The following is a 72,089-nucleotide window of genomic DNA, read 5'->3' on the forward strand; positions in this document are numbered from 1 at the left end:
ATGATACACGATCTGATTGTCGAATGTCAAGTGCTCAGGCAGAGGTGGACCATTGTAGTCTCGAATTGTATCTTCATTCATTGTGCATTGGAAATCTTCATCAGAGATTGCCTCAATGTTATGAACTCGAATCTCAGTCTTGCCATGTTCGAACTGAGGGAAATGAAAGCGGGAGACAAATTCTATTGTAGATCATTTTATTCTTTCCCTTCGGTCATCCATTCCATTATCCACTTCACACATCAACAGATATATACAGTGTAGCATAAAATTGAAGAATAATCTCCCTGTTCCTTGGATGCTGGTATGCAAAGACATGCCTGAGGCCAAAGTCTTTGATGTCTTGCAGTACTTGATTGAAGCAACCAATGTTTTTCAACGCAGCGATATCCAGGTACTCATGAGGAAAAATCTTGTGATTTTCATAAAGAATCCGCAAATAGTATATTGCTTGTTCCTGAGTCCAGAACAGAGGAGATTCAGAAGTGTGGGGCTTGCTGTAAGGACTCTCTTGAAAGAATGTAGAGTGAGTGTTCCGATTGAAGAGTGGCGCTTTGAAGCCAATGCTGATGGAGAACAATGGCGGTTGCTCTCGAGGATAGGGTATTTGAGTTCATCTTCAACGGAAATCACTTCATTGCCATAGATGAGTGTGTCTGAGTGATGAGCTAAAGCTGATTTTGTTGCAGAAGGATCAACATCTGAATTTCTTCATGCGGTATTGAGTGAGATTCGCAGAGGAGAAGGATCAGACACTATGTCAAGTACTGAATCAGGCAACGAAGCTTTATCAGTCATTGGGGACCATTGAGGATTTTCTTCTAGAGCTGTTTGATGAGCCAAGGGAGGAACTGAATCATTTGGTTCGTCATGGGCAGGAGAAGCTTGTCGTTCAGACTGAGGGATTTCACCTTCTTCTTATACTTGGTGCTGAGAAGGATTCTCTTCATGAGCTTGGGAGGCCACATACACTATTTTTGTTGGCCTTGGTGAACTAGATGCATCTTCAACTGGTTCAACAGTTGGCGAAGGAATTGCTTGTTCAGGAAGATTTTCTTTCTGTGTCTCAGCGTCTAGAGGAGGAGGAGCATTCTTCTTCGCTATCTTCTTCTTGTTCTTTTGCTTTGATGGATCAATGTGCCCTTTGACAAGATCATTGTAGCCAGTGACTTGGGCTTGATGATCGAGGCAGATTTTACGAACAATTTGATCTAGATCTAAATGAAATGCCAATCTTCTGTGCCAAATAATGGTCAAAGCCTTATTGAAATCCACATACGACTCTTTAAGTTGCTTGATGAAAAACTCGGATTTCGTATTTTTCATACGGTTGTCAAGGTCATTGAGTTGGGCAGTGAGGTCATTAATCTCAACAGAATCATTTCTCATGTCGTGGACCAGATCAGAAGCTTGAGTTATTACTTCAGAGGGAATGGGCAAAGATGCCACTTCTCCATCAAACAAGTCTTCGACAAATCCGTCAAGCTGCTCCATTATGAACAGTTGATTGAAATAATGTGGTGCATCAGAATCATCTTGAGACTGTGCAGCAGGAGCAGTCTGTGCTATATTTTGCTCGGTCGGAGGCAAAGATGCCAATGGTTGAGTCAAATTTGGAGCAAATTTAGCAGCCTTTTCTTTTACAACCTCAGCTCTTGGAGCATTCTGCTCGGTAGATGGAGCAATGATTTTCTTCACCTTTTGCTTTGGGAGTTTTTCTCGTGGCTTGGCTGTGCCTACAGGGGCATCAACTACCAAATTGTGCAGATTAATTGCATCAGGACGAGGACTTGTGTTCACGTTGTCCACCATTGTGATAGTAGTTGGAGGAGTCTTTCTTTTCAAAGAATTCTTGTTCACAGGTGCACTTGGGATAGCACTTGCTCAAAGATCAGGCAGAACAGTGGATGTAGTGACATTCACATGTTCTAAAAGTGTTGCATCAATTTCTTCTCTTACGAGCAGAGGATCATCTTGGTCAGAAGAATTACTTTCAGGTTCAACTGGTTTAGCAGGCCTTTTCATCGGTGTGCTCTTTTTCTTCAAAGCAATAGATTCAGGATCATGCTTGTGCTTTGAGCACCCTTCTGATTTTCCTTCAGCCTTCTTCTTTTTGACGTCTGGTTTGATGAGACGATGATTTTCTTCTTCTCTTGCCTGCTCTTTTTCGGCCTTCTTGGCTCTCTTTTCAGCATTCTTGAGGCGCTTGGCCTTTTCTTCGGGATATGAGTCAGGTGTCTTTAGAGATGACTCATGAGCGTCTAGAGGTGGTTGAGGCCTTTCCTAGGGACTACCTACTCGGACGAGTCCAATTTTGCGGCAGTCACCCCATGGGGGATGGAAGGCAAAGTTCTTGGCATATCGAGGATGAACCATTTTGAAGTTGAACCACTTCCGTACCCAGTGACGCTGAATCTTTTGCACATGCCTTCTTTTTCGAGTCAAATCTTCTCCAGGGACTGTGTTGTAATCGTCATGAGATATATACTGAGCTGAATTTGTGTAGGGTTTCCTGACAGCTTTCCTTTTGTTCAGAGCATCTACTTCTTGCGCATTTGCATTAGGTTCAAATATCTTTCTCTTGCTGGTAGATGGGCCTATCGTTGGGCCCTTTGCATTTGGTGCGTTGGATCATCTGCTGTGCCCATAAGTACCTCGTCTTCGTCAGCCATGCTCATTGGACAAGCGGAATCCTCAACATAATGCAAACACTAGTGAATAAGAGTAGGTACGAGGGAGAATGGGGACAGGGTTACAAATTCTCTCAGCGGCTGTTTTCCTGAACAAATAGCATTTTGAGGTAGAATCAGATACAGACTTTGAATGCTTCGAATGAATGAAACATATAGATTGAGCTAGTAGGTCCTAAGAAAATACTAGATAGTGAGCTAGGCATATCATTTGAGTGAAACATAACACAAACCCTAGATCTGACGGAATCAGATGCGAGGAAAAACTACAAACCACATCCGCAATGGAAAGGTAAAAAGCTAGATCTAAGATATGCAGTAAAATCGGAGATAATTAACCGCGGAAGAACTCAACTCGAGAAGGAAGGAGACCCGAGTTTGAACCACACGTACCCTAACTCAGTGATGTGCGGCATCTACGGTGGCGCGGGGAAGAAGATGTCCCGTGGCGCGCGTGGAATGACTTCGATGACCTCTTTCCGGTAGTGAAGAGGCGAAGGGGTTGTCAGCGTCGAACTCAAGGAGGAGTACTGCAGCGAGGGTTTCAGCGGAGAGGAGGCGAGGAGAAAGAGAGTAAAGTGGAAGGAAGGAGCGGCGCGGTTTATATAGGCGGATGGAAATAACCGCACGCAAAGGAATTTGATCGAATGGCCTCTAAGCAGAGACAATTGCGATTCAAAGGTTAGGATGGACTGGAAGATGATGTATTGCATGTGGCAACCATCATAAAAGATCGTGGTCCTGACTTGGGCAGGAAACCCCAAATTTTGGACAGCTTTCGCCAAAATAGATTAATGTTCAGACCGAATCTTAATCATGGTCAAGGACACGAGATGAAGTTTCATTCCAGATAAAAATATGAGCATTTGCAATGGAACAACATAGACTGGAAGAGATAGAATAGTGGGAAAACAGGGTCCTAGGCATTTTACTCAGGCAGAAACAGAGCGCATGAGCAAATAGCTATGAGAGAAATGCATTCTGATAGAAACAAAAACTATCGATCTAAGAGAAATCCAACGAAAGAAAATTGTGTGGCGTAACCCACCGTATAAGAACTGTATGACCCCGACCGTCACACAATTATTGTGGCACCCAGTTAGTCTAATTCTTCGTTAATGTATTCACTCTCAGAAAGAAAATTTCACTTTGTCAAAATTTTCAAACTCTTCGAGTGTTATGCACCCATTCCTTCAAAGATGTGGAAGTGTTAGCACGGCCGAGTCCAGCTTACTGCATGTTTGTGAAGTCTAGGATATTTAGCTCACACCATAACGCATAGAATTTTTTCTCGTCAAGAGGCTTGGTGAAAATATTAGCAAGATTGTTTTCGGTCTTGTCACGATTGATAATGATATCCTCTCGAGCAACATGATCGCGAATGAAATGATGTCTGATGGTAATATGCTTCGTGCGAGAATGCTGCACATGATTGTGTGCAATTTTGATGACACTCTCATTATCATAATATAGAGGGATATACTTGACCTTGATGCCATAATACTTCAGTGTCCGCTTCATCCACAATAACTGAGTGCAACAAGCGCCAGCAGCAATATATTCGGCCTCAGCCATAGACAGAGATACATAATTTTGCTTCCTTGATAACCAATAGACTAATGATCTACCAAGGAAAGACATGCCCCCGAAGTAGATTTCCTATCAACCAAGTCAACAGCCCAATCTGATTCTGAATATTCAACAAGATCAAACCACGGTCCCTTAGTATACCAATAACCTAAGGTTGGGGTGTGAGCCAAATATCTCAGAATGCGCTTGACCGCTTGGTGATGCAATTCTTTCGGTGCAGCTTGATAACGGGCACACATGCAAACACTCAACATAATGTCAAGTCTGGATGCGCATAGATAAAGAAGAGATCCATGCATCGAACGATAAGCTTTCTGATCGTAATCCTTACCGTACACATCTGCATCAAGCTTACCATTTGTGGGCATTGGAGTTTTATAGCCCTTCATTTTGGAATCTTGCATTTTGAACTTCTTTAGACACTCTTTCAGATATTTCTCTTGAGAGACGAAAATGCCATTTGCTTGTTGACGAATTTGCAGTCCGAGAAAGAATTTGAGTTCACCCATCATAGACATTTGATATTTATCGGACATCATTTTCTCGAATTCTAAGCCGCAAGCATTGTTAGTACAGCCAAAGATAATATCATCCACATAAATTTGACATACAAAAAGATCATTATCAACAACACGTGTGAAAAATGTGTGGAAGTGCAACTAATCCCTGGGTGGTTTTGGTAATTCTTAACAACATATAGGTCATTGAACTAATACTCTTTCAAGATGATCATTTTAGGAAGTTCAATGATAGGCATGGCATGGACTAGAGACGTGGACCCCTCAAAATGCTAAGGACACATATTGGCTCAAGCTCAAGACTCTACATTTCCATTTTAGTGATCCAAGATTGTAACAGCCTGGATTTTTGCCCTTTTCATTTTTCCTTTGATTTTCTTGGATTTCCGGTTTTGTTTTGCTTTTCCGTGGCTATGTGGTTCTGAAACTTGGGAAGATCATGTCTTCCTAGGTTTTATAGTGTCTTGTCACCCTCTTCATCATCCCAAGATCATGCCATTTCCATCCTTGACCTAACCCAATATTATTTTGTTGGGAATATTCCTTTTCTGATAAAGGAATAACCCTTAAAACCCTAGGTTGTGAAGCAACCAATATTTCTGTCACTCCTAAAATCCCCAAATAATTATCATAAATTGTTTGGGTAATATATTCCTCAAATATGGCAAAATATTTCATTGCCATGTTCAAAAATAATACTCCAATAATTCTTTTCCTATTCTGTCCTAAATGGCACTTTGCAAAGGAAGTGCTATTTATCTTTGCCCATTTGAACCCAAACTTATTGGACATCGTTTCCTCTCCAAATAATTGACCTGTGCCAAAATTCAACTCAATTTTCCTAGTAAATATTCCTGAGCAATTTTCCAAAGTTCCTGTCTAAGGGAAGTGCTTGTGAAGGAAGTACAAGCTAGGCATATCCAAATGAGTTTAAATTTTGCAAGGTCCTTCCTATTATAAAATTATGACTATCCACCAAATATGAGCTCATGCAACTTATCTATGTGAGCCCAGCCCCAAATCTTAGTTTCTGGTCAGATTTTCAGTTTGTGAAGCAACTATATTTTATATTGCTTCAAGTGAACTGAAACTTTCCCAGGACATTCTTCTACCTATATCAACTCCCTCCACCAATTTTTACCTCAATTGGTTAACCCAATTGCCCTGTGTAAATTTTCCAAGTTTCTGTCCAGAATGAAGCTTTGTGAAGCAAGTGCCACTTTGGTATTTCCAAATGGCATGAAACTTTTACAGCAGCTTCATATCATCATATAACCCCTCTATGCCAAATTTCATCTCACAGAAATCAAGTATGTGAGTTTCAGAAATAAAGTATCTAAACTCCTCCTCTTAGTCTAATTTTTGGTGATCAGCATCACCTTAGCGTGTGATCATCAGCAGACAAACTCTTTACCACATTACCTAGCTGGTTTAACCACATCAAGTTACAAACACCTTCTTACTGATTTAATTTGAAGCTTAGTGCAAATCTCCTCTTTGCCCCTGGACTGATTTATTTCCTCATTTTGACTAAGGGCACGACGGTCTATCTACCGGACATGGTCGGCCACGCCAAAGAGCGCCGCTTGCGCCAGTGCGCGTGGTGATCACGCTTGCGTCATGGTTGAACGCGTTCTCTGGCTTGTTCCGGCCATTGTTCTTGTCTCCTCCCTCCTCATCTCGAGCTCTATTCATGTCCTGGAGCTCGCCAGTGCTCGACTGCGTCGCCCTGCATTGCTGCTTCGTCGTGGTTTGCCATCAATGCGCCACTAGAGCAGTGCCCGTGCCATGCCCAGCCTCTGACCTCCATTAGAGCACTGCTCAAGCTTGCTTGTGAGCTCTAGAGCCTTCTCCTGGGCTGTATAAGCATGCCCTGAGCCCTCCCGCAGCTCACACATCTCTCCCTCGCCTCATTTGCTCTCTGGAATGGCCCCATCTCGCTGGAGTTCACCTCTGTCCACCATGGCCGTCTCGGCCTCGGCATGATTCTGGCCAACCCGAGCCTCCTCTCGCCTCCCCTCCACGTACACTGTCTCCCCCTCGTTCCACTCAGCCGCCCCACCCACTTGCCCCCTCGCCTGAGTGCTTGCTTCGCCGGAGAGCACCACCGCCCGCCCGTCCCGGTCGTCCTCCTGGCGCCCCCTCTCCCCTCCATACCTCTCCTGCCCGGCGGCCGTGCTCCCTCTGAACAGGTGCGCCATGGCCTCCCGCACCCGCTGGTGGCCTCGGCTCGATGATACGTCTCCAACGTATCTATAATTTTTGATTGCTCCATGCTATATTATCTTCTGTTTTGGACATTATTGGGCTTTATTATCCACTTTTATATTATTTTTGGGACTAACCTATTTACCAGAGGCCCAACCCAGAATTGCTGTTTTTTTGCCTATTTTAGGGTTTCGAAGAAAAGGAATATCAAACGGAGTCCAAACGGAATGAAACCTTCGGGAACGTGATTTTTGGAACGAATAAGATCCAGGAGACTTGGACCCTACGTCAAGCAACTAACAGGGAGGCCACGAGGTAGGGGGCGCGCCTACCCCCCCCCCCCCCCCCCCCCCACGCACGCCCTCCACCCTCGTGGGCCCCTTGTTGCTCCACCGACGTACTTCTTCCTCCTATATATACCTATGTACCCCCAAACGATCAGATACGGAGCCAAAACCCTAATTCCACCGCCGTAACTTTCTATATCCACGAAATCCCATCTTGGGGCCTGTTTCAGAGCTCCACCGGAGGGGGCATCGATCATGGAGGGCTTCTACATCAACACCATAGCCTCTCCGATGAAGTGTGAGTAGTTTACCTCAGACCTTCAGGTCCATAGTTATTAGCTAGATGGCTTCTTCTCTCTTTTTGGATCTCAATACAAAGTTCTCCCCCTCTCCTGTGGAGATATATTCGATGTAATCTTCTTTTTACGGTGTGTTTGTTGAGACCGATGAATTGTGGGTTTATGATCAAGTTTATCTATGAACAATATTTGAATCTTCTCTGAATTCTTTTATGCATGATTGGTTATCTTTGCAAGTCTCTTCGAATAATCAGTTTGGTTTGGCCTACTAGATTGATCTTTCTTGCAATGGGAGAAGTGCTTAGCTTGGGTTCAATCTTGCGGTGTCCTTTCCCAGTGACAGTAGGGGCAGCAAGGCACATATTGTATTGTTGCCATCGAGGATAACAAGATGGTTTTTTATCACATTGCATGAGTTTATCCCTCTACATCATGTCATCTTGCTTAAGGCGTTACTCTGTTCTTATGAACTTAATACTCTAGATGCATGCTAGATAGCGGTCAGTGTGTGGAGTAATAGTAGTAGATGTAGGCAGGAGTCGGTCTACTTGTCTTGGACGTGATGCCTATATACATGATCATACCTAGATATTCTCATAACTATGCTCAATTTTGTCAATTGCTCAATAATAATTTGTTCACCCACCATAAAATACTTATGCTCTTGAGAGAAGCCACTAGTGAAACCTATGGCCCCCGGGTCTATCTTCATCATATTAATCTTCCAATACTTTGCTTTTTTACTTTGCCTTTATATTACACTGCATCTTTATTATAAAAATACCAAAAATATTATCTTATCATATCTATCAGATCTCACTCTCGTAAGTGACCGTGTAGGGATTGACAACCCCTTTTCGCGTTGGTTGCGAGGATTTATTTGTTTTGTGTAGGTGCGAGGGACTCGCGCGTAGCCTCCTACTAGATTGATAATTTGGTTCTCAAAAAATGAGGGAAATACTTACGCTACTTTGCTGCACCATCCTTTCCTATTCAAGGGAAAACCAACGCAAGTGCTCAAGAGGTAGCACTCGGCCGGAGATGGCCGGAGCCGGCCGGCCCCCTCGCCTGAGCGCCCCTGCCTGGCCTCGTTCCTCCTCCGTTCCTCGCGTGAGCGAACAGAGGGAGGAAGACGACGTGCGTCCGACCCCCTCCCCCTGCCCTTGGGCCCCATGCGCCAGTGGCCCAGGCGACTATGCCCACGTGGCAAGTGGAGACGGCTTTCCAGAGTACGTCTCCTCTTTTCTGAAAGCGTATTCTGTTTCTACTTCGGTCTGAAGTACGTTTTCTAAGTCAGAAAGCATATTTTATCAAATCTGTTTCTGCCTTATCCACTCAGGGACCCGTTGGTGATAAAATCTTCATAGATTGGTCCTTCTTCCTCCACACCTCATAACTCCGCAACCGTAACTCCGATTGAGGTGAAACCAACGGCCACTTCTTCGTATCGTCAAGCTCTATCTTTTGGTAACATTTTAACTAGGTGTTCTCACAGTGAAAATGACCATTTTGCCCTTGCCTCTAATCAGCCCCCTCCAAGAGAACCGTCCGACGTTTTGTTCCGCGGCTTCACCGCACTTCTTCCTAGAGTCTCCGTCACCCCAGGCAAGCCACAATACCCACTTGCATGATAGTAATGCAGTAGCCATGGATTTCAACTTGAATATTTATTAAATGTTTGCTTGTTTAAAATATGATTATCGTTGTTTCGGTAATGCTTCTAGATTAGTGCTTACTTTCTTGCTATGTTGTTATGCACCTGGTTGTCATGCCCTGCTAGTTGTTAATATTCCTTTCATATGCGTATGCTTGCTAGTACATATTAATGTTGGTGATGGTCTTCGGTGCATAACTGCCGTGTGTCCCGAGTACTGTTGCTATGCATGTTCCATTGCATCCAGTTGGTTAAATGCTTGCATGATATTTATTGTTGATGCTAGTGGTCATGCTATGTTTCGAAGAAGTATGTACTTATGATGTTCATGATAGTCAGTATGCCATGCTTAGTTGGATATGATTCATTGTTGATATGGTGGATAGTTATGTGGTTCTCTCATGATTATGTTGATATCATGCTCATGCATTGTAATTGCATCATGTATTTTATCATGGCTCAGCATATTTGCATTCAAGTTTAACCGGATTAAATTGCACTTGAACAACTGTTGGCTGAGTCATGGTGCCACCATATCGAACTGACCAGTGCAACCACGCTTACCTGTATGGGAAGGTCCTAACTAGGTCTATTGTCGTCCCTCTCACCGGTGCCTCCAACGAGGGAAGGTTATGGGCGTGCGGTACCCTGGCCCGGTAAGCAGACATAACCTTTTGTGCCCGTTGTTGTTGTTATGGATCCAGTCCCCGTGAGGGACGGTCCCCGTGAGGGACGTTTTGGCCACGATGATGGTCGTTGTGTCTTTGGTAGACACGGGGCCATCCAGGACTAGCCCAGTGGGGAGTGAGTCTAAGTGGCCGGGGGAGTGTCATGGCAGTAGATCGGTTTTGTCGGAACGCCATTGGTCCACCTGAATGGGAGTACGAGGCCATGGGTTCCGTAGTGTGGGTACAATGTACTAGCCTCTGCATAGTGTATACTAAATCTATCGATAGCCGCGCCCGCGGATAAGGGCCTAGTTCGTGTCGGTCACACTATGAGTCAACAGTAATAACAATAATAGTAATGTGCTCATTGAGGAGATAAGTTGGTTGTGATTGCCGGAATGATCACCGTGGTATCGAAGATACCGAATTGTTGGATATTCGTGATGTTGTGCGAGAATCGTGGGTAAAGATCAAGCTCCTTGTGGTCATTTGATGATTACTACGGTATTTTTTATACCAAGCTTGATTTGATCCTGAGATGATCGTGTAATGTCCGAAGTTGGTAAGTGATGCATGTAATGGTTACAAGGTAACCCGAGCAGAATAATGGTGCATGTACTGTCATCATGTTGCATGCTAGTATCATCAGATTTATATGTTCATGCCATAATCATATTGTCCTAGCAATATTATGTTCATGTTGTTCATGCCATGTTATCCTGATGATCCAATGATAATTCCTGCTTAACCTGTAATTTCCATGCTGTTGTTTGTCTTGAATGCTTCTGGTCATTGTGAGCTTGCAAGTACATTCAATGTACTGACCTGGCGTGTCATGCCAGTTTGCAGGTCGTGCCTGGATTGCTCGCTTGTTTGGTGTTGTTCCCATGTTCGTAAGCTAGGATAAACGTTCCAGCCATTGTCCCTGCGGATTGGAGTCCATCATCACCGTTCGTTGTTTCGTTGCCAGTAGTTCTTCCGCTGCTTCGAGTTGTTATGCTGCTTGTATAGAGCAACCGTGGGTGGCGTAATGTCGCCGTGCCGATGTTATTCATTGTAATATGAGACCCTTGTATTCATATTCATGTTGTAATAGAGAGCTGGTTTGTTCTATACTAAGAAGTGCTGTATTCCAGAAGACTTCACCTCGATCTCTGGGGTGGAATACGGGGCGTTCCGGTTTTCTCTGAGCCGGGGTGCCATAGGCTTGGTATCAGTGCGGGTCTGGCTCTAGAGCATCCTAGTCCGCTGGAACGTTATAAAATGGTAGTATAGGGTCTGGTTGTTGCCCTTGCTTGCTGCATTTGGTTGTTGCATTTGTTTGCTGCATATAGTCTTATTTCGGTTACCATTAACTCCTCTTTCATGCGTAGATGGCGGTCAACTTCCATGAGTTCAGTGCCCTTCCCTTAGCTCCCGGTGCTGTTCCTATTGAGTTCAGTCCCACTCCTCCACCTCTCAGCTTTGCCGCCCTCCTTGGAGACATGTGGCATAGCACTTATCCCCTCGGAGATCCACCTCATTATCAAGTATTCCAGCTTTCTGCTGGAGGAATAATTCGGGAATACGTTGCTCATGTTCATCTGTCAGCCCCGATTCCTGTCGATAAGCACACCTACAGTTTCCACGGTGGTTACGACGCTATTCCTGAGCGTGCCGTTCAGCTTGCCGCAATGGCAGGAGTCACCGGTCTTCGTAATCAAGAGAGCATGGTGCAAGAGAACCATGCTTATCAATATTATCCCACCATCGCCGAGAATCCTAGGCGAATCCAATTTCCCTCCATCAACCCTCAAGATGACCCGGCTATCCTCGCCATGTCTCGCTACATGACGGCCAAGTGTCTTCTCATTTCTGAGTTAGTCCAAGACGCCATTCGAGCCAGGATATTGCTTGATGTCGCTTTACCTCAGTCTCTGCCAGCTTCTCCAACTCCCCCGTGTCATCCATCCAGAGTTTCAGAGTCAGTGGTTCCACTCGCTTCTCCCTTAGTTTCCTCGTCAGTTCACGAGCGTTTGCTCAAGCGTAGGATGTAATCCTTCGTGTAGTGTTTGTGCATTTGCTGTAGCATCATGCTTGTGTGTGCCCGTGTGGAGCAGCTTTGTAGCTTATTTGTTGTGTGCTTTGTTGCAATAAATCATTTTCTCGTGTCAGTGGTTCCACTCGCTACTCCCTTAGTTTCCTTGTCAGTTCACGAGCGTTTGCTCAAGCGTAGGATGTAATCCTTCGTGTAGTGTTTGTGCATTTGCTGTAGCATCATGCTTGTGTGTGCCCGTGTGGAGCAGCTTTGTAGCTTATTTGTTGTGTGCTTTGTTGCAATAAATCATTTTCTCGTGCTTCTTTGTTTTGAATCCTCGGTGTTACCCCCTTATGGAAATTATTCCTCGACCGACATCGGATCTGAAGAAGCCGTAAGATGTACATACATACAAGAAATTTAGTTAAAAGCAATGAGGTTTTCAGCCAACAACATTGCATTGCAGACATCCATCTGGATACAAATTGTATTCTTATCAGACTTTTAGCAACAAGTACCTGTCAGAGATACACTTTATCGCAGCAAAGATCAAATCGGAAAGAGGACAAAATTGGATCAACAGTGCATTTCAAGTCAAAGGTATGGGCTATGCACAATGATTGAATGTGCCATAAGTCACAATTAAAACATTGCGACCCAGAAGTCAGTCCAATTGCACGGTGAATTCAGTAAGGACAGTCAGACAATTCTTGTCATATAAGTAATCAGCTGTCGGGCTGACAAAAATGTATACACGTCATTCCATTCACCAAGAAAATTAGTCCCATCCTTCTCCACAATTTATTGACGGAGTATACAAAGACAAGGTTCCCAGTCTGCATTGGTAGGGAATGAATGGATTCCCATGCAAGATATTCAGTCTTCTCAATAAAATACTACAAAAGCTTCTAGCATAAGGTACCGAGTCTTCCCTAGCAAAGTCTTTAAGGGGCGAAGCTTATGAGGTACGATACCCCGATTTCCTCAATAACATATCCACCAAAGGCTTCGAGCATAAGCCATCTAGTCTTCCTCAACACGATATACCGGTGGTTCCCAAACATCTGCGACAATTTGGCCTGAAACAAAAATCGGTCAGAGGTATGCCTCGAGAATCAGGTATTAGTTCATTCAATATGCTACCAAGTCCATGCAAGTCTCTCAAGGAAGAATTCACGGTACACATCCGACAACCTCACCGGTTATTCAAGAAATAAAAACCAGTGGGTGAGGCCATAATCAACGAGTCTTGAAGGAAAGACAACACTGAGACAATAATCTTGGCAGTGATTATCCAGACCAGTCCCGCACAACCAACAATATGATGTTATTAACCCTGTCACTGTCCGGCATAATCCACAACAGTATTGAGATCTGTATAACCACATGTGAGCCGGATAAATATACCGAGGCTCAAAACATGAACGAGACCAAGGTATGATTGCCCGATATTGTACGTAACAGTATTCAGGGCCGCGAAAATAATCAAGGATATATATAAGGCCCCGCTCGTTCAGTTGAGAATCCAGATGAAGAAAGTAATAATGAAAGAGTAAGACCAATAATACAGGTATGATAGTTATTATGTGAAAAATGTGGATGCCCAAGACCGTCTTATTCCACGGCAAACCCAAGCAAAGATCCACCTAAGAGATATACTCCATTGTGGTAAGGACCTCATAGCGAGCAACCAGCTCAGTCCACAGTATGCTCAGAACTGTCAGCATTGAATACCCGAGTCTGTCCGGTCAGACCCATGGACATCTCAATATATTGGCCTCAACACCCGCGATGGAGCATCGCACAGACTGTTATTCCTAGGGAGATACTGGCAAAAATGAAGAATCAGTGTGAAAACATATACTTTGAGGATTGTTATCTCTCACATAGGGGAAGTAATTAAAATAATAGCCTATGTGGATGGAATTCTTTGCCAAGATCACCGCCAGTCAAGTCTGTAAATCTTATCATCAGGAGATGTTGCATTTGTCTATCAATAACGACAAGCGACAGTCAAACCTTTGGTACAACTTGGATACTCAAGACTGTGAAACCAGTCAAGATAAGTCAGAAACTCATGCAAGATGTCAGCATCTGTTAGCAAAAATAGATATGATCCACATCACTGTTTTGAAACCAGAAGGCATGTCTATATTCGAGGAATCCGATGCCTGGATAGAAGAGATTCTTTGTTCCACGGGAAGATATGTTCCCCAACCCCGTGGAATATTCTCGGTACTCGATACTAGAATAACATTTCCAGCAAGGATCAATATCAAGAAGGACAAGTATGTTCGTACAAATAATATTTCGGATGCTAGCTCAACCAATAGATATGAAAGAAAATTTCAGTCAGTATAAACAGGAACATATGAGGTACGTCCTGTCAGAATGTCAGATATAGCGAAGCAAACCACCCCACATCAAGACAATCAGTCAGATCCAATCCAGTGGAAATATAATAAATAAAAGAAACCTGAGTTGGAAACGGTTTCTTCAGGTCAGAAATATGATTTAACCCTGAGCAACCAAATCTCAAGGACGAGATTTCTTTAAGGGGGGAAGGTTTGTAATAGCCTGGATTTTTGCCCTTTCCTTTTTTCCTTTGATTTTCTTGGATTTCCGGTTTTGTTTTGCTTTTCCGTGGCTACGTGGTTCTGAAACTTGGGAAGATCAGGTGTTCCTAGGTTTTATAGTGGCTTTTCACCCTCTTCATCATCCCAAGATCATGCCATTTCCATCCTTTTCCTAACCCAATATTCTTTTGTTGGGAATATTCCTTTTCTGATAAAGGAATAACCCTTAAAACCCTAGGTTGTGAAGCAACCTATATTTCTGTCACACCTAAAATTCCCAAATAATTCTCATAAATTGTTTTGGTAATATCTTCCTCAAATATGGCAAAATATTTCATTGCCATGTTCAAAAATAATCCTCCAATAATTCTTTTCCTATTCTCTCCTAAATGGCATTTTGCAAAGGAAGTGCTATTTATCTTTGCCCATTTGAACCCAAACTTCTTGGACATCTTTTCCTGTCCAAATAATTGACCTGTGCCATAATTCAACTCAATTTGCCTAGTAAATATTCCTGAGCAATTTTTCAAAGTTCCTGTCTGAGGGAAGTGATTGTGAAGGAAGTACAAGCTAGGAATATCCAAATGAGTTGAAATTTTGCAAGGTCCTTCCTATTATCAAATTATGACACTCCACCAAATATGAGCTCATGCAACTCAACTATGTGAGCCCAGCCCCAAATCTTAGTTTCTGGTCAGATTTTTAGTTTGTGAAGCAACTATATTTTATATTGCTTCAAGTGAAATGAAACTTTGCCAGGACATTCTTCTACCTATATCAACTCCCTCCACCAAGTGTTACCTCAATTGGTTAACGAATTGCCCTGTGTAATTTTTCCAAGTTTTTGTCCAGAATGAAGCTTTGTGAAGCAAGTGCCACTTTGGTATTTCCAAATGGCATGAAACTTTTACAGCAACTTAATATCATCATATAACCCCTCTATGCCAAATTTCAGCTCACAGAAATGAAGTATGTGAGTGTATCATCCAAATCCCTGATTCTGGCCAGTTTTGCACTTTCTACATCAACCCTCATCTAAACTCCTCCTCTTAGTCTGATTTTTAGTGATCAGCATCACCTTAGTGTGTGATCATCAGCAGACAGACTCTTTACCACGTTAGCTAGCTGGTTTAACCACAACAAGTTACAAACACCTTCTTACTAATTTACTTTGGAGCTTAGTGCAAATTTCTTCTTTGCTCCTGGACCGATTTATTTCCTCATTTTGTCTAAGGGCACGACGGTCTATCTACTGGACATGGTCGGCCACGCCAAAGAGCGCTGCTTGCGCCAGTGCGCGTGGTGATCACGCTTGCGTCATGGCTGAATGCGTGCTCTGGCTTGTTCCGACCACTGTTCTCGTCTCCTCCCTCCTCGTCTTGACCTCCATTCGTGTCCTGGAGGTCGCCCGTGCTCGACTGCGTTGCCCTGCATCACTGCTTTGTCGTGGTTCGCCATAAATGCGCCGCTAGAGCAGTGCCCGTGCCATGCCCAGCCTCTGACCTCCATTAGAGCACTGCTCAAGCTTGCTTGTGAGCTCCAGAGCCTTCTACTCGGCTATATAAGCGTGCCCCGACCCCTCCCACAGCTCACACATCTCTCCCTCGCCTCATGTGCTCTCTAGAATTGCCCCATCTCGCCGGGGTTCGTCTCTTTCCACCATGCCCGCCTCAGCCTCGGCATGATTCTGGCCAACCCGAGCCTCCTCTCGCCTCCCCTCCACATCCACTGTCTCCCCCTTGTTCCACTCAGCCACCCCACCCACTTGCCCCCTCGCCGGAGTGCGTGCTTCGCCGAAGAGCACCACCGCCTGCCCATCCCGGTCGTTCTCCTGACCTCCATTAGAGCACAGCCTGCCCATCCCACTAGAGCAGTGCCCGTGCCATGCCCAGCCTCTGACCTCCATTAGAGCACTGCTCAAGCTTGCCTGTGAGCTCCAGAGCCTTCTCCTAGGCTATATAAGCGTGCCCTGAACCCTCCCGCAGCTCACACATCTCTCCCTCGCCTCATTTGCTCTCTGGAATGGCCCCATCTCGCTGGAGTTCACCTCTGTCCACCATGGCCGTCTCGGCCTCGGCATGATTCTGGCCCACCCGAGCCTCCTCTCGCCTCCCCTCCACATCCACTGTCTCCCCCTTGTTCCACTCAGCCGCCCCACCCACTTGCCCCCTCGCCTGAGTGCTTGCTTCGCCGGAGAGCACCACCGCCCGCCCGTCCCGGTCGTCCTCCTGGCGCCCCCTCTCCCCTCCATCCCTCTTCTGCCCGGTGGCCGTGCTCCCTCTGAACGGGTGCGCCATGGCCTCCCGCACCCGCTGGTGGCCTCGGCTCGGCTGGAGATGGCCGAAGCCAGCCGGCCCCCTCGCCTGAGCGCCCCTGCCTAGCCTCATTGCTCCTCTATTCCTCGCTTGAGCGAATAGAGGGAGGAAGACAACATGCGCCCGACCCCCTCCCCCTGCCCTTGGGCCCCATGCGCTAGTGGCCCAGGCGCCTCTGCCCACATGGCAAGTGGAGACGGCTTTCCAGAGTACGTCTCCTCTTTCCTGAAAGCGTATTATGTTTCTACTTCGGTCTGAAGTACGTTTTCTAAGTCAGAAAGCGTATTTTATCAAATCTGTTTCTGCCTTATCCACTCAGGGACCCGTTGGTGATAAAATCTTCATAGATTGGTCCTTCTTCTTCCACACCTCATAACTCTGCAACTGTAACTCCGATTGAGGTGAAACCAACGCTCACTTCTTCGTATCATCGAGCTCTATATTTTGGTAACATTTTCACTAGGTGTTATCACAGTGAAAATGACCATTTTACCCTTGCCTCTAATCAGCCCCCTCCAAGAGAACCGATCGGCGTTTTGTTCCGCGGCTTCACCGCACTTCTTCCTGGAGTCTCCGTCACCCCAGGCAAGCCACAATACCCACTTGCATGATAGTCATGCAGTAGCCATGGATTTCAACTTGAATATTTATTAAATGTTTGCTTGTTTAAAATATGATTATCATTGTTTCGGTAATGCTTCTGGGTTAGTGCTTACTTTCTTGCTATGTTGTTATGCACCTGGTTGTCATGCCCTGCTAGTTGTTAATATTCCTTTCATATGCGTATGCTTGCTAGTAGTACATATTAATGTTGGTGATGGTCTTCGGTGCATGACTACCGTCTGTCCCGAGTACCATTGCTATGCATGTTCCATTGCATCCAGTTGGTTAAATGCTTGCATGATGGCATTGTTGATATGTCTTACATGATATTTATTGTTGATGCTAGTGGTCATGCTATGTTTTGGAGAAGTATGTACTTATGATGTTCATGGTAGTCAGTATGCCATGCTTAGTTGGATATGATTCATTGTTGATATGGTGGATAGTTATGTGGTTCTCTCATGATTATGTTGATATCATGCTCATGCATTGTAATTGCATCATGTATTTTATCATGGCTCAGCATATTTGCATTCAAGTTTAACTGGATTAAATTGAACTTGAACAACTGTTGGATGAGTCATGGTGCCACCATATCAAACTGACCAGTGCAACCACGCTTACCTGTATGGGATGGTCCTAACTGGGTCTATTGTTGTGCCTCTCGCCGGTGCCTCCAATGAGGGAAGGTTATGGGCGTGCGGTACCCTGGCCCGATAAGCAGACATAACCTTGTGTGCCCGTTGTTGTTGTTGTTGTTGTTATGGATCCGGTCCCCGTGAGGGACGTTTTGGCCACGACGGTGGTTGTTGTGTCTTTGGTAGACACGGGGCCACCCAGGACTAGCCAGTGGAGAGTGAGTAAGAGTGGCCGGGAGAGTGTCATGGCTGTAGATCGGTTTTGTAGGAACGCCGTTGGTCCACCCAAATGGGAGTACGAGGCCATGGGTTCCGTAGTGTGGGTACAGTGTACTAACCTCTGCAGAGTGTATATTAAATCTATCGATAGCCACGCCCGCGGATAAGGGCCCAGTTCGTGTTGGTCACACTATGAGTCAACGGTAATAATAATAATGTGCTCGTTGAGGAGATAAGTTGGTTGTGATCGCCGGAATGATCACCGTGGTATCGAAGATACTGAATTGTTGGATAGTCGTGATGTTGTGCGAGAATCGTGGGTAAAGATCAAGCTCCTTGTGGTCATTTGATGATTACTATGGTATTGTTTATACCAAGCTTGATTTGATCATGAGATGATCGTGTAATGTCCGAAGTTGGTAAGTGATGCATGTAATGGTTACAAGGTAACCCGAGCAGAATAATGGAGCATGTAGTGTCATCATGTTGCATGCTAGTATCATCAAATTTATATGTTCATGCCATAATCATATTGTCCTAGCAATATTATGTTCATGTTGTTCATGCCATGTTATCCTGATGATCCAATGATAATTCCTGCTTAACCTGTAATTGCCATGCTGTTTTTTGTCTTGAATGCTTCTGGTCATTGTGAGCTTGCAAGTACATTCAATGTACTGACCTGGCGTGTCATGCCAGTTTGCAGGTCGTGCCTGGATTGCTTGCTTGTTTGGTGTTGTTCCCGTGTTCACGAGCTAGGATAAACGTTCCAGCCAGAGTCCCTGCGGATTGGAGTCCATCATCACCGTTCATTGTTCCGATGCTAGTAGTTCTTCCGCTGCTTCGAGTTGTTATGCTGCTTGTATAGAGCAACCATGGTTGGCGTAATGTCGCTGTGCCAATGTTATTCATTGTAATATCAGACCCTTGTATTCATATTCGTGTTGTAATAGAGAGCTGGTTTGTTCTATACTAAGCAGTGCCGTATTCCAGAAGACTTCACCTCCATCTCTGGGCTGGAATACGGGGCGTTCTGGTTTTCTCTGAGCCAGGGTGCCACAAAGATCACATTAAGTCCATAGGAAAAGCCAATACCATTAAAAGGGGATGAGGTGTTGCTTAATGGCTTGCTTGCTCAAAATGCTTAGCTATATGCTCCAAAAGCCCTCAACCACTTTCTCATATCCACATATGTCCCAAACCAAAAGTCAAACTCGGCTCCACCGATTTGATCTATCCGGCGCCACCGAGTTCATTTGACATAGCCATAGCCAAAAACCCTAATCAGTTCGGTCTCACTGATAGGGATCTCGGTCTCACCGAGATGGGATTGCAAACTCTCTGTTTCCCTTCGTAACATTTTCGTCTAACCGAGATGAGCGATCGGTCCCACTGAGTTTGCAATGCAAACTCTCTGTTTCCTTTTCGTAATGTTTCGGTCCAACCGAAATGAGCGATCGATCCCACCGAGTTTGCCTAACCAACTCTCTGTTCGCCTATTACAGAAATCGGTCTCACCGAGTTCATGTGATCAGTCTCACCGAGATTACGTTATGCCCTAACCCTAATGAAATCTGTCCCATCGAGTTGACAAGTCGGTCCCACCGAAAATCCTAATGTTCACATTTTGAACTAAATCGGTCTGACCGAGTTTGACTATTCGGTCCCATCGAGTTTGGTAAATTGTGTGTAACGATTAGATTTTGTGTGGAGGCTGTATATACTCCTCCACCCTTCCTCCATTTATGGAGAGAGCTATCAGAACGAGCCTACACTTCTAACATTCATTCTCTGAGAGAGAATCACCTACTCATGTGTTGAGACCAAGATATTCCAATCCAACCACAAGAATCTTGATCTCGTGGACCCTTCGTGGGTGGAGCCCTCCGTGGACTCAGACAACCGTTACCCTTCGTGGGTTGAAGTCTCCATCAACGTGGATGTACGATAGCACCACCTATCGGAACAATACCAAAAATCTCTGTGTCTACATTGCGTTTGCTCCCTCCAAACTCCTCCCATTTACCTTCATATGCAATGATTTACATTCCGCTGCTATACTCTTAGATTTGCATGTGTAGGTTGATTGCTTGACTTGTGATAAGTTGCTAAAATCTGCCAAGACTTAAAATTGGGAAAAGGCTAGATTTCTATTTGGTCAAGTAGTTAATCACACCCCTCTAGACATACTTTCGATCCTACTAGTGGTATCAGAGCCTTGGTCTCCATTTGCCTTGATTTCCATAGCTTTGGTGATCATAGCCTTGGTTTCACAACCTAGGAGAGTACGGCCTCTAGCGAGGGAAATTACCACTGTAGAGGTCCTTACTTTGATGGTACTTATTTTTCTAGTTGGAAGCATAAGATGAAAATGCATATTCTTGTACATAACCCCGCCGTTTGGGCTATTGTGTGTATTAGCTTGCAAGGTGAACTCTTTGATGGGAGATAACCGAATCGTGAAGCTCCCATGGAAGAATTGAAGATGCTGCAATACAATGCTCAAGCTTGCGATATCCTCTTCAACAGATTGTGTCCCGATGAATTCAACAAAATCAGCCATCTTGAGAATGCAAAGGAAATTTGGGATACTTTGATATGCATGAAGGTACCGACTCCGTCAAGGAATCCAAATTGGATATGCTTCAAAGTCAGCTTGACAAGTTCAAAATGAAGGATGGTGAAGGTGTCACTGAAATGTACTCTAGGCTTGCTCTCATCACAAATGAGATTGCCGGCTTAGGAAGTGAAGAGATGACCGACAGATTCATCATCAAGAAGATCCTAAGAGCCTTGGATGGAAAATATGATACCGTGTGCACATTGATCCAAATGATGCCCAATTATAAAGATCTCAAGCCAACGGAAGTCATTGGGAGAATTGTTGCTCATGATATGTCACTCAAGGATAAAGAAGAGCTTCACAACAAGTCAAGTGGTGCTTACAAAGCCTCATGTGATGCTCCTACATCATGATGTGAGAAACAAGTTTTCAATGAGGAATTGTGCCTAATGGTGAAGAACTTCAACAAGTTCTACAAGAGTAGAAGCAAAGAAAGAAGTTCCAAGTCAAGGTCCTACAATGATAAAAGATCTTTTAGTCATGAGCGTAATTGCTACAATTGTGGAAGACCTGGACACTACTCCAATGAGTTTACGGCTCCCTAAAAAAGAAGAGACGACTCACCTAAAAGGAGAAGTAGAAGAGAATAATCACCTCCAAGAGAGAGAAGGAGTAGACATGATCGTTATGAATGAAGAACCTCTCGCAGAAGCAAGGATTTGGAAAGGAATGACAAGTCATCAAGGAGCTACACAAAACGAAGACATCAAGCTCACGTTGGTGAATGGGTATCCGGCTCAGACTCCGACCATCACTCTAACAGAACTTATCACTCCGACTCAGAATATACTCAATATGAAGGTGTTGCCGGTCTAGCACTTGTGTCAACCAACTCCTATGACATATTTGACTCACCAAATGAGGGAATTGGAAGATGCTTCATGTCTAAAGGCCCAAAGGTATCACACCCTGAGTATGTTGGTTTCAATAGTGATGAAGATGATTTGCTTAGTGATGATGATTTACTTGTTGACAACTCTAGTGATGCAATCTATGATGAACTTGCTATTAATCATGCTAATCAAGATAAAACGAATTACGATGATAAGAAGGAGACGTCTAACTAAAGAACTAAACACTCTTAAGTTTGCTCATGAAACTACCTTGGAAGATCATCGAGAGCTTTTAAAGACTCATGAGAAGCTACGCTTTGAAAAGATCAATCTAGAGCAAGAGCATGGGTTCTTAAAAGCAATCAATGATGATCTTTGTAAGAAAAGTTCTTCTTACATCACCAAGTGTTTACTCTTGTCCACTTCTATGCCACAAGTAAAATCTAGCAACAAGACTAAGAAAGATTCTTCTTCTAGTAGTAACAATAATCATGTTAAATCCAATGTTGTTGCTTCTAGTAGTCCTCTTGATTCCACTAATGATTCTCTTAGCCAATTTACACTTGAGCAAGAAAATAGCATATTGAAAGGAATTATAGAGAAAGGCGTTTACAAGAGCCTTGCTAGAAGTAAACAATTTGAGGAAATTGTACACAAGCAAGGAAGACACTGGAAGAATCAATGCGTTGGTTTTGAACGAAAGTTCAATGCAAATGGAGTTGAGTGGGAAGAAGATCAATACCCCAAGACGAAGTTTGTTCCTCAACAAGAGAAGTATGATCCTACTTCTTTCAAGGGAACACAAGTTCAAGATGATCTTCCACCACAAGACCACAAGCAAAAAGGCAAGGACAAGCTTCAAGAGGAGATTGATGCATTTGAAGAAGCTCCCGAGGCCTTGGTCAAGTGGGTTCTGTCGTGGAATTGTCATGGTAGATGTCCTAGCAGAAGGACTTAGTTATAGAGCCATCGCAACAGGGTTAGCTTAAAGGGGTTAAACGGGACAAAGGACACAAGGAGTTTATACTGGTTCAGCCCCTTGCGCTGAAGGTAAAGGCCTAATCGAGTTGAGGTGGTATTGCTTATGTCTCAATTACTAGGGAGCGAATATGCTTGACCTAGCTTTCCATTTGTTGTCTCTTGCCCTAAACCTCCGCTGGGTCGTCCCCCTATACACTCAGGTCTACGCCCTGCAGCTTACAGAGTCCCGAGCCGGCTCATATCAAGGTGTTCGGCCTGGTCACCAAATACACATGGCTTACAATACAAGTCATACATATATGGCGGTTTACACCTATGGGCCTTAAGCCGCCCTTGGGCCATGGGCTCTTAGTAAGTCATCTTCATGAATCGCCATCTTCGATACCTTCCTGGGCTTCAACAATGAGCCGTCGTTGGTATAACCTGGCCCCTCCTGGGCGGGTCATATCTAATAGTTATATCCCCAACATTAGGCCCCAGGTTGATTTGAACTTGTTCATGTCAATCTTCAACACTTAGGAAAAATCCTTCTTCACCTGTTCTCACAAGATATTGTAACCCGTCATGACATCATCTCCTAGAATTACGGAAACCAGCCATGACGTCATCTGTTATTAATTTTGCATAATACCCAGCATATCTTAACGGATCCTTATCCTTAATAACCATCCCAAAAATCGAGGCATTTGCATCGTCACATATCCATTTTTTGGTCTCCTCGATTCCCGCGCATGTTAGTTATCCTTCTATCCTTATAAATAGGGCTAGGGGTCCCTTTCTTTCCTCCCCCTTGCCTCTTCATCCCTTTCTTCTTCCTCACATCTTCGCGACACACTTGCACGCCTGAGCACCTCCGCCGCTGAACTCGTCAGCTTCCTCGACTCCGGCCGCTGCATCGACCTGAAGGAGACCAGAGCAGCCACGACATGTCTCCATTGTTCAGTTGATCCTGTAAGTGCCTCTCCTTTCTCCACTGTAGATCTTCCATTAGGGTTTCTCAAAGTTCTTCAGAGTTCATCCTTGTTCTTCACTGCAGCTAGTAACTTTGTTCCAAACCTAGCACTTCTCCTGCACGGCAGCAGCCGTGATACTCGTTTCTGTTACTAGATCATCTCCTTCGCGTAAGAAAAAACACATCCGAACATATGAACTGCTCGAGCACTATAATTTAGGTCAAAAATATTTTCCATTATCCTGAAGTGTCCCAGATCCGGAATCCTAGCATCAATCTGTGAAATTTGTTTGCTTCAACACTTAGTAGAATTCACTCTTGACATATCTTGAATATCATTGCTGTCATGGCGGCTCACACCACCGATTTATCCATATATCATTAGGCCCCACTTAAGCCGCCAATCTGAATACATACTTTAGCGTTTACTTCCGACTTTAATGAATCAACTTAAACCGGTAAAATTTCCTTTCTTTTAGGCTTCTTCCTTCACAATGCCGACGAAGACATTCACCTCATGTAATTGGGTTCCCTCAATTGTTACTGAGAACATTCTTAAAGACTTTGTCAACATCGACTATTTACCAGCAAAAGATATCATGCATTGGTGCGCGCCCAAACCAAGCGAAGAAAGACCTCACCCAAAGGATGATGAAGTCATCGTTTTTACTGATCACATGAATCGGGGCTTCTCACCACCTGGATCAAAAAATTTCCGAGACATTCTGCACTTCTTTCAACTCCATCCTCAATACATCGGACCCAATTCCATGTCAAACATTTGCAATTTTCAAGTTTTCTGTGAAGTATACCTTCAAGAGGAACCTAGTGTTGAACTCTTTAGGGAATATTTTTATTTGAACCGCCAAAACGAGTTTACGAACAGACCAAGCTTGGAACTTGGTGGAATCTCAATTCAACAAAGAAGAGGTGCTATCTTCCCCTATGCTTGCTTTCCAAGCCACCCCAATGATTGGAACTAGACATGGTTTTACTGCAAAGATACCTCTCCGCTGATGAGAATCCACTGCCGGGTTATCGTGTCCAGCGTCTTGACCCAAAACATCGTCTTCCTGAAAAACTTACCACTGCTGAACGTGCAAAGCTTGCCCCTACCATTGCAAACATCAAGGCTCTGCTGGGAAATGGGTTAACTGGCATTGACTTGGTTCGGTGCTGGGTTTCATGGCGGATCATACCCTTGAGTCACTGGCCCGGTTTAATGTGTACTTACACGGGTGGTATAAAGGATCCACTGCGCCACAGCTCAGTGCATTTAACTGATGAGGCCATCAATGAAATGACAAAGACCCTTCTGAATGAAGATCCAGAAGACTGCAGCAAAGTGGGTCTAAACCCTTTCCGCAAACTTAACCCGCCACCGGATGTGAGTCTCTAAATTACTTACTTTCACCTCATCATTCAAATTTTCTATTAACTCAACTTTGATGACTATCATAGGCTGAATCTGACTTTTGGAAAAAGCAATATGACCATGAAGCTGCCAAAAAAGCCAGGTCTGCCAAGAAAGCCGCCAAGAAAACTGTCAAGAAAAGCAAGAAGAAATTAATTGCTTCCGAGATGCTTGGTCTGGACGACAGTTCTGAGTCGGAGGTAGACCTTGATTCCCTTGGCTCTTTTTAAACCATCTTATTGCCACTGATTATCATCAGGATGACACGGGGACCAGTCAAGCAGTCTAAGAAGAGGTAACTATCATTTCGTCCAACTCAGAGCCTTTGCCAAGACTGAAAATTTGACGGGTAACCCGGAAAGTAAGCTTTTCACACCCCTTAGCTCATTTGGATCCTCACTTTCTTTTGAAGCAACAACAGCACGAGAGACGACGGCAAACTCGGAGCAGCGGAGGTGAAGAGTTATCATCCGGCTTACCAAATACTCTAGCTCCACGGAAACGTCGAAGCGAGGTGTCTCCAAACATAAACTCTTTTTACCAACTGGCGGGTCTCATTCGCCAGCCACTTAATCCTTCTGATTCAAACTATCAGGAGGCTTCTCGCTCTTCCTCCGGCGACTCATCTCAGACCCAGCTGCCGGCTTTCAAGACGGCCCCTGGGTAACATCACTTTTATTCTCTATCTCCTTATGCTCTTATACTTGTACTGATCTCTCATAACCCATGCAGTGGATAAGCAAAGCCTAGCAAGAAAGCAAAGGTAACCAAACTGGCTGAAGAGCCCAAAGCCCATGAGCCGGAGCAGCAAACTCCAGCCTCTAACACCTCCATACCACAACCTCAAGAGCTCGTCCATGACGCTCCACCAAAAATCCCTGATCTTTCCAGTGATCCTACAAATGTCAACCCTTTGGGCACTGAATCATCAAGCCCCATTAAACCGTCAGGACCATCCACTGATGATGTTGTGATCACTTGGACCAGCTTTAAAGAACCGAGACAACCCACTGTCTTGGCCAAGCACTCTGCCAAGGAGGAGTACCTCGAAAGGCGAAAAGTGAGATTTGATATTGCTAACTACTCTCAACTAAGCGCTAGTGAAGTACTCTCTGGTTATCTCAATCAAGTCCATACCAGCCGTGATCTTGAGATTGATATGGTGAGACAGATGCACTAGAAATATGAGGTATGAACTCCGGCTTAATACAGTATGTATATCCTGTCATCCCCCAAGTCTAATGCGTATGATATGATTGAATATGCTATAGACTTAGAGTAGCCATGAGTATAAAAACATCTTTGGTAGAGTCCTTGCTAGGTTGGCTTTCACCATTAGAGTTAAACCAGATTTTGAATGATTAACATTGCATCCGTGGCCCCAAGGGCTGGTTTAATCAGCATGAATGAAATGGTACTTATTATTATTTAAAGATTAGAACTTACTCATGTAGCCCCCATGAGACGGCAGTGGTTGTCTGCGGCATTGCTGGGTCGTCATAAAGTAGTAATGAAATATGAGAAAATATGCATTAGCCCCCAAGTGCCAAGTACCGTTGCTTGCAAAGTGCTTGGGACTTAGTCATATAAGCCGTTGTATGAAGAATTTTTTCGGTAGGCATTAGCCCCCAAGTGCCAAGTGTTGTTGCTTGCAAAAGGCCTGGGACTTATATTCCTGTAACCCGGATATTAATGTGATTGCAAATCTATGCTTTATACAGAACACCATCGCTCAACTTCAAACAGAATTGGTGGATATGAAAACTCAGCTAGAGGTTCAAGAATCTAAGACCCGAAAAGCTGACTCAAAGTTCAAATTTAGTCTGGAGGAGACAGAAAAGCTGAAGACCGGTTTTGATGCTGAAAGAACCGCCTGGACCGAGGAGAAAATTGCTCTAACGCAGCGGGCCGAAAAAGCAGAAGCTGATCTTCAAAATGTGACCACTGAGGTTACTGGTTTAAAACACCGTGTATCCCAGATGGTTTCTGCTATCTTTAGTGAGCCGCCTCGCCAGCATCAAAATTGAATCTCTTCTTTCTATATCATAAACTGCCACTGATCATTTCCATAATTGTTTACACATGTCCGAGAAGCAGCAACCTTAGTCAAGATACGCTGGTGAAGCTTAAAGCTGTATATACGCTTATTGAACAACTATATACCGGAGCTCAGTGCACACTAGCCACGATTTCTCCAACAAATCAAGGACCCAATCTGCTGAGTGACGTGTTGAAAAAATTGTCAATTCTGCCTGTGAGGATTCAAGAGATAAAACGGTCATGTGCAAGATCCGGCACCATGACGGCCTTGAGCCGTGCTAAGGCATGGGTACCAGAATTAGACCCAGTTGAGGTAGCTACTGGGTATCCAAGTTTGAAAGAAGATGGCACTTCTTTTGATCAGAAGGACTTCACTGCCTACGTGAAGGAAATATGTCCTGTGGCGACTCTGATTGCTGATGAGACAAATCTATCCAAATATCTATCGATTTATGATGCAGAAAATCAGAAGAAGCCCACACCAGCTTATAAAGTGATGGATCTTATTCCCCCAATCCGTAAGCATACTTTCGCCCCTAAAGTTCACCTGTCCGATCTTATAGATGATGAAGCTGAATTCCATGCCTTATGTGGCATTGATTGGTCATCACCAAACTTTCAGACAGCGGAGGAGGACAAAGAACCAGAAAAGGATGATCCAGAAGCTTAATATCGTCAAGACCAAGATGATTAATCCGCTGGGCCGTACAAATATTTGAACTTCGGAAAACACTTTATCTTTTTGGCTCACTAAGTCATCTAATAGGCTAGTGAAACTTTGATCTGTCATGCCATCGTGCACGTTTTTGCTTTGTGCAACACTGTTTGACCAGCTATTTGAAAACCTACCATTTTATGCTTATGACAACGTTGATTTATGCCGATGAGATTAATCATTACCCTGCACACAAGTAAATCACAAGCGCCCTGGCGGTTTACCGCAGGACGGGTCATAATACCCATATAAAACCACTGGTGACTAAAACAATGCATAAGCAGGGTCAGTTCAATCATAATTAGATATAATCAAAAATATCATACCTGTGATATGTGATTAAACTGCCGGCTTACCATACCAATGTAGTAAGGGTGATAACCCAAAACTTAGAAGACAATAATTCCAAGTATTTAATATCATCATATACTAGTGACTTATTGTCCAAAGTTAGGCCAGGTTATCAGAAACCACGGATATACTCAAATATGAGCTGTAAGAATCGAGGCTATATAGCCTGAATCATTTTAAATCATATGTCAATATGATACCAAGATGAACCCAAAAATGTTCAAAAAACGAATCAAAGCAAGAAAACGAGGCTTTCATAGGCCGCCAAGCCTAAAGCTCCGAGGCTTTCATGGGCCGCCAAGCCACTGAGTTGACCTTTTACACTTTGTGAATCTAGCCTCACATGACCGCCATTTTAACCTTGACAAGTTTAGCGTCTATGTAAGATTGACTTGTCAAGAGTTGACAAGTTCAGGGTCTATGTAAGATTGACTTGTCAAGAGTTCGGCTTGTCATTCTGGGATTACCCGGGCGGAGTGGCAGACTCTACAAAGCAGGAGAACCCAGAATGTTTTGGTGAATACACCTGGTGTTCCAACCCAGCTCACAAGGGTAGTAACGCTATGTTCTCTTTGGTGAATACACCTATGTTTGAACAGGAAGCCCCCAAGTGCTTTGTGGCGTTGCACCGATCAAGAGGGATATTCACAGCTGTGCTCGATGAGCAGGAAGCCCCCAAGTGACCATTTAGAGGTGTGGCATTGAGCCGATCAAGAGGGATATTCACAGCTATGCTCAATGAGCAGGAAGCCCCCAAGTGACCATTTAGAATGAAAAAGACTCGTTACCCTTGTGTAACGCCCCGAGACCGATGTGCCAGGTGTCTTCCAGTTATTCGATGTTGTTGCGTTGTCATTGCTTGTGTGTCATGCATTGCATATCATGTCATCATGTGCATTTCATTTGCATACATGTTCGTCTCATGCATCCGAGCATTTTCCCCGTTGTCCGTTTTGCATTCTGGCGCTCCTATGTCACCCGGTGCCCCTTTCTACCTCTTTTCTTGTGCGGGTGTTAAAACGTTTTCGGATTGGACCGAGACTTGTCATGTGGCCTTGGTTTACCACCGGTAGACCGCCTGTCAAGTTTCGTGCCATTTGGACTTCGTTTGATACTCCAACGGTTAACTGAGGAACCAAAAAGGCCTCGTGTGTGTTGCAGCCCAACATCCTTCCAAAGTGGCCCAAAACCCACTAAAACCTCCTCCATCATCTCGGTCGTTCGATCACGATCGCGTGTCCGAAAACTGCACCTCATTTGGACTCTCCTAGCTCCCTCTACCTATAAATATGTGTATCCCTCCGAATTTCTCGCGCAGGCAAACCCTAGATCCAACTCCCTCCGCGCCGCCGGACATGTCCGCTCGCCGGCGGACGCGTCCATCCCGCGCCACCTCACTCCGGCGAATGAGGCGTTTCCACCTCACCCCGCACCACCGCCTCAGCCAACCCTGTGCCGCCACCTGTCGCCGCCGCCGTCCCCGCGCCGCCGGGCCCGAGACGCCCAGATCTGGCCCGCCCGGCCCGGATCCGCCGCGCCGCCCTCTCGACCGAGCCGCGCCATCCGCCCCGCCGTCTTCTTCGCTTCCAGTCGCCGGAGTTGCTCCGTGCCACCTCGCCGGCGACCACGGCCCCCGCCGCGCTCGCCGCCGCCCGTCGTCTTGCTCGCCGCCTCGCACGTCGTGCCTCGCGCCGCCCGCGTTTCTCCGACGCGCCGCCGCACGCTTCGCCGACCGCCACCTCACCGGACATCGCCGTAACGCCGCCGCCTTGCCTCGGCTTCCGCACCACTCGTCGCGCGCCCGTGCCTCTTCACCACCCTCGCGGCCGAGCTCTGCTGCTCGATCTCGTCACGGCTCCGGCAAGCGCTCGCCGGAGTTTGAGCCGCCTATCGCCGGAGTTCATGCAGCTCACCGGAGATCCTCCTTCGTCACCGGATCCGGATAAGAAGCGGGACCAGATCCACCGGTCCCTTCAACCAAACGGCTGCTTCCCCACATCCCGAATATCCTCATCCCGCGTTGACTTTTCGCGGAGGTAAAATATCCACCAAGTCCCCGAAGTTTCCAGATTCATATGCCCATTTTCATCGCATCATAACTCATCATCCGTGACTCTGATTTGTGCGTGTAGCATATCGAAATGTTTGTCTCGACGAGTACATCATTTCATCTCATTGCATCACTTTCATTTGAGCTCATATTGACACCCTAAATGCTGTTGGAAGAGGGCTATGTGGTGAATTTTTCAGATCTGTTTCAGCAAATGGCATTTTGTCATTTTTGCCATGTTTAATGTGTGCATGATATGATCCTGAGCTCTACATGTGTTTTGTTATATGCCATGCCATCTTTACAGAGATACTTGCCATGTATTTTTGTGATATTTGTGGTGACTAGCACAAGCTTGCAAAGTAGCGTAATCGGTAATGCTGATTTCAGGGACTTCGAATTTCACTAAGTCCTTGTTCTGTTTTTGTCGGTATGCCATATGTTCATGTTGTTTCCTAGTGATCCGTGCCTATTTTGAGGATGATCAATAAGGATGTTTTGTTAACATTGTGGTGCTCTATCCATCCATGTCTTTGTTTGCAATTATGGAGCACCCTAGCTTGAGTCAATCGAGCTCTACTTTTGCTATAAAGTGAATCCTGGCAGATCGTTGACATGTTTAGCGATTTTGCCGAGGATGTTGCTATTGATCCGTGCATGCTATGTTGTTGTTCTTGTCATGTCTAGCTTCTATGCCATGTCTTCTTGATGGTTGTATGCTTAGCTTGTCATGCCATGCTTTGTAGTGAGTGCATCAAGCTCGTAAACATGCCTACTCGTTAACTGATTTGCATGCTCCAGTTTTTCACTAAGTCTGAATCTGTTTATGTTTTTGCCATGTTCAAATGCTTGCAATTGTATTTTATGATCCCTTTTGGCTCAAGGTCACTAAGGGACTTTTGTAAGTGCTTTGAGTAGCTTCATGCCATGCCTTGCTTTTCCATGTTTAGTTCCTTTAGCATGTAATTTTCATGCTCTAAAGTGTGCTTCCTGATGATAAATTCCAGACTTGTGTTAATTTCACTAAGTCTGAAACCTGTTATCATTTGCACTTTTGCCATGCTCGTTTGAACCTGTTATTGAGTGAATTAGCCGTAGCTCAGTATTCATATTTTGTCAAGCATCTTGAGTGGATTCCTGCCTTGTATTTTGTTTCCATGATTGAGTGCTGTAGCTTATTTATCTTGATGCATTTAGATGGCTACTTGCTGTTTATCGCAGACCGATGCCATATTTGTTTTGCTTGCCATTTCCAAACCGTGCATCCGATTCCGGTGATCTTTATATCGATTTCAACTGAAATCATCTCACCTTTCCAGTGGCAGTCTTGGATTTCCAAGTTGAGGCCAGGTTCAATCATTCCTTTCCAAATCTTGCATATGCATCACATACCGCATCCCGCATATCATACCATGTTCATGTGTTGTTTGTTTACTATGTTGTGTGCTTCTTTCCGGTGTTTGCTCCTTCGGGTTGGTTCCGGTAACATCGCGTTTGTGAGGACCCGTTCGTCTACGTCCGTTTGCCTTCTTCATGGACTCGTTCTTCTTCCTTGCGGGATTTCAGGCAAGATGACCATACCCTCAAAATCACTTCTATCTTTGCTTGCTAGTTGCTCGCTCTTTTGCTATGCCTATGCTGCGATACCTACCACTTGCTTATCATGCCTCCCCTATTGTTGAACCAAGCCTCTAACCCACCTTGTCCTAGCAAACCATTGTTTGGCTATGTTACCGCTTTGCTCAGCCCCTCTTATAGTGTTGTTAGTTGCAGGTGAAGATTGAAGTTTGTTCCTTTTTGGAACATGTTTACTTGTTGGGATATCACAATATCTCTTATTTAATTAATGCATCTATATACTTGGTAAAGGGTGGAAGGCTCGGCCTTATGCCTGGTGTTTTGTTCCACTCTTGCCGCCCTAGTTTCTGTCATATCGGTGTTATGTTCCCGGATTTTGCGTTCCTTACGCGGTTGGGTTATAATGGGAACCTCTTGACAGTTCGCCTTGAATAAAACTCCTCCAGCAAGGCCCAACATTGGTTTTACCATTTTCCACCTAGCCTTTTTCTTTCCCTTGGGTCGGCCAGCCCAAGGGTCATCTTTATTAAACCCCCTGAGCCAGTGCTTCTCTAAGTGTTGGTCCAACCCAGAGCACCGTGCGGGGCCATCCCTTGGCAACTTGGGTTAAGTTGGCTCCCGTACGCTTAGCTTATCCGGTGTGCCCTGAGAACGAGATATGTGCAGCTCCTATTGGGATTTGTCGGCACAGCGGGTGGTCTTGCTGAACTTGTTTCACCATTGTCGAGGATGTCTTGTAACCGGGATTCCGAGTCTGATCGGGTCTTCCCGCTAGAAGGAATACCCTTCGTTGACCGTGAGAGCTTGTGATCGGCTAAGTTGGGACATCCCTGTAGGGATTTGAACTTTCGAAAGCCATGCCCGTGGTTATGGGCAGATGGGAATTTGTTAATGTCCGGTTGTGGAAAACCTGAAGTTGACCTTAATTAAAATGCACCAACCGCGTGTGTTACCGTGATGGTCTCTTTCCGGCGGAGTCCGGGAAGTGAACACGGTGTTGGAGTTATGCTTGACGTAGGTTGTTCTAGGATCACTTCTTGATCATAGTTTTATCGACCATGCCTTGCCTTCTCTTCTCGCTCTCATTTGCGTATGTTTAGCCACCATATATGCTAGTCGCTTGCTGTAGCTTCACCTCATACCTTTTACCCTTCCTATAAGCTTAAATAGTCTTGATCGCGAGGGTGTAAGATTGTTCAATCCCTGTGACTCACAGATACTTCCAAAACCAGTTTGCAGGTGCCGATGTTACCGAGAAGGTGACACAACCAAGCTCAAGGAGGAGCTCGATGAAGATCTTGTCCTTTGTCTTGTTTTGTTTCTAGTTGATCAGTAGTGGAGCCCAGTTGGGGTCGATCGGGGGACCTTGTCGCATTTGGGGTTGCTCTTTATTTTGGTTTCGTAGTCGGACCTTGATTGTATCTGGTTGATGTAATGCTTTATTCATCTAATTGTGTGAAGTGGCGATTGTAAGCCAACTATGTATCTTTTTCCCTTTTGTTTTACATGGGTTGTGTGAAGATTACCTCACTTGCGACATTGCTTTCAATGCGGTTATGCCTCTAAGTCGTGCTTCGACACGTGGGAGATATAGCCGCATCGAGGGCATTACACCTTGGAAACGAAACGACAGGTGCCCTGCATTATCAGGGATGCCGGCTTTATTATAATCATCATAATATATACATTGTCAAGATATGTACATTGTAAGAGCCGGTGGCTCAAGTGTAGTAAGGTCGAAGATGAGAAATATTCCACGGCCGACGGATCTCCTCCTCCGACGTGCGTGAGTCCTTGTGGTCTCGAACATCAATAAGGTAGTATGATCCATTATTCAAATTCCTGCTGACCACAAAAGGCCCTTCCCAAGGTGGGGATAATTTCTGCATATCAGTCTGATCCTGAATAAGCCAGAGTACCAGGTCACCTTCTTGAAAAGTTCTGGTTTTAACCCGACGACTGTGATAATGGCGCAGATCTTGCTGGTAAATCGCCGAATGAGCTGCCGCGATGTCACGCTCCTCATCTAACAAGTCAAGTGCATCCTGACGTTCCTTTTCATTGTCATCTTCAACATAAGCCACCACACGGGGCGAGTCATGACGGATGTCACTAGGGAGAACCGCCTCTGCTCCTTAAACCATGAAGAAAGGCGTGTAACCCGTAGATCTGTTGGGGGTAGTATTGATACCCCATAATACTGCAGGTAACTCCTCCACCCAACACCCTGGCGTCCTCTGTAAGGGAACCATAAGTCGGGGCTTGATGCCTCTCAGGATTTCTTGATTAGCTCTCTCTGCGTGACCATTAGACTGGGGGTGAGCCACTGATGATACATCAAGCCGGATATGCTCACGTTGACATAATTCCTCCATGGCACCCTTGGATAGATTAGTACCATTATCATTTATGATACTATGGGGAAAACCAAAACGAAAAATCACCTTTTTCATGAATTGAACCGCCATTGCCACGTCACATTTACTGACCGGCTCTGCTTCAACCCACTTTGTAGACTTATAAACCGCCACCAGGAGGTGCGTCTTTTTGTCCTTGGTCCTTTTGAAAGGCCCAACCATATCAAGCCCCCAGACTGCAAATGGCCAAGTAATTGGAATCATCCTCAATTCTTGAGCCGGCAGATGAGCGCGCCGTCAGAACTTCTGACAACCATCACATCTACTAACTAGATCCTCCGCACCAGCGTGCGTCGTCAGCCAATAAAACCCATGATGAAAAGCCTTGGCTACAAGAGATTTAGACCCGACATGATGACCACAATCCCCTTCATGAATATCTCGTAGAATCTCACAACCTTCTTCAGGAGAAATACAACATTGAAACACCCCTGTGACACTACGATGATGCAATTCCCCATTAACAATAGTCATTGACTTAGACCGCTGGGTTATCTGTCTGGCCAAAGTTTCATCCTCAGGTAACTCGCCCCGGGTCATACAAGCCAAATAGGGAACTGTCCAATCAGGAATAGCATGAAGAGCCGCCATCAGTTGTGCCTCCATGTCAGGAATAACAATATCCTCCTCTGTAGGCAATTTGACAGAAGGTTTATGTAGAATATCCAGGAAAGTGTTAGGTGGCACCGGCTTATGTTGAGACCCTAACCGGCTTAAAGCATTAGCCGCCTCATTTTTCCCGCGATCAACATGTTCAACTTGATAACCCTTGAAGTGACCCGCAATAGCATCAACCTCTCGATGATAAGCCGCCATGAGTGGATCCTTAGAATCCCAAGTGCCAGAAACTTGCTGAGCCATCAGATCTGAGTCGCCGAAACACCTCACCCGGCTTAAGCTCATCTCCTTAGCCATCTGAAGACCATGGAGCAAGGCCTCATACTCAGCTGCATTGTTAGTACAAGGGAACATCAGCCAGAGAACATAAGAAAATTTACCACCTCATGGGTAAGTTAATACAACTCTAGCCCTCGAGCCTTCCAACTGCCTGGACCCATCAAAGTGAATAGTCCAATATGTGTTATTCGGCTTCTCCTCAGGCATTTGCAATTCTGTCCAACCATTGATAAAATCCACAAATGCTTGAGACTTGATGGTTGTACGGGGCACATACTTTAAACCATGAGGTCCAATCTCAATGGCCCACTTGGCTACCCACCCCGTGGCTTCTCTGTTTTGAATGATATCCCCTAAAGGGGCAGAACTAACCGCAGTGATAGGATGACCCAGAAAATACTGCTTAAGCTTCCGGCTAGCTATAAAAACCCCATACGCAAGCTTCTGCCAATGTGGATACCTCTGTTTGGACTCAATAAGGACCTCACTGATATAGTAAACAGGCCGTTGAACCAGATATTCTTTGCCTGTTTCCTTCCTTTCCACCACAATGGCAACACTAACAGCTTGGCTATTGGCAGCCACATATAACAGCAAAGGCTCCTTATCAATAGGAGCAACAAGAATGGGCGGCTCAGCCAACTGTTTCTTTAAGTCCTCAAATGCTTGATTAGCGGCATCACTCCAGACAACATGATATGTTTCTTCATCATCTGGTACAGCGGTATAGCCTTCTCTCCCAACCGGCTTATGAACCGGCTTAAGGCCACAATACAGCCTGCCAGACGTTGAACATCATTGACACATGCCGGCTTAGCCAAGGAAGTAATGGCCTTGATCTTCTCTAGGTTAGCTTCAATGCCTCTGTTGGAAACCAGAAAACCCAAAAGCTTACTAGCTGGTACACCAAAAACACACTTGGTCGGGTTAAGCATCATCTTATAAACCCGGAGATTATCAAAGGTCTCCTTTAAATCATCAATCAAGGTCTCCTTCTTCCTGGACTTTACCACAATATCATCCACATAAGCATGGACATTGCGCCTGATTTGACTATGAAGACAATTTTGCACACACCGTTTGTAAGTCGCCTGGGCACTCTTGAGCCCAAAAGGCATAGACACATAGCAGAAGGCTACAAACGGAGTGATGAAAGCTGTCTTCTCCTGGTCCTTAATTGCCATCTTGATCTGATGATACCAGAGTAAGCATCCAAAAAGCTCAAACACTCACAACCTGCCGTAGCGTCAATAATTTGACTAATACGAGGGAGAGAAAAAGGATCAGCCGGACAAGCCTTATTTAAGTCCGTGTAATCCACACACATACGCCAAGTGCCGTTCTTCTTAAGCACCAGCACCGGGTTAGCCAACAACTTAGGATGAAAAACTTCAACAATGAACCCGGCCGCTAAGAGCCCGGCCACTTCTTCACCAATGGCCTTACACCTCTCTTCATTAGAATGACGAAGGAATTGTTTGAACGGCTTAAACTTTGGATCAATATTAAGAGTGTGCTCAGCGAGTTCCCTCGGTACACCTGGCATGTCAGAAGGTTTCCATGCAAAGATGTCCCGATTCTCACAGATGAACTGGATGAGCGTGCCTTCCTATTTCGGATCCAAATTAGCACTAATGCTAAACTGCTTGGATGAATCGCCAAGAACGAAATCAACCAGCTTGTTGTCATCTGCCGACTTAAACTTCATGACCGGATCATGCTCAGTAGTTGGCTTTTTCAAAGAGGTCATATCTGCCGGGTCAACATTGTCTTTATAAAACTTCAACTCCTTTGTTGCGTAGACAGACTCACCGTAAGCAGCGTCACCTTCTTCACACTCCAAGGCTATCTTGTGACTCCCATGTACTATTATAGTGCCCTTGTGACCCAGCATCTTCAGCTACAAGTAAACATAACAAGGCCTTGCCATAAACTTAGCATAAGCCGGCCGCCCAAACAGAGCATGATAAGGGCTCTTGATCTTAACCACTTCAAAGGTCAATGTCTTAGATCTAGAATCATAATCATCTCCAAAAGCAACCTCCAGCGCTATCTTACCAACTGGGTATGCCGAATAACTGGGCACCACATCGTGAAAGACAGTGTTCGACGGTTTAATATTTTTATCAGTCAATCCCATGCGACATAAAGTTTCATAATAAAGGATATTGATACTACTACCTTCGTCCATGAGTACCTTAGTGAATTTATATCCTCCAACCTGAGGAGCCACCACCAAAGCCAAGTGACTCGGATTATCATCCCGGGGCGGGTGATCCTCACGACTCCACACAATGGGCTGCTCAGACCAGCGCAAGTAACGGGGAACTGCCGGCTCAACAACGTTCACAACCCTTTTATGGAGCTTCTGATCCCGCTTGCATAAACTTGTGGTGAAGAAGTGGTACTGCCCACTATTCAACTACTTCGGGTTACTCTGATACCCAGATTGTTGTTGCTAATTCCCCTGACCGGATTGTTGATGATAACCACCCTGATTGCCTTGATTGCTTGGGTGACCCTGGAAACCGGAATTAGAGCCGCCACCAGCATAACCCGGGCCATGAGAACCGCCACCACCAGAACCTGAGTTGTCGACCGACCCATGATTGTTCTGGAATAAATCAGAATTTTTGAACTCCTTCATAATGTAGCAGTCCTTCCAAAGGTGACTGGACGGTCTTTCCCACGAACCATGCTTTGGTCAGGGCTGATTCATCATCTGCTCAAGATTGAGACCTGACCCTCCTTCCCGAGGAGGTGGCTTCCCCTTACGACGCTGACCATTATTCTACGTATTGTTATTGTCCACAAAATCTAAAATATTATCGTCCTTGCACTTACCATTGCCCCCCTGGCTTGCCGGGTTATGATGCTGACCCTTGGTGTTGCCACTCTTCTTTACCTTTCCTGGTTTTTCATCATCAGACTCGGGGTCCTTGGTACTATCAGAGTCGGCATATTTAATTAGAGCCGCCATCAGCTCCCCCATATCATTGTAGTGGCGCTTGAGCCACCCTAGCTTCTGTTTAAGAGGCAAAAACGGCAATTCTTCTCTAACATGAGGACTGCTGAGTCGGCATTGATGTTATCCGATGAGTGCAAGATGGCTTTGACCTGGCGCACCCAATGGGTCGTTGACTCACCCTCTTCTTGGGCGCAGGCATCCAAATCCATAATCGACATGGGCTGCTTGCATGTATCCTTAAAATTCTGGATAAACTGGGCTTTTAACTCGGCCCACGACCCAATGGAGTTGGCAGGCAGCCCTTTTAACCAAGTACGAGCCGTCCCATCCAACATCATGGTGAAGTATTTGGCACACGCAGCATCGCTAACCTCCAGCAGCTCCATGGCCATCTCGTAACTCCCAATCCACGCCTCAGGGGGTAAGTCGGCTTTGTAGTTGGGCACCTTACGAGGTCCTTTGAAATCCTTGGGCAGACGCTCATTAGGCAGAGCGGGCACTAAACATGGCACACCCGTGCTTCTAGAGGTCACGCCTGCCTCCACCGAAGTGGTCGGATAAACCGGAGATGGTTGATGAGCTGCATACTGAGCCGCCAGCTCAGCCTCCCGACGTGCTCTATCCTGGTCCATCAGGGCCTGAGTATTACGGGGCGGGTCATGTCCACGGGGCGTGTTATGACGCTGCTCACTGCTTGACATCACCGGGGAGTCCATGTGTCCGCTATAACTCCGGCATGGGCGAGGGGGTGAATGGATCCTCTCACAACTGTAAGAATAAGCCTCCTGCTGCACCAATGCAGTCTGAAGAAGCTCTCTAGCCCTCCGCGTTTGAACCGCACCTGGAGACTCGCCTTCAACTGGGAGAGCCGCCAATCGCGACGCTGCAGCGATCATGTTATCCAAAGGGTTAGAATAATGACCCGATGGTGTCGGCACATGTTGTGGTGGGATATTATTCTGACTAGACGGGTCCGTCGTGCGTGTTTGAGCTGGCACTTCAGTCCTAGGCATGGCTACTGCCCGGTTTACCCCTGGCGGGTCACTGGTCCCCGCACCAGGTGTGTTGATGAGGTTCCTCGCCTCGTAAACCGGAGGCAGACGACTCCAGTGCCTTGTCCTCAGGGCTTCGTTTGAAGCATTCTGATCCAACGAGAGCCAGAAGGAATCAGCCTGTATTTGTTGCGCCTGAGCATCCAAGGCGGCTCGTTCCGCAGTCATCTCGTAGTTTTGCAACTTCCGCATTATGCTGAGTTTGATTTGCCAGGTTAACCTCTGCTACCAACAATGTTGTCAAAGTGTACTATAAGTCAGACAAGACTTGAGAGTCGGCGGGCGCGCAGGACCTCCCGCCCCGGCCGTCGTCGCTGTTGCTGACCCGGAAACCATTGCCGTTGCAGTCGAAGAATTCTCCACTGGTTGCGTACCGGCCATGAAAATCGCGACCCGGTTCGGCGGCTCATAGGGGTCCAGAATACTGTCGCCATCGGAACAGCCCCCAAGCCTGCCGCCTGTAGTTGATACAATGAAGTAGTCTCGCCTGTGGACGAATCATCATCAGAATAGATGGCCGTCTCACCGCCAGACATGGATCCTTCCTCAAATTCTCCCCCATGGATGAATCCAACGAAGGCGCGCTTCACAGCGGGTTGAACCAAGGTGGGTCGTGCACACTGAGCCGTCTCGATGATGTCAGTGCAGGTGTCCGGCTAAGGGCCCGGTTCGCCGATCTTGCCGATGAAGATGTGGATTCCGCCGAAGGGGACCCGGTACCTGTACTCGATTGAGCCGGCCTCGGGGCCCCAGCCTGCGTCGTCGATGTAAAGCTTGCCGCGACGACTCTTGGTCATTCGGCCCACATCGTACCCTTTGATCCCTTCGAAGTTGCCCTTTAAGAACTCGAAACCACCGTGCGATGCCCCCACGGTGGGCGCCAAATGTCATGGAATTGTCACGGGAGATGTCCTAGTAGAAGGACTTATTCATGGAGCCATCGCATTTAAACGGGACAAAGGACACAAGGAGTTTATACTGGTTCGGCCCCTTGCGGTGAAGGTCAAGGACTAATCAAGTTGAGGTGGTATTGCTTATGTCTCCATTACTAGGGAGCGAAGACGCTTGACCTAGCTTTCGATTTGTTATCTCTTGACCTAAACCGTCATCAGTTCGTCCCCCTATATACTCAGGTCAACACCCTGCGGCTTACAGAGTCCCGAACCGGTTCATAACAACGTGTGCGGCTCGGTCACCAAATACACATGCCTTACAATACAAGTCATACATATATGGCGGTTTACACCTATGGGCCTTAAGCTGCCTTTGGGCCTTGGGCTCTTAGTAAGTCATCTTCATGAATCGCCATCTTCGATACCTTCCCGGGCTTCAACAATGAACCGCCATCGGTATAACCTGGCCCCTCCTGGGCGGGTCATATCTAATAGTTATATCCCCAACAGGTTCCCAAGACTACAACAAATTCTAGTTCATCAAGTATGACTACAACTCGAAGGATTCCCATCAAGTTGATGTGGATCCCAAAGAATAAGAACTAGAGAGTTCTTGAGGGTGACTCCGCCAACATACTTCACTCATATCATTTTGGCGAGAACAAGTGCAAACAACTTCCACATTTTGCACTAGTCCAAGGAGTCACAAACCCTATTGTTGGTAAGACAAGGGACAAGGTAACCTAATGCTTTCATGGAAATCGTCTTATGTGTACTTCATTCTATGTCTATGAATATCCTTGTTTGTTCCTTGTGGGACTAACCCGTTGTAACGCCCTCGATGCGGCTATAGCTCCCATGTGTCGAGGCACGACTTAGAGACATAACCGCATTGAAAGCAGTGTCGCAAGTTAGGCAATCATCACAACATCCCATGTAATATAGATAATAAAAGGGGAGATACATAGTTGGCTTACACTCGCCACGTCAATCAAAGTACACAAATAGCATTACAACATTCAAACACTCATGGCCCGACTACGGCGCCAAAATAAAAGATAACCCAACATGCGACACGGTCCCGATCACCCTCAACTGGGCACCACTACTGATCATCAGGGAAAGACACGTAGTATCATTGAGAGTCCTCGTCGAACTCCAACTTGAGCTCAAGCGCGTCACCTGGAGCGAAGTCGTCAGGCCCTGCATCTGGTTTGGAAGTAATCTGTGAGCCACAGGGACTCAGCAATCTCGCACCCTCGCGATCAAGACTATTTAAGCTTATAGGTAAGGCAAGGTAAAATATGTGGAGCTGCAGCAAGCGACTAGCATATATGGTGGCTATCCTGTTCGCAAAAGAGAGCGAGAAGAGGAGGCAAAGCGCGAGCAAGAAACTAGAGGGCATCCAGCGGCAAGCATTACTCCAACACCGTGTTCACTTCCCGGACTCCGCCGAGAAGAGACCATCATGGTAACTCACACTATTGATTCATTTTAATTAAGTTAAGGTTCAAGTTATCTACAACCGGACATTAACAAATTCCCATCTGCCCATAACCGCGGGCACGGCTTTCGAAAGTTCAAATCCCTGCAGGGGAGTCCCAACTTAGCCCATGACAAGCTCTCACGGTCAACGAATGAATAGACCTCCTCCCGAGACGTTCCGATCAGACTCGGTATCCCGGTTCTTCAAGACAACTCCGACAATGGTAAAACAAGTCCAGCAACACCACCCGCTGTGCCGACAAATCCCGATAGGAGCTGCACATATCTCATTCTCAGGGCACACCGGATAAGCTAAGCGTACGGGAGCCAACGTAACCCAAGTTGCCAAGGGACGGCACCGCACGGTGCTCTAGGTTGGACCAATGCTCAAAGGAGCACTAGCCCGGGGGGTTTAAAATAAGATGAACCTTGAGTCCGTGAAACCAAAGGGAAAATGCTAGGTGGCAAATGGTTAAACCAAGGTTGGGCATTGCTGGAGGAGTTTTATTCAAGGCGGACTGTCAAGGGGTTCCCATTATAACCCAACCGCGTAAGGAACGCAAAATCTGGGAACATAACACCGATATGATGGAAACTAGGGCGGCAAGAGTGGAACAAAACACTAGGCGAGAGGCCGAGCCTTCCACCCTTTACCAAGTATATAGATGCATTAAGATAACATGGCAATATAATGATATCCCAACAAGTAAATAATGTTCCAACAAGGAACGGTCTCCAATCTTCACCTGCAACTAGTAACGCTATAAGAGGGGCTGAGCAAAGCGGTAACATAGCCAATCAACGGTTTGCTAGGACATGGTGGGTTAGAGGTTCGACATGGCAATTTGGGAGGCTTGAAAGCAAGTGGTAGGCATTGTAGCATTGGCATAGCAAAAGAGCGAGCATCTAGCAAAGCAAAGATAGTAGTGATTTCGAGGGTATGATCATCTTGCCTGCAAAGTTGTCAGAGTTGACTGGATCCTCGAAAGCAAACTCAACGGGCTCCTCGTTAGCGAACTCGTCTCCCAGCTCTACCCAAACAAGACAAACAAGCAACAAGGACACAATCAACCACGTGCAAACTCAAACAACATGATGCAAAGATGGTATGCTATGCGGGATGCAATATGTGATGCATATGCAAGATTTGACAAGGAATGAATGAACCTGGCCTCAACATGGAAATCCAAGTGTGCCACTGGAAATATGAGATGAAATCGCTTGAAAACGATATAAAGAACGCCGGAAACGGAGTTACGGTTTGGAAATGGCAAGCAATTCAAATAGGACCACGTTCTGCGATTTACAGCAAGTAGCCATCTAAATGCAACAAGATGAACATGCTACAGCACCCAAACATGGCATCAAAATACATTGCAGGAATCCATTCATGATGCTTAACAAAAGTCTAGCACTGAGGTATGGCCAATTCATCCAATAACAGGTTCAAACAGGCATGGCAAAAATGCATTTGGCAAACAGATCTCAGACTTAGTGAAATTAACACTTGTCTGGAATTTCAGATCAGATAGCACTCTTCGGAGCAACAAAACTACGTGCTACAAGACCTGAACATGGCAAAGTAAAGCATGGCATGGAGCTACTCAAAGAGCTTAACAAAAGTCCCTTAGTGACCTTGAGCTAAAAGGGATCATCAAATACATTTGCAAGCATGTGAACATGGCAAAAACATAATCAGTTTTCAGACTTAGTGAAAACTGGAGCATGCTGAAATAGATATCAAGTAGGCATGTTTACGAGCTCGATGCACTCACTACAGAGCAAGTCATGACAAGCTAAGCATACACCCATCAAGAATACACAAAATGCAAGCTAGACATGGCAAGAACAATAACATAGCATGCACGGATCAACTACAACATCATCGGCAAAATCTCTACCAAGTAGACAATTTGCCCAGATTCACGAAATAGCAAAAGTAGAGCTCGATTGACTCACTAGAAAACAACATGAACATATGGCCATATGAGATAAACAGCTCAAGGACTTAGTGGAAATGCTAAGTCCCTGAAATCAGCATTAGCAAATGCCTCACTTTGTAAGCTCGTGCTAGTCACCACACACATCACAAAAATACATGGGTTGAACCTCTGGAAAGATGACAAAACCCTTAAAAAAACATATGAAGATCTCTGGGGCATATCATGCACACAATAATCATGGCAAAAATGACAAATATCTAAATGGAGCAACAGATCTGACAAATATCTCAAGTAGCACTCTTATAAAAGCATTTCGGGCATCAAGATAAACTCAAATAAAAATGATGCAATGAGATAAAATGATGTACTCTCTGAGATGAACATTTTGATATGCTACACGCCCAAAACGGAGCAGCGGTTGATGAGTTATGATGCGCCAAAGTATGCAAAAAAATACTGAGATTAGGGTTTCGGGGGAAAGTCAACCCACACGATCCAGATCTAGATCCAGCACGTGAACCGAGGACTTCGCCGGAACAGTAACCGACGGCGGCCGGAGTCGGACTTGACGCCGGAGTTTGCCGGAGATGGAGCCACCGGCCGGAGGAGAGGACGCCGGCGAGGTCGCGGCGAGGCGGCGGCGAGGCGCGGTCGTCAGAGGGCGGCGAGGCGGCGGACTTGGCGGCGCCGGCAAGAGGCGAGGTGGCGGTGCGGCGTCTCGCCCGCGGCGGAGCGGGGCGGAGCCGACAGGCTCGGTCGATGAGTTCGCCAGCCGGCGCGGAAGAAGGCGGCTTGCGGGGATGATGCGCGGGCGGCGTGGGCGCGTGGAGGCGGCGCGGTAGGTGGCGGCCCGGTTGGCGGCGGAGAGGGCCCGCCCTGGGCCGCGGCGGAGGGAGACCGGTGCGGGACACGTGTCACGCCCTGATTGGGCGCGGGGGTCGTGGCAGCTTTGTCCGGCGGCGGCGGACACGTCCGGTGCACGGAGGAGCAGATTTTAGGGTTTTGGGAAGGAAGAGATCCGAAATTTCGGGGGAGAGGCTAGATTTATAGGTAGAGGGAGCTAGGAGAGTCCAAATGAGGTGCGGTTTTCGGCCACGCGATCGTGATCGGACGCTCTAGATGATGGAGAGGGTTTGGTGGGTTTTGGGCCAAATTGGAGGGGTGTTGGGCTGCAACACACACGAGGCCTTTTCGGTCCCTCGGTTAACCGTTGGAGTATCAAACGAAGTCCAAATGGTACGAAACTTGACAGGCGGTCTATCGGTAGTAAACCAAGGCCGCTTGGCAAGTCTCGCTCCAATCCGGAAATGTTTAATCCCCACGCACGAAAGAAAGGTAGAAATGACCACCGGAGGAGAATGAAGTGCCGGAATGCAAAACAGACAACGGGGAAAATGCTCGAATGCATGAGACGAACACGTATGAAAATGCAATGCACATGATGACATGATATGAGATGCACGACAACGACAACAACACACGGAGACAAAAACCCGAACCCAAGAAAATAAAATAACTTAAGGCCGGAAATGGCAAGAGTTGGAGTACATATTGGGTAAGTTACATCCGGGGTGTTACAACACTCCACCACTACGAAAGGATCTCGTCCCGAGATCTAGGACTGAAAGAACGCCGGGTACTCAGAACGGTGGTGATCCTCGCGTTCCCAGGTAGCTTCACGGTCGGAATGGTGTGACCACTTGACTTTGAGGAATTTGATTGACTTGTTGCGAGTCTTGCGTTCAGTCTCTTCAAGAATAGCAACTGGGTGCTCATGATAAGAGAGATCTTCTTGGAGCTCAATGTCCTTGAAGTTGACGGTGTGGTCAGGAGTCTTGAAGCACTTTCAGAGCTGAGAGACATGGAACACATCATGAACATTTGCAAAGTTTGAAGGAAGCTCGAGTTGATAGGCGAGATCACCTCTCTTGCTGACAATCTTGAAAGGTCCCACGTATCTAGGGGCAAGCTTCCCTTTGATACCGAAGCGACGAGTACCTTTCATTGGAGAGACGCGGAGGTAAACATGATCTCCGATCTCGAAAGCCAAATCACGGTGCTTACTATCATAGTAGCTCTTCTGACGGGATTGGGCTGCTTTGAGGTTATCTCGAATGACTTTGCACATTTCCTCTGCCTCTGTGATTAAGTCATTACCCAAAAGCTGACGTTCACCGGTTTCGGACCAGTTGAGAGGGGTAAGACACTTCCTGCCATACAGAATTTCAAATGGGGCCTTGCCCGAACTTGCTTGAAAACTGTTGTTGTAGGAGAATTCAGCATATGGAAGACAATCCTCCCACTTCAAGCCGAAGGAGATCACACAAGCCCTGAGCATATCTTCAAGAATCTGATTGACATGCTCGACTTGACCGCTAGTTTGAGGATGGAAAGCTGTGCTGAAGCGGATGTTGGTACCCATGGCCTTCTGAAAAGAATCCCAAAACTTGGAGGTAAAGATGTTGCCATGGTCTGAAGAGATCACTTGAGGAATACCGTGCAGAGAGACAATTCGAGTGGTATAGAGTTCCGCCAATTGAGCTGCAGTGATTGACTCTTTGATAGGCAGAAAATGAGCCACTTTAGTGAGTTTGTCGATGACAACGAATATAGCATCATTGCCATGCTTGGACTTTGGAAACCCAGTCACGAAGTCCATTTCAATGTGGTCAAACTTCCATTCTGGAATGGCAAGAGGTTGGAGGAGACCAGCTGGCCTTTGGTGTTCTGCCTTCACTCTTCTGCAGACATCACACTCATTCACGAATTGAGCAATCTCGCGCTTCATTCGAGTCCACCAATAAGCCTGCTTGAGGTCCTGATACATCTTCGTGCTCCCAGGGTGGATGGAGAGGAGAGAATTGTGAGCCTCGTTCATGATCACTTTACGAAGTTCACCCTTGGGTACAACAATACGATCCTCGAAGAAGAGAGTATCCTTGTCATCAAGGCGGTAGCACTTGTACTTGGGTTGACTCTTGGCAATCCCAATCTTCACCTTTTTCACCATAGCATCAAGAAGCTGAGCTTGGCGAATCTGGTCTTCCAAGGTAGGAGAGACTTGAAGGTTGGCGAGGAAACCTTGAGGAACAACTTGCAGATTAAGTTTGCGGAAAGCTTCACAAAGCTCGGGTTGATAAGGCTTGAGAATCGGACTGTTGCAATAAGCCTTCCTGCTCAATGCGTCAGCAATCACATTGGCCTTGCCTGGAGTATACTCGATACTTGGATTATACTCTTGAATCATTTCGACCCATCGAGTTTGCCTGAGGTTGAGATTAGGCTGAGTGAAGATGTACTTGAGACTCTTGTGATCAGTGAAAATGTCCACTTTTCTTCCCAATAAGAGATGTCTCCAAGTCAAAAGAGCATGCACAACTGCCGCCAACTCAAGATCATGAGTGGGGTAGTTCTTCTCATTGGGCTTCAACTGGCGAGAGGTATAAGCAACAACTTTCTTCTCTTGCATCAACAATGCGCCAAGACCTTGGAGAGAGGCATCACAAAAGACCTCGTACGGCTTGGATTCATCAGGCGGAGTCAGAACTGGAGCAGTGACCAATTTATCTTTCAAAGTGTTGAAAGCAATGTCACACTCCGGAGACCAAACGTACTTGACGTGCTTCTGGAGAAGATTTGAGAGAGGCTTCGCGATCTTAGAGAAGTTTTCAACGAATCTTCGATAGTAGCTTGCGAGACCGAGGAAGCTACGGAGTTGCTTCACATTCTGAGGAGGTCCCTAATTCACAATTGCAGACACCTTCTCAGGATTCACCGCAATGCCCTTGGCAGAGATGATATGACCAATATAAAGAACCTCATCGAGCCAAAATTCGCACTTGGAGAACTTGGCGTAGAACTTGTGTTCCCTCAGCTTATCGAGTACCAAACGCAAGTGCTTGGCATGATCTTCCTTGTTCTTCGAGAAAACCAGAATGTTGTCGAGATAGACCAAAACGAAGTCATTGGTGTAGGAGTTGAAGATGAAGTTCATCATGCGAGAGAAAGTCGGAGGAGCGTTGACGAGGCCAAAAGACATGATAGTGTATTCATATGAACCATAGCATGTCCTGAAAGCCGTCTTGGGAATATCTTGCTCACGGATTCGAATCTGATGATAACCCATACGGAGGTCAAGCTTGGAGAATACTTGGGCACCTTTGAGTTGTTCGAACAGCTCGTTGATGTTGGGAAGTGGGTATTTGTTCTTGATGGTCTTCTTGTTCAATGGACGGTAATCAACACAAAGTCGGTCCGTTCCATCCTTGTTCTTCACAAAAAGAACACCACAACCCCACGGAGAAGAACTAGGCCGGATGAGACCCATTTTCTCTTGAATATCGAGTTGTTTCTTCAACTCCTTCAACTCTTCAGGTCCGAGCTTGTAAGGACGCTTGCACACTGGTTCCGTGCCAGGCTCAAGATCAATAACGAATTCAACTGGCCGGTGCGGAGGCATTCCTGGAAGCCCTTCTGGAAAGACGTCTTGATATTCGCAAACACTGGAATTTGCGAGATAGCATCCAGTTCACCCTTCTCATTGAGAGAAAATAGACGGATGGTATTGTCATTCGCGGCAAAGACAATTACATCCTCAGACGAATGAGTCAATTGAATCTGCCTGGCTGCAATATCAAGCTGAGCCTTGTGCTTAGAAAGCCAATCCATCCCGAGAATAAGATCAATATCCGAGTTACCAAGAACCATTGGAGAAGCCAGAAACTTGAAGTCACCCAACATGATAGAAACATCCGGGACTATTGATGTAGCCCTCATAGACTTAGCCGGAGAAACCACTCCCATAGGTTTACCCAACATTTGCGAAACGAAGTCATGCTTGGAAACAAATGATCTTGACATGAAACAATGCGATGCACCAGTGTCAAAAAGAACTTTTGCGGGAAAAGAGTTAACTGGAAAGTTACCCATGATGACATCTGACGAGTCCTCTGCCTGAGCTGCATTTAGCAAGTTGACCTTGGCGTGCTTGGGGTTATGCTTGACCATAGCTGTACTTGCCGGTCTCACAGGAGGAGGAGGAGGAAGACGCCTCTGATTGAAGCATTTGTTGGCATAGTGACCCTTCTGTTGGCACTTATTGCACGTGACCTCTGAAAGCAGACGGTGGTACGGAGCACTCGATCTTGGAGCTTGAGACGAAGTCTTGTTCTGAAAGCCAGGGTTGGGTGGGTGGGAAGATCCACTGCCACCTTTGCTCTTCTGCTGATACGGCTGATGGAACGGAGGAGGAGGAAGCCAATACTTCTGCTGCTTGGCCACTTGAGTAGAGGAAGAAGGAGTAGCATCTCTGACTCGCTTCTTGGAAGCATCACACCTCAGTTGAGCGGCCTCTTGCTTCAATGCCATGTTGTAGAACTCACCGTACCTCAAGGGCTCAAAGAGAAAAAGAGCTAGCTGAATTTCTTCCCTGAGACCACCCCTGAACTGGTATATCATGCTCTTCTCATCAGGAACGTCCTGCTTGGCAAAGCGGGCGAGCTTCTGGAACAACTTGTTGTAGTCATAGACAGACAAAGAGCCTTGCTTCAGGTTGCAGAATTCCTCACGCTTGCTTTCAATCACACTCTGGGGAATATGATGAGCTTTGAAATCTTGACGGAATTCATCCCAGGTAATCGCATGTCCACCTCTGGAATCCTTGTACTGCTAAAACCATTCTGCAGCTTGATCTTTGAGTTGGAAGGAAGCGAACTTGACGAAGTCCTTAGGCTTGACGTTACTGCACTCGAAATGCTTGCACAGATCCACGAGCCAATCGTCAGCATCAGTTGCCTCAACACAATTGCTGAAAGTCTTTGGCCCGTTAGCAAGGAACTGGTTGAGTGTAGCAAAGTGATTCTGATTGTTGCCTTGGTTCCCTTGGTTGCCTTGATTGCGCTCTTGAAGAATTTGCATGATCAACTGTGTGTTTGCATTGGTTGCGGCCATCACAGCTTGCCATGCCTCCGGAGGAGGAGGAGGTGGTGGCGGATCTTGATTCTGATTCGGATTGGTGCTCTTAGCGGGAGCCATCCTAAAGAGGTTAACCACCGTTAGCACATTGACAGATAAAATGAAGCTGAATCAAATGGAATGAAATTGCAACATAAAGTCTTCACATCCGAACAAAATGAACGAATGCATTCCTCTTGAAATGGTCACATATCCATAAATTGAGAAGCCACTTAGAATTTAGGTAGAGAAATAAATCAACAAGGTACAGATCAAGAACGAATACTCGGTAAAAAATCCCAATCTCAAACCAAATATCCGTGGAAGAAGAACTAGAGCTGCAAGAATTCCCACCTATGAAACTCCCGAACCTTTCCGGTTATGCAATCAGGTGTTGGGGATACAGGGGAAGCATAATATCTCACCCAAATCTAGCAAATCCTACATCCAGCTGTATCCATCCTTCAACACATAACCGAGAAAAACTTCGGAAACCATCTACCTCAACCTTCGAAAAGCATCTGTTATACAAGTTATGGCGATACTCCCGAACTCCCGCCCCAGTACTGGGTGGCATCGAGGTTATCTCACCAACGAACTGCATAAAAGAGGTTTTCGATGTCGGCGTACTAAACTCGGGTATTCCAGAACTGCAATGATAAAATTATGACGACAACACCTCAAAGCTCAACTCCCCGGGACACTTCCACAAAACCCCTGACAGGAGGCACCAAGACAATGTTCTCATCATAAAACCATCAGAACGATTCCAAGATACCCGTGTGATCCTAAATTTTTTTTAGTGAAATTTGAGAAGAGAAGAGTCAAAACTCTACGTCAGGATGCCTTACCAGAGCGATGAGGAGACTGGGAAGTAAAAATAATTCCTAAACTCTCTGATATATAATTCCTAAATGACTCAAAACATTTTTCTAGACACAACTCGGCCGCTAGAAACGATCAAGCAATGGGGCTCCTAAGATCGGGGAAGGCTCTGATTACCAACTTGTAACGCCCTCGATGCGGCTATAGCTCCCACGTGTCGAGGCACAACTTAGAGACATAACTGCATTGAAAGCAGTGTCGCAAGTTAGGCAATCATCACAACATCCCATGTAATATAGATAATAAAAGGGGAGATACATAGTTGGCTTACACTCGCCACGTCAATCAAAGTACATAAATAGCATTACAACATTCAAACACTCATGGCCCGACTACGGCGCCAAAATAAAAGATAACCCAACATGCGACACGGTCCCGATCACCCCCAACTGGGCACCACTACTGATCATCAGGGAAAGACACGTAGTATCGTTGAGAGTCCTCATCGAACTCCCACTTGAGCTCAAGCGCGTCACCTGGAGCGGAATCGTCAGGCCCTGCATCTGGTTTGGAAGTAATCTGTGAGCCACAGGGACTCAGCAATCTCGCACCCTCGCGATCAAGACTATTTAAGCTTATAGGTAAGGCAAGGTAAAATATGTGGAGCTGCAGCAAGCGACTAGCATATATGGTGGCTATCCTGTTCGCAAAAGAGAGCGAGAAGAGGAGGCAAAGCGCGAGCGAGAAACTAGAGGGCATCCTGCGGCAAGCATTACTCCAACACCGTGTTCACTTCCCGGACTCCGCCGAGAAGAGACCATCACGGTAACTCACACTATTGATTCATTTTAATTAAGTTAAGGTTCAAGTTATCTACAACCGGACATTAACAAATTCCCATCTGCCCATAACCGCGGGCATGGCTTTCGAAAGTTCAAATCCCTGCAGGGGAGTCCCAACTTAGCCCATGACAAGCTCTCACGGTCAACGAAGGAATAGACCTCCTCCCGAGACGTTCCGATCAGACTCGGTATCCCGGTTCTTCAAGACAACTCCGACAATGGTAAAACAAGTCCAGCAACACCACCCGCTGTGCCGACAAATCCCTATAGGAGCTGCACATATCTCGTTCTCAGGGCACACCGGATAAGCTAAGCGTATGGGAGCCAACGTAACCCAAGTTGCCAAGGGACGGCACCGCACGGTGCTCTAGGTTGGACCAACGCTCAGAGGAGCACTGGCCCGGGGGGGTTTAAAATAAGATGACCCTTGAGTCCACGAAACCCAAGGGAAAATGCTAGGTGGCAAATGGTTAAACCAAGGTTGGGCATTGCTGGAGGAGTTTTATTCAAGGCGGACTGTCAAGGGGTTCCTATTATAACCCAACCGCGTAAGGAACGCAAAATCCGGGAACATAACACCGATATGACGAAAACTAGGGCGGAAAGAGTGGAACAAAACACTAGGCGAGAGGCCGAGCCTTCCACCCTTTACCAAGTATATAGATGCATTAAGATAACATGGCAATATAATGATATCCCAACAAGTAAATAATGTTCCAACAAGGAACGGTCTCCAATCTTCACCTGCAACTAGCAACGCTATAAGAGGGGCTGAGCAAAGCGGTAACATAGCCAATCAACGGTTTGCTAGGACATGGTGGGTTAGAGGTTCTACATGGCAATTTGGGAGGCTTGAAAGCAAGTGGTAGGCATCGTAGCATTGGCATAGCAAAAGAGCGAGCATCTAGCAAAGCAAAGATAGTAGTGATTTCGAGGGTATGATCATCTTGCCTGCAAAGTTGTCAGAGTTGACTGGATCCTCGAAAGCAAACTCAACGGGCTCCTCGTAAGCGAACTCATCTCCCGGCTCTACCCAAACAAGACAAACAAGCAACAAGGACACAATCAACCACGTGCAAACTCAAACAACATGATGCAAAGATGGTATGCTATGCGGGATGCAATATGTGATGCATATGCAAGATTTGACACGGAATGAATGAACCTGGCCTCAACTTGGAAATCCAAGTGTTCCACTGGAAAGATGAGATGAAATTGCTTGAAAACGATATAAAGAACGCCGGAAACGGAGTTACGGTTTCGAAATGGCAAGCAATTCAAATAGGACCACATTCTGTGATTTACAGCAAGTAGCCATCTAAATGCAACAAGATGAACATGCTACAGCACCCAAACATGGCATCAAAATACATGTCAGGAATCCATTCATGATGCCTAACAAAAGTCTAGCACTGAGCTACGGCCAATTCATCCAATAACAGGTTCAAACAAGCATGGCAAAAATGCATTTGGCAAACAGATCTCAGACTTAGTGAAATTAACACTTGTCTGGAATTTCAGATCAGATAGCACTCTTCGGAGCAACAAAACTACATGCTACAAGACCTGAACATGGCAAAGTAAAGCATGGCATGGAGCTACTCAAAGAGCTAACAAAAGTCCCTTAGTTACCTTGAGCTAAAAGGGATCAGAAAATACATTTGCAAGCATGTGAACATGGCAAAAACATAATCAATTTTCAGACTTAGTGAAAACTGGAGAATGCTGAAACAGATATCAAGTAGGCATGTTTACGAGCTCGATGCACTCACTACAGAGCAAGTCATGACAAGCTAAGCATACACCCATCAAGAATACACAAAAAGCAAGCTAGACATGGCAAGAACAATAACATAGCATGCACGGATCAACTACAACATCATCGGCAAAATCGCTAACAAGTAGACAATCTGCCTAGATTCACGAAATAGAAAAAGTAGAGCTCGATTGCCTCAAGCTAGGGTGCTCCATAATTGCAAACAAAGACATGGATGGATAGAGCACTACAAGATTAACAAAACATCCTTATTGATCATCCTCGAAAGAGGCACGGATCACTAGGAAACAACATGAACATATGGCCATATGAGATAAACAGCTCAAGGACTTAGTGGAAATGCTAAGTCTCTGAAATCAGCATTAGCAAATGCCTCACTTTGCAAGCTCGTGCTAGTCACCAAACACATCACAAAAATACATGGGTTGCACCTCTGGAAAGATGACAAAACCCTTAACAAAACATATGAAGATCTCAGGGGCATATCATGCACACAATAATCATGGCAAAAATGACAAATATCTAAATGGAGCAACAGATCTGACAAATATCTCAAGTAGCACTCTTATAACAGCATTTCGGGCATCAAGATGAACTCAAATGAAAATGATGCAATGAGACGAAATGATGTACTCTCTGAGAGGAACATTTTGATATGCTACACGCCCAAAACGGAGCCGCGGTTGATGAGTTATGATGCGCCAAAGTATGCAAAAAAAATACTGAGATTAGGGTGTCGGGGGAAAGTCAACCCACACGATCCAGATCTGGATCCAGCGCGTGAACCGAGGACTTCGCCGGAACAGTAACCGACGGCGGCCAGAGTCGGACTTGACGCCGGAGTTGGCCGGAGATGGAGCCACCGGCCGAAGGAGAGGACGTCAGCGAGGTCGCGGTGAGGCGGCGGCGAGGCGCGATCGTCGGAGGGCGGCGAGGTGGCGGACTTGGCGGCGCCGGCAAGAGGCGAGGTGGCGGCGCGGCGGCTCGCCCGCGGCAGAGCGGGGCAGAGCCGGCAGGCTCGGTCGACGAGTTCGCCGGCCGGCGCGGAAGAAGGCGGCGACGGGGACGATGCGCGGGCGGCGTGGGCGCGTGGAGGCGGCGCGGTAGGTGGCGGCCCGGTTGGCGGCGGAGAGGGCCCGCCCTGGGCCGGACGGGCCGCGGCGGAGGAAGGCCGGCGCGAGACACGTGTCACGCCCTGATTGGGCGCGGGGGTGGCGGCGGCTTTGTCCGGCGGCGCGGACACGTCCGGTGCACGGAGGAGCAGATTTTAGGGTTTTGGGAAGGAAGAGATCCAAAATTTCGGGGGAGAGGCTAGATTTATAGGTAGAGGGAGCTAGGACAGTCCAAATGAGGTGCGGTTTTCGGCCACGCGATCATGATCGAACGCTCTAGATGATGGAGAGGGTTTGGTGGGTTTTGGGCCAAATTGGAGGGGTGTTGGGCTGCAACACACACGAGGCCTTTTTGGTCCCTCGGTTAACCGTTGGAGTATCTAACGAAGTCCAAATGGTACGAAACTTGACAGGCGGTCTATCAGTAGTAAACCAAGGCCGCTTGGCAAGTCTCGGTCCAATCCGGAAATGTTTAATCCCCACGCATGAAAGAAAGGTAGAAATGACCACCGGAGGAGAACGAAGCGCCGGAATGCAAAACGGACAATGGGGAAAATGCTCGAATGCATGAGACGAACATGTATGCAAATGCAATGCACATGATGACATGATATGAGATGCATGACAACGACAACAACACATGGAGACAAAAACCCGAACCCGAGAAAATAAAATAACTTAAGGCCGGAAACGGCAAGAGTTGGAGTACATATTGGGTAAGTTACATCCGGGGTGTTACACCCGTGTAGGCATTGCAAGTGCAACTCACTCCAACGGATTGCTCCAAATGATCTACATCAACATTGAGCATCCACATCTTCAACATCTACATGAAGTCATCATCAACAAAACCCAAGGTTAGTTCATCCCTCTTAGGGGGAATATCGCATCTAGGGGGAGCTTTACTCTAAGAATTGAGCTAAAGCAACTCTAATGGTGTGAGCACAACAATGCTTTACGTAAAAGTGGTAACCCCACTTGCGCTTAAACGATGAGTATGACCTATGATCAAACATTCTCATTTGACTCCTAAGTCAATATACTCATACATAGATGACCTAGTCATCGCCAATTGCTTGATAGATGCTAGAGTGTTTGTGCATGCTTTGCCACATATTTCATTCGCCATTTTATCGTGTGAGCATGCTGATTGCATATCTTTCCCATTCGAGGACATCCATTTGTTGCTTTGATTGTTTGGCTCTTCTTCTTTTGCCAAATGGATGGACAACTAAGAACTTCCTCTAGCTATCTATGCTTTTCTCGTCTCAAACTCTATTCATGCTACATCACAAAGTTTGATCAAGTCAGATTCGAACCCTCTGGGTGAGGAGCACTCGGAGTCACCGATTCATCATAGAATTAAAGTTCCATAACCTCTCTGTGCATTTCGGTTTGACCGACTCATCATTTTCGGTCATACCGAGTTCACTGAGTTGATCTAGGTTTTCAATCTCAGTGCAACCGATTAGAACCATTCGGTCACACCGAGTTGTAGTAACCGCTTGCGATTCTGCATCTCGGTGCCACCGAGTTGTTCCACTCGGTCACACTAACAGGGTTAGGATATATATACCAACGGGTCAAATTTTGGAAATTTCTCCAAAACCCTTTCGCCTGTGCGTGTCCTGCTCTGTTGACTCGGGTCTCCGAATCGTCCTCTCGTCGCCAGCTACCTCCCGCCGCTGGTCTCCATCCCTGTCAACGGAAATCTTCACCGCCGTTGCCGCCGTAGCGAGCTCATCGCCAAGTTAGGGTATGAGTTCGATCCTTTGTGCAATTCTTACCTCCGATTCTTACCACAAAGTCAATGTCATGTTTCTTACCATGTATGAGATCATCCTATCCAGCAAAAACTTCCTTTAGATTAGTTTTGATTCGAAAATTTAGGGTTAGGTTTCTGCCGAACTCATCTCGGACCGACCAAGTTGCGAAAATCGGTCTCACCGATTTGGCTTAGGCCATTGCACTTGTAACTTCCAATCTGACCGAAACATGCAAATCGGTGTGACCTAGTTCAACTCTCAATGAAACCCTAGCAATCTAGGAGTCACCGAACTATGTCTCGGTCTGACCGATTCCACTAGTTTAGACTCCAAAGTTGCTTCGGTGTTACCGAGTTTAACAAATCGGTAGCTCCGAAATGCTTTTTGTGGAAAAATAAAACTAAATTTTTGACTCATTTGTTTTGTAAAATCTTTGCACTTTGTGATGCTCATCCACTCTATCTCATCTATAACTATTCACATGGCCAGCTTTCAGTTTGTAGTGTCAACCATGTCTGATCAAAGTGATAGCCAGAACAAGGCTGAGGAGCAGGTAAATCTAAGTGTCTAAGTGAGGGCACTAGTCCCTCTGGCAGTTATGATGAAGGCAGCAGAAGTACTCCTAGCAACCTGCCTAAGGCTGCTACTAAGCAGAGGAGAAAGAGAAATTCTGATTTAGAGGATGAAGACTATGTCGTTGCTGAGGAGGAGGCCAGCTCCAAAAATAAGGTTGTCAAGAAGGAATTTGGCACATTTGCATCAACACAGCCTGGTATGCACAAGAAGGCTCCTGCCAAGAGAGTGCCCACTTCGAAAGCCAAGGCCTCAACTCTTGAAACCTCCAAATCAACTGTTGAGAGGCTGCTGGTGAGGGCAAGAAGAGGAAGGATAGGAACAAGAAAACTATGGCCAGAGTCTGATGAGGAGGAAGAGGAAGGAGAGGATGGTGCACCCGCACCTAAAGCTCAAAAGCTGATGGGGACGCCATCAAGTCTGGGGCTGCTCCATCAAAGCCCAAGACTGCCCCCAAAGCTACTGCTCTAGCCCCCAAGACCGCACCAAAGAGGAGCACAAGAAACATACCAGCTGCTGAGAAGAACAAGGCCCCAGTGCCTGAAGTTGAAGAAGAAGATGATGAAGCCCAAGTGCGCAGGAAGCTAAAGCCAAAGATCCCTGACCATGATGACAATCATCTAGTGGAAGAAAACATGAAATTCAGAAAGGATGCAGGTCTCAGATTGTGGAGACAATCAGATCCATATGCTATGAGGAGAAGGACTGCTATGGACTATAGGTTTCACACCAAGGAGCAGCAGGACTTCTATGAGACAATTCTTTTGGAGAAGACGCCCATAGTGTGTGACACGAAGTGGGTTGATTGGAAATACATCAACAACAATGAAGACCACTTCCCAAGTGTGCATGAGAGCTTCAAACTCAATGGAGTAGACACTTTTGTGGGTCAGAAATTGACCAAGTGGAATGATGAGCTCATTATGCAATTCTACTCTACAGCTCATTTCTATCCTGATGGAAGAATTGTATGGATGTCTGAAGGTACAAGGTACCAATCAACAGTTGGTGAATGGGCCAAGCTGATTAATGCCCCTGTAGAGCTTAAGGATGACATAGATGTATATGCCAAGAGAAATAAAGATCACAACTACATGGCCAACATGTACAAGGAAATTCCTGACAAAGCCTTGGAGAATCACAAGCTAGGCTTTGTATATTATCTGTTGTCTGGACTGGCCACTATTAACACCATCTTGAGGCACACCTTGTTGACCAAATCACGAGATCACAGGATCATCATAGGCCACTCCATAAATTTTCTTCAGTTGTTTGATGTTCCCAGAAGTTCAAGGTGATGAGTTTGATTGTTGAGACAATCAACAGGACAACTGCAGACCAGAAGAGATCATGTGGGTATGCTCCACACATCCATATGCTCATCAACTCCAAGATGGGCATAGGCACATACTTATTGGATAAAGAACACCTTCCCTTGAGGCCTGACTTTGAGGACAACACCATTGTCATGGATGCTGAAGATCCCACATCAGTAGAGTCACAAGAGAAGAGGGAGAAAGCAAAAGCTGAGAAGGCAGCAAAGATGCCAAGTGCTGAAGAGGCTTCACAAGTCTTCCTCAAGTCAAAGCAAGATCAACTTGGATATCTTATTCAAGCCACTCTGAGGATTGACAAAGGATTGGCCACCCTGACTCGGAATCAAGAGAGTCTTGAGAGGATCATTGAGACAAAGTTTTATGATCTTGACTTGAAGATGACAGAAATGCAAACAGCCGTTGAGCAGCTCTAGGAAGAAGCTGAAGAAAGGAAAGGGAAAGCTACCACTGAAGCTTTTCAAAGAGTGCCTAGTGAAGGAAATATGCCCTAGAGGCAATAATAAAGTTGTTATTTATATTTCCTTATATCATGATAAATTTTTATTATTCATGCTAGAATTGTATTAAACCGAAACTTAGTACATGTGTGAATACATAAACAAACAGAGTGTCACTAGTATGCCTCTACTTGACTAGCTCATTAGTTAAAGATGGTTAAGTTTCCTAGCCATAGACGTGAGTTTTCATTTGATGAACGGGATCACATCATTAGATAATTATATGATTGACTTAACCCATCCGTTAGCTTAGCAGTATGATCGTTTAGTTTATTGCTATTGCTTTCTCCATAACTTATACAGGTTCCTATGACTATGAGATTATGCAACTCCCATATACCGGAGGAACACTTAGTGTGCTATTAAATGTCACAACATAACTGGCTGATTATAAAGATGCTCTACAGGTGTCTCCGATGGTGTTTGTTGAGTTGGCATAGATCGAGATTAGGATTTGTCACTCTGATTATCGGAGAGGTATCTGTGGGCCCTCTCGGTAATGCACATCACTATAAGCCTTGCAAGCAATGTGACTAATGAGTTAGTTGCGGGATATTGCATTATGGAACGAGTAAAGAGACAAGCCGGTAATGAAATTGAACTAGGTATGATGATACCGACGATCGAATCTCGGGTAAGTAACATACCGATGACAGAGGGAACAACGTATGTTGTTATGCGGTTTGACCGATGAAGATCTTCGTAGAATATGTAGGAACCAATATGAGCATCCCGGTTCCGCTATTGGTTATTGACCGAAGATGAGTCTCGGTCATGTCTACATAGTTCTCGAACCCGTAGGGTCCGCACGCTTAACGTTCGATGACGATCGATATTATGAGTTTATGTGTTTTGAGGTACCGAAGGTAGTTTGGAGTCGCGAGTGTGATCACGGACATGACGAGGAGTCTCAAAATGGTCGAGACATGAAGATTGATATATTGGAAGGTGATGTTTGGACACCGGAATGGTTCCGGGTGAGTTCGGGCATATACCGGAGTACCGGGGGGGTTACTGGAACCCCTCGGGGGCTTAATGGGCCTACATGGGATTTAGTGGAAGAGAGAGGAGGCGGCCAAGAGGTGGCCCCCAGCCCGATCTGAATTGGGAAGGGGGCCGGCCCCCTTTCATTCTTCTCCTCTTCCCCTTCCTTCCCCCTCCTATTAGGACTAGGAAAGGGGGCAAACCTACTCCTAGTAGGAATCCCCCCTTGGGGGCGCACCATGAGGGCCGGCCGGCCCCCTCCTCCCCTCCTTTATATACGGGGGAGGGGGCACCGCATAGACACACAAGTTGACAATATTTTTAGCTGTGTGTGGTGCCCCCCTCCATAGATACACACCTCTGTCATATCGTCGTAGTGCTTAGGCGAAGCCCTGCACCGATAACTTCATCGTCGCCATCAACAAGCCGTCGTGCTGACAAAACTCTCCCCTGGCCTCAACTGGATCAAGAGTACGAGGGATGTCACCGAGCTTAACGCGTGCAGATCGCGGAGGTGCCGTGCGTTCGGTACTTGATCGGTTGGATCACGAAGACGTTCGACTACTTCAACCGCGTTTCTTAATGCTTCCGCTTTTGGTCTACGAGGGTACGTAGACATACTCTCCCCTCTCATTGCTATGCATCCCTATATAGATCTTGCGTGATCGTAAGATTTTTTGAAATACTCCGTTCCCCAACAGTGGCATCAGAGCCAGGTCTATGCGTAGATGTTATATGCACGAGTAGAACACAAAGGAGTTGTGGGTGTGGGTATATAGATATGCTTGCTGTCACTAGTTGTTTCTTGATTCGGCGACATTGTTGGATGAAGCGGCCCGGACCGACATTACATGACCGCGTTCATGAGACTGGTTCTACTGACGTGCTTTGCACACAGGTGGCTGGCGGGTGTCAGTCTCTCCAAATTTAGTTGAATCGGATTCGATGAACAGGGTTCTTTCTGAAGATCAAAAAACAATCACTATACCGCATTGTGGTTTCTGATGCGTAGGTAAGAACGGTTCTTGCTAAGCCCGTAGCAGCCACGTAAAACTTGCAACAACAAAGTAGAGGACGTCTAACTTGTTTTCTGAGGGCATGTTGTGATATGATATGGTCAAGACGTGATTATATAAATTGTTGTATGAGATGATCATGTTTTGTAACATAGTTATCGGCAACTGGCAGGAGCCATATGTTTGTCGCTTTATTGTATGAAATGCAATCGCCATGTAATTGCTTTACTTTATCACTAAGCGGTATGATACGTCCATTTTGCATCATGCTTTTATATCAATATTTATTGCATTATGGGCTGTTATTACACATTATGTCACAATACTTATGCCTATTCTCTCTTATTTTACAAGGTTTACATAAAGAGGGAGAATGCCGGCAGCTGGGATTCTGGGCTGGAAAAGGAGCAAATATTAGAGACCTATTCTGCACAACTCCAAAAGTCCTGAAACTTCACGGAAGATGTTTTCCAAATATATAAAAAATATTGAGAGCAAGAACTTCACCAGGGGGGCCATACCCTGCCCACGAGGGTGGGGGGCGCGCCTTACCCCCCTGGGCGCGCCCCCTACCTTGTGGGCCCCCTGGTGGGCCTCCGGTGGCCATCTTCTGCTATATGGAGTCTTTCGATGGGAAAAAAATCATAAGCCATCTTCTTGGACGAAACTCCACCTCCACGAGGCGGAACCTTGGCGGAACCAATCTAGGGCTCTGGCGGAGTTGTTCTGCCGGGGAAACTTCCCTCCCCGAGGGGGAAATCCTCTCCATCGTCATCACCAACGCTCCTCTCATCGGGAGAGGGCAATCTCCATCAACATCTTCAGCAGCACCATCTCATCTCAAAACCCTAGTTCATCTCTTGTATCCAATTCTTGTCTCCAAGTCCGGGATTGGTGCTAGTAGGTTGCTAGTAGTGTTAATTACTCCTTGTAGTTGATGCTAGTTGGTTTAATTGGTGGAAGATCATATGTTCAGATCCTATATGCATATCAATACCCCTCTGATTATGAACATGTTTATGCTTTGTGAGTAGTTACTTTTGTTCCCGAGGACATGGGAGAAGTCTTGCTATTAGTAGTCATGTGAATTTGGTATTCGTTCGATATTTTGATGAGATGTATGTTGTCTCTCCTCTGGTGGTGTTATGTGAACGTCGACTACATGACACTTCACCATTATTTGGGCCTAGAGTAAGGCATTGGGAAGTAATAAGTAGATGATGGGTTGCTAGAGTGACAGAAGCTTAAACCCTAGTTTATGCGTTGCTTCGTAAGGGGCTGATTTTGATCCATATGTTTCATGCTATGGTTAGGGTTTCCTTAATACTTCTGTTGTATTTGCGGATGCTTGCAATAGAGGTTAATCATAAGTGGGATGCTTGTCCAAGTAAGGGCAGCACCCAAGCACCGGTCCACCCACATACCAAATTATCAAAGTACCGAATGTGAATCATATGAACGTGATGAAAACTAGCTTGACGATATTCCCATGTGTCCTCGGGAGCGCTTTACATCTTATAAGAGTTTGTCCAGGCTTGTCCTTTGCTACAAAAAGGATTGGGCCACCTTGCTGCACCTTATTTACTTTTGTTACTTGTTGCTCGTTACAAATTATCTTATCACAAAACTATCTGGTACCACTTATTTCAGTACTTGTAGAGAATACCTTGCTGGAAACCGCTTATCATTTCCTTCTGCTCCATGTTGGGTTCGACACTCTTACTTATCGAAAGGACTACGATAGATCCCCTATACTTGTGGGTCATCAAGACCCTTTTCTGGAGCCGTTGTCAGGGAGTGAAGCTCCTTTGGTAGGTGGAATTTGGTAGGGAAAAATTTATATAGTGTGCTGAAATTTACTGTCACTTATTACCGTGGAAGGTAATCCTCTGAGGGGCTTGTTTGGGGTATCTTCACCCCGACCTGTAGAGCAAAGAGTTGCTTGTCAACCTACTGAACCCACTGAAAATGAAAATGAAAATGCTTGATTCGAAGTTCCTTCGGGTATGATAGAAAAACTGCTAGCTAATCCTTTTCTACTAGATGGAACAAAACATCCTGATGAACATCTAATATATGTGGATCAAGTTTGTGGATTATTTAAGCTTGCAGGTGTACCCGGAGATGTTGTTAAGAAGAAGGTCTTCCCCTTATCTTTGAGGGGAGATGCATCGACATGGTATAGGCTATGTGATGATATGAGGTCTTGGAATTACAAATGACTGAAATTGGAATTTCATCAGAAGTTTTATCCTATGCATCTTGTTCATCGTGATCACAATTATATATATAATGTTTGGCCTCGCGAAGGAGAAAGCATCGCTCAAGCTTGGGGGAGGCTTAAATCAATGTTATATTCATGCCCCAATCATGAGCTCTCAAGAGAAATGATTATTCAAAAAATTTATGCTCCGCTTTCTGGTAACAATCGCACCATGCTTGATACTTCTTGTGCTGGCTCTTTTATGATGAAGACTATTGAATTCAAATGGGATTTATTGGAAAGAATTAAACACAACTCTGAAGATTGGGACCTCGACACTGGTAAGGAGTCAGGTATGACACCTATTTTTGATTGTGTTAAATCTTTTATGGATACCGATATTTTTCGTAAATTTAGCACTAAATATGGACTTGACTCTGAGATAGTAGCTTCTTTCTGTGAATCTTTTCCTGCCTATGTTGATCTCCCCAAGGAGAAGTGGTTTGAATATCATCCTCCCATAGAACTAAAAGTAGCTGCACCTATTAAAGTTGAAGAAAAGACTATCACTTATAATGATCTTATTGTTCCTACTTCTTATGTTGAGAAACCACCTTTCCCTGTTAGGATAAAAGATCATGCTAAAGCTTCAACTGTGGTTCGTAAAAGCGATATTAAAACATATACACCTCCTGAGCAAGTTAAAGTTGAGCCTAATATTGCTATTGTTAAAGATCTCTTGTCTGATAATATAGATGGGCATGTTATTTATTTCTGTAATGAAACTGCTAGAATTGCTAAACCCCGTGATAAAGATAAACCTAGACCTGTGGTAGGCATACCTGTTATTTCTGTTAAAATAGGAGATCATTGTTATCATGGCTTATGTGATATGGGTGCTAGTGCTAGTGAAATACCTTATTCCTTATACAAAGAAGTTATGCATGAAATTGCACCTGCTGAGATGGAAGATATTGATGTCACAATTAAACTTGCCAATAGAGATACTATTTCACCAATGGGAATTATTAGAGATGTTGAAGTCTTGTGTGGGAAAACTAAATATCCTGCTGATTTTCTTGTTCTTGGTTCCCCACAAGATAGCTTTTGTCCCGTTATATTTGGTATACCCTTCTTAAATACTGTTAATGCTACCATAGATTGCAAAAGAGATGTCACTATCGGTTTAGATGATATGACTCTTGAATTTAATTTTTCTAAATTTAGTAGACAACACCGTGAAGAAGAATTACCTAGTAAGGATGAAATTATTGGTCTTGCTTCTATTGCCGTACCTCCTAGTGATCCTATAGAACAATACTTGCTAGACCATGAAAATGATATGTTTATGAATGAAAGAAGGGAATTAGATGAAGTATTCTTTAAACAGGAACCTATTCTGAAAAACAATTTACCTGTTGAAATCCTAGGGGATCCTCCTCCACCCAAGGGTGATCCCGTGTTTGAGCTTAAACCATTACCTGATACTCTTAAATATGCTTATCTTGATGAGAAAAAGATATATCCTGTTATTATTAGTGCTAACCTTTCAGAGCATGAGGAAGAGAGATTATTGAAAACTCTGAAGAAGCACCGTGCTGCTATTGGGTATACTCTTGATGATCTTAAGGGCATTAGTCCCACTCTATGTCAACATAAAATTAATTTGGAAGAAGATGCTAAACCAGTTTGTGATCATCAATGCCGGCTGAATCCTAAAATGAAAGAAGTGGTAAGAAAGGAGATACTAAAGCTCCTTGAGGCAGGTATAATTTATCCTGTTGCTGATAGTCAGTGGGTAAGCCCTGTCCACTGTGTCCCTAAGAAGGGAGGTATTACTGTTGTTCCTAATGATAAAAATGAATTGATTCCTCAAAGAATTATTACAGGTTATAGGATGGTAATTGATTTCCGCAAATTAAATAAGGCTACTAAAAAAGATCATTATCCCTTACCTTTTATCGATCAAATGTTAGAAAGATTATCTAAACATACACATTTTTGCTTTCTAGATGGTTATTCTGGTTTCTCTCAAATACCTGTGTCAGCCAAAGATCAATCAAAGACTACTTTTACATGCCCTTTTGGTCCTTTTGCTTATAGACGTATGCCTTTTGGTTTATGTAATGCACCTGCTACCTTTCAAAGATGCATGATGGCTATATTCTCTGACTTTTGTGAAAAGATTTGTGAGGTTTTCATGGACGACTTTTCCATCTATGGATCTTCTTTTGATGATTGCTTGAGCAACCTTGATCGAGTTTTGTAGAGATGTGAAGAAACTAATCTTGTCTTGAATTGGGAAAAGTGCCACTTTATGGTTAATGAAGGTATTGTCTTGGGGCATAAAGTTTTTGAAAGAGGTATTGAAGTTGATAAAGCCAAGGTTGATGCTATTGAAAAGATGCCATGTCCCAAGGACATTAAAGGTATAAGAAGTTTCCTTGGTCATGCCGGTTTTTATAGGAGGTTCATTAAGGACTTCTCAAAAATTTCTCGGCCTCTGACTAGTTTATTACAAAAAGATATAACATTTGTTTTTGATGATGACTGTGTAGAAGCATTTGAAATACTTAAGAAAGCATTGATTTCTGCACCTATTGTTCAGCCACCTGATTGGAGTTTACCCTTCGAAATTATGTGTGATGCTAGTGATTATGCTGTAGGTGCTGTTCTAGGACAAAGAGTTGATAAGAAACTAAATGTTATTCAATATGCTAGTAAAACTCTAGACAATGCTCAAAGAAATTATGCTACCACTGAAAAAGAATTCTTAGCAGTTGTATTTGCTTATGATAAGTTTAGACCTTATATTGTTGATTCTAAAGTAAATATCCATACTGATCATGCTGCTATTAAATATCTTATGGAAAAGAAAGATGCTAAACCTAGACTTATTAGATGGGTTCTCTTGCTACAAGAATTTGATTTGCATATTGTTGATAGAAAAGGAGCTGAGAACCCCATTGCAGACAATTTGTCTAGGTTAGAAAATGTGCTTGATGACCCACTACCTATTGATGATAGCTTTCCTAATGAGCAATTGAATGTCATAAATGCTTCTCATACTACTCCATGGTATGCTGATTATGCTAATTACATTGTTGCTAAGTTTATACCACCTAGTTTCACATACCAGCAAAAGAAAAAGTTCTTCTATGATTTGAGGCATTACTTTTGGGATGACCCACATCTTTATAAAGAAGGAGTAGATGGTGTTATTAGACGTTGTGTACCTGAGCATGAACAGGAACAGATCCTACGCAAGTGTCACTCAGAAGCTTATGGAGGACACCATGCTGGAGATAGAACTGCACATAAGGTACTGCAATCTGGTTTTTATTGGCCTACTCTCTTCAAGGATGCCCGTAAGTTTGTCTTATCTTGTGATGAATGTCAAAGAATTGGTAATATTAGTAGACGTCAAGAAATGCCTATGAATTATTCACTTGTTATTGAACCATTTGATGTTTGGGGCTTTGACTATATGGGACCTTTTCCTTCCTCTAATGGTTATACACATATTTTAGTTGCTATTGATTACGTTACTAAGTGGGTAGAAGCTATTCCAACTAGTAGTGCTGATCATAACACCTCTATTAAGATGCTTAAAGAAGTTATTTTTCCAAGGTTTGGAGTCCCTAGATATTTAATGACTGATGGTGGTTCACATTTTATTCATGGTGCTTTCCGTAAAATGCTTGCTAAATATGATGTTAGTCATAGAATTGCATCTCCTTATCACCCTCAGTCTAGTGGTCAAGTAGAATTGAGTAATAGAGAACTCAAATTAATTTTGCAAAAGACTGTTAATAGGTCTAGAAAGAATTGGTCCATGAAACTTGATGATGCATTATGGGCCTATAGAACTGCATATAAAAATACTATGGGTATGTCCCCGTATAAAATGGTCTATGGAAAAGCATGTCACTTACCTCTCAAACTAGAACACAAGGCTTATTGGGATATTAAAGAAATTAATTATGATTTTAAACTTGCCGGTGAGAAGAGGTTATTTGATATTAGCTCACTTGATGAATGGAGAACTCAAGCCTACAAAAATGCCAATTTGTTTAAAGAAAAAGTTAAAAGATGGCATGACAAAAGGATACAAAAGCGTGAGTTTAATGTAGGTGATTATGTATTGCTATACAACTCTCATTTAAGATTTTTTGCAGGAAAACTTCTCTCTAAATGGGAAGGTCCTTACGTTATCGAGGAGGTCTACCGTTCCGGTGCCATAAAAATTAACAAATTCGAAGGCACAAATCCGAAGGTGGTGAACGGTCAAAGAATCAAACACTATATCTCAGGTAATCCCATAAATGTTGAAACCAATGTTATTGAAACCGTAACCCCGGAGGAATACATAAGGGACACTTTCCAGAACGTTTCAGACTCCGAAAAGGAATAGGTATGTGGTACGGTAAGTAAACCGACTCCAAAACAGTTTTAAGGCAATATTTCTCTGTTTTGGAATATTTAGAAAAATAGAAAAATAAGCAGTAGTCCGGGAAGGACACGAGGCCCCCACAAGGGTGGAGGGCGCGCCCTACCCTACTAGGCGCGCCCCCTACCTCGTGGGCACCTCGTGTGCTCTCCGGACTCTGTTTTCGTACACGATACATATTTTGGTAGGTAAAAATTCGTTATATAATCTCCCGGGGGTTTTGACTCCCGTATCACGCAAAAATCTCTTGTCTTTATTTCGAGCTGTTTTTCTAACAGATATAGGTTATTATGGCGTCTCCAAGCGCTCCCAAGGACAAGTTCTTTGAGAAGGTCATCAACCCTTACCTCGCGGAGGTGCAGCGACACCCTCAAACCATTGAGATGCGTGATGGGTTGCTGCACATCCGTGATGCTGAGGGACCGAAGGGGACCGGAAGCGTAGAGACGAGGCTCGAAGCAATGGAGCAACAAGTTTTCAAGTGTCAGGGGATGGTGGAGCGTGGACTCAACTCCAACCACATGATGATCACAAAATTCACCAACAAACACAAGCTGGATGCCGACAACATCGGGGAAACCATCTTCAAGCTTCACGAGAAAATTGAGCACCTTCAAGCTCAAATCAATGACCTGCAAAACCAAAACTGTGAGTATGAATATAGATTCAAAAGGATGAGTTTGGCTGCAGATTTGAGGATCCCGGAGACTCGGTCATCTTTCTATGATGGTGAGCCTATGCCTTGGAAGAAGGACGACAAGCCTACGCCATCAACAAAATCACCACCATCTCCACCAACAAAGAAGAATTGAGTATCTGGTATGGGCACTCCACTTGGCAACTGCCAAGCTTGGGGGAGTGCCCCGGTATCATATCACCATCACTTTTATCTTTACCATTTTTCTTAGTTCGATCCTTTTGATAATCTTAATCTAGTAGAATAAAAGTTCTTAGTATGATTTAGTTGTGAGTTTTGCTTTATTATCCTTCTATGTAATCGAGTCCGTGAGCTATATAATAAAGATTAGTGTTGAGTCAAGGGCTTTATTATTTTGCCATGATCCTAAAGGAATAAAAGAAAAGAGAAAGAAATAAAAAGAAACAAAGAGATCATATGAGTCTTATGGAGAGTAATGAGCTCACATAGAAAGAGTATGATGAATAAAAGTTGTTGAAAGTTGACAAACACAGTTTTGGTCATCGTTGAAATTAATAGGAAGTAATAAAGAAAGAGAAGTCTTCACATGTAAATATACTATCTTGGACATCTTTTATGATTGTGAGCACTCATTAAAATATGACATGCTAAAGAGTTGACATTGGACAAGGAAGACAGCGTAATGGGTTATGTTTTCTTACATCTGAGATAAATTATATTGTCTTGGATTTTCCAACATGATGAGCTTGCCTTTCCCCCTCATGCTAGCCAAATTCATTGCACCAAGTAGAGATACTACTTGTGCTTCCAAATACCCTTAAACCAGTCTTGTCATAAGAGTCCACCATATCTACCTATGGATTGAGCAAGATCCATCAAGTAAGTTGTCATCGGTGCAAGCAATAAAAATTGCTCTCTAAATATGTATGATTGATTGGTGTGGAGGAAATAAGCTTTATACGAGCATGTGATATGGAAGTAATAAAAGCGACAGACTGCATAATAAAGGTCCATATCACAAGTGGCAATATAAAGTGACGTTCTTTCGCATTAAGATTTTGTGCATCCAACCATAAAAGCGCATGACAACCTCTGCTTCCCTCTGCGAAGGGCCTATCTTTTACTTTTATCTCCTACATTGCATAAGAGTCATGGTGATCTTCACCCTTCCTTTTTACATTTTATCCTTTGGCAAGCACAATATGTTGGAAAGATCCTGGTATATATGGCTAATTGGATGTGAGTTTTCATGAACTATTACTGTTGACATTACCCTTGAGGTAAAATGTTGCGAGGCAAAACTATAAGCCCCTATCTTTCTATGTGTCCGATTAAAACTCCATACCCATAAGTATTGTGTGAGTGTCAGCAATTGTGAAATATTATATGATAGTTGAGTATGTGGACTTGCTGAAAAGCTCTTATACATTGACTCGTTCCTATGTTATGATAAATTGCAATTGCTTCAATGACTGATTGTAGTTTGTTAGTTTTCAATGAAGTTTACGATTCATACTTGATATTGTGATTGAATTATTACTCTAGCATTAGAGATCATATGACAAGAATTATATAAGTTGTTGTTCTAAGAATGATCGTGATGCCCTCATGTCCGTATTTTATTTTTATCGACACCTCTATCTCTAAACATGTGGACATATTTTTTGATTTCGGCTTTTCGCTTGAGGACAAGCGAGGTCTAAGCTTGGGGGAGTTGATACGTCCATTTTGCATCATGCTTTTATATCAATATTTATTGCATTATGGGCTGTTATTACACATTATGTCACAATACTTATGCCTATTCTCTCTTATTTTACAAGGTTTACATAAAGAGGGAGAATGCCGGCAGCTGGGATTCTGGGCTGGAAAAGGAGCAAATATTAGAGACCTTTCTGCACAACTCCAAAAGTCCTGAAACTTCACGGAAGATGTTTTCCAAATATATAAAAAATATTGAGAGCAAGAACTTCACCAGGGGGCCACACCCTGCCCATGAGGGTGGGGGGCGTGCCCTACCCCCCTGGGCACGCCCCCTACCTCGTGGGCCCCCTGGTGGCCCTCTGGTGGCCATCTTCTGCTATATGGAGTCTTTCGATGGAAAAAAAATCATAAGCCATCTTCTTGGACGAAACTCCACCGCCACGACGCGGAACCTTGGCGGAACCAATCTAGGGCTCTGGCGGAGCTGTTCTGCCGGGGAAACTTCCCTCCAGGAGGGGGAAAACATCACCATCATCATCACCAACGCTCCTCTCATCGGGAGAGGGCAATCTCTATCAACATCTTCATCAGCACCATCTCATCTCAAAACCCTAGTTCATCTCTTGTATCCAATTCTTGTCTCCAAGTCCGGGATTGGTGCTAGTAGGTTGCTAGTAGTGTTAATTACTCCTTGTAGTTGATGCTAGTTGGTTTAATTGGTGGAAGATCATATGTTCAGATCCTATATGCATATCAATACCCCTCTGATTATGAACATGTTTATGCTTTGTGAGTAGTTACTTTTGTTCTTGAGGACATGGGACAAGTCTTGCTATTAGTAGTCATGTGAATTTGGTATCTGTTCGATATTTTGATGAGATGTATGTTGTCTCTCCTCTAGTGGTGTTATGTGAACGTCGACTACATGACACTTCACCATTATTTGGGCCTAGAGGAAGGCATTGGGAAGTAATAAGTAGATGATGGGTTGCTAGAGTGATAGAAGCTTAAACCCTAGTTTATGCGTTGCTTCGTAAGGGGCTGATTTGGATCCATATGTTTCATGCTATGGTTAGGTTTACCTTAATACTTTTGTTGTATTTGCGGATGCTTGCTATAGAGGTTAATCATAAGTGGGATGCTTGTCCAAGTAAGGGCAGCACCCAAGCACCGGTCCACCCACATACCAAATTATCAAAGTACCGAACGTGAATCATATGAACGTGATGAAAACTAGCTTGATGATTTTCCCATGTGTCCTCGAGAGAGCTTTACATCTTATAAGAGTTTGTCCAGGCTTGTCCTTTGCTACAAAAGGATTGGGCCACCTTGCTGCACCTTATTTACTTTTGTTACTTGTTGCTCGTTACAAATTATCTTATCACAAAATTATCTGTTACCACTTATTTCAGTACTTGTAGAGAATACCTTGTTGGAAACTGCTTATCATTTCCTTCTGCTCCTCATTGGGTTCGACACTCTTACTTATCGAAAGGACTATGATAGATCCCCTATACTTGTGGGTCATCACTGTAGCGATAGTTGTAGAAGCAAAAGTTGGTGAGACAACAACGATGCTTCGATGGAGATCAAGGTGTCAAGACGGTGACGATGGTGATCATGACGGTACTTTGGAGATGGAGATCAAAGGCACAAGATGATGATGGCCATATCATATCACTTATATTGATTGCCTGTGATGTTTATACTTTATGCATCTTATTTTTCTTAGTACGGCGGTAGCATTATAAGATGATCTCTCACTAAATTTCAAGGTATAGGTGTCCTCCCTGAGTATGCACCGTTGCTATAGTTCGTCGTGCCGAGACACCACGTGATGATCGGGTGTGATAAGCTCTACGTTCACATGCAATAGGTGCAAGCCAGTTTTGCACAAGCAGAATACTGAGGTTAAAATTGACGAGCCTAGCATATGCAGATATGGCCTCGGAACACTGAGACCAAAAGGTCGAGCGTGAATCATAAAGTAGATATGATCAACATAGTGATGTTCACCATTGAAAACTACTCCATCTCACATGATGATCATACATGGTTTAGTTGATATGGATCATGTGATTACTTAGATGATTAGAGGGATGTCTATCTAAATGGGAGTTCTTAAGTAATATGATTAATTGAACTTTAATTTATCATGAACTTAGTACCTGATAGTATTTTGCATGTCTATGTTGTTGTAGATAAATGGCCCGTGTTGTTGTTCCATTGAATTTTAATGCGTTCCTAGAGAAAGCTAAGTTGAAAGATGATGGTAGAAACTACACAGACTGGGTCCGTAACTTGAGGATTATCCTCATTGCTTCACAGAAGAATTATGTCCCGGAAGCACCGCTAGGTGCCAAACCCGCTGCAGGAGCAACTCCAGATGTTATGAACACTTGGCAGAGCAAAGCTGATGACTACTTGATAGTTCAATGTGCCATGCTTTACGTCTTAGAACCGGGACTTCAACAACGTTTTGAACGTCATGGAACATATGAGATGTTCCAGGAGTTGAACTTAATATTTCAAGCAAATGCCCGGATTGAGAGATATGAAGTCTCCAATAAGTTCTACAGCTGCAAAATGGAGGAGAATAGTTCTCAGTGAACACATACTTAGAATGTCTGGGTACCACAATCACTTGAATCAGCTGGGAGGTAATCTTTCGGTTGATAGTGTCATTGACAGAGTTCTTCAATCACTGCCACCAAGCTACAAAAGCCTCGTGATGAACTATAATATGCAAGGGATGGATAAGACAATTCCCAAGTTCTTCACAATGCTAAAAGTTGTGGAGGTAGAAATCAAGAAGGAGTATCAAGTCTTGATGGTCAACAAGACCACCAGTTTCAAGAAGGGCAAAGGGAAGAAGGGGAACTTCAAGAAGAATGGCAAGCAAGTTGCTGCTCAAGTGAA

This window comes from Triticum urartu, chromosome 4A, assembly GCF_056163025.1.
Source record: "Triticum urartu cultivar PI428250 chromosome 4A, HENAU_Tu73, whole genome shotgun sequence".
Taxonomy (NCBI): Eukaryota; Viridiplantae; Streptophyta; class Magnoliopsida; order Poales; family Poaceae; genus Triticum; species Triticum urartu.